The sequence below is a fragment of the Hypanus sabinus genome, chromosome 7 (assembly GCF_030144855.1).
Source record: "Hypanus sabinus isolate sHypSab1 chromosome 7, sHypSab1.hap1, whole genome shotgun sequence".
Lineage (NCBI taxonomy): Eukaryota > Metazoa > Chordata > Chondrichthyes > Myliobatiformes > Dasyatidae > Hypanus > Hypanus sabinus.
In genome coordinates this window covers 93,273,329-93,337,337 of record NC_082712.1, presented here as the reverse complement: position 1 = coordinate 93,337,337, position 64,009 = coordinate 93,273,329, and the positions used below count along the sequence as shown (strand labels likewise).

The 64,009-nt window shown below is 45.0% G+C and overlaps 1 protein-coding gene across 1 annotated transcript; it reads left to right on the top strand.

Moving 5' to 3' along the window:
• The first annotated feature begins 11,601 nt into the window (after window positions 1–11,601).
• On the top strand, window positions 11,602–26,928 carry LOC132397007 (transmembrane protein 217-like). The gene is made up of 2 exons (XM_059975218.1): window positions 11,602–11,970; window positions 26,022–26,928. Exon 2 carries the CDS (start codon window positions 26,109–26,111, stop codon window positions 26,700–26,702), a length of 594 nt encoding a protein of 197 aa, XP_059831201.1. The 5' UTR covers window positions 11,602–11,970; window positions 26,022–26,108; the 3' UTR covers window positions 26,703–26,928.
• The last annotated feature ends 37,081 nt before the right edge of the window (window positions 26,929–64,009 follow it).

The window sequence follows — 64,009 nt, the reverse complement described above, 5'->3', positions numbered from 1 at the left end:
CATTCAATAGGTTTCAATGGGGTAACCCCTCATTCTTCTAATTCTAGTGAATACAGGCCCAGAACCATCAAACGTTCTTCGTATGACAAGCCGTTCAATCCTGGAATCATTTTCGTGAACTCCTTTGAACCCTCTCCAGTTTCAGCACATCCTTCCTAAGATAAGGAGCCCAAAACTCCACACAATACTCCAAGTGAGGACTCGCCAGTGCTTTGTAAAGTCTCAACATCACATCCTTGTTTTTATATTCTACTCCTCTTGAAATAAGTGCTAACATTGCATTTGCCTTCCTCATCACAGACTCAACCTGCAAATTAACCTTTAGGGAATCCTGCACAAGGACTCCCAAGTCCCTTTGTACTATAGTTTTTTTGTATTTTCTCTCCATTTAGAGAAGGGGGAGTTGCTACTGGGTGATGAGGAAATGACCAAGGCTTAGAATGACTATTTTGTGTCAGTTTTCACGGTGGAGGACACGTCTAATATGCCACAGAGAGAAGTTATGGAAGTGAGGACCTTGATACAATAGCTATCACTAAATAGGTAGTGCTGAGCAAACTTAGGATGGAGAAGAGGAGGAACTGCTTTTCCCAGAGAGTGGTGAATCTGTGGAATTCTCTGCCCAATGAAGCAGTGGAGGCTAGCTCAGTAAATATATTTAAGACAAGGTTGGATAAATTTTCGCTTAATAGGGGTATTAAAGGTTTTGGGGAGAAGGCAGGTAGGTGGAGATGAGTGTTGGCCAGATCAGCCATGAATGGCGGAGCAGGTTTGACTGCTCCTGCTCCTATTTCTTATGTTCTTTAGAAAACAGTCAACCATTTCAAAGTGCATGACCATACACTTTCTGACACTGTATTCCATCTGCCATTTCTTTGCCGATTCTCCTAATCTGTCTAAGTCCTTCTGAGGCCTCTTTCTCAGAACTAACTGCCCTTCCACCTACCTTCGAAGTCTGCAGACTTTGCAACAATGCCATCAATTGCATCATCCAAATCATTGACATATAACGTAAAAATAATCGGTCCCAACACAGACCCCTGTGGAACACGTCCAGTCACCAGCACCCAACCAGAAAAGGTTCTCTCTATTACCACTCTTTCCCTCCTGCCAATCAGCCACTGCTTTATCCATGCTCAAATCTTTCCTGTTCCACCATGGGCTTGTAGCTTATTAAGCAGCTTCATGTGTGGCACCTTGTAAAAGGCCTTCTGAAAATCCAAGTACACAACATCCTCCGATTCTCCTTTGTCTATCCTGCTTGTTATTTCTTCAAAGAATTCCAGCAGATTAGTCAGGCAAGATTTTCCCTTGAGGAAGCTACACTGACTATAGCCTGTTTTATCATGTTCCTCCAACTATCCTGAGACATCATCCTTCATAATCGACTCCAACATCTTCCCAACCACTGAGGTCAGACTAACTGACCTATAGTTTCCTTTCTTCAGCCTCTCTCAGTCACATTTGCAATTTTCCAGTCTTCTGGAACAATTTCAGAATCTAGTGATTCTTGGAAGATCATTACTAATGCCTCCACGATCTCTTCAACCACCTCTTTCAGAACCGTAAGGAGTACACCACCTGGCTTAGGTGACTCACCTACTTTCAGACCACTCAGTTTCCCAAGAATCTACTCGGCAACAGAGCAGAATTGGTTTAATCTATCTGGTAATGGAGAGGGATGGGTGTGATCTACACAGTGACAGAGAGGGATGGGTGTGATCTACACAGTGACAGAGAGGGATGGGTGTGATCTACCCAACGACGGAGAGGGATGGGTGTGATCTACCCAGCGACAGAGAGGGATGGGTGTGATCTACCCAGCGATGGAGAGGGATGGGTGTGATCTACACAGCGACGGAGAGGGATGGGTGTGATCTACCCAGTGACAGAGAGGGATGGGTGTGATCTAACCAGCTACGGAGAGGGATGGGTGTGATCTACACAGTGACGGAGAGGGATGGGTGTGATCTACCCAGTGACGGAGAGGGATGGGTGTGATCTACCCAGTGACGGAGAGGGATGGGTGTGATCTACCCAGTGATGGAGAGGGATGGGTGTGATCTACCCAGCGACAGAGAGGGATGGGTGTGATCTACCCAGCGACAGAGAGGGATGGGTGTGACCTACCCAGCGATGAGAGGGATGGGTGTGATCTACACAGCAATGGAGAGGGATGGGTGTGATCTACCCAGCGACGGAGAGGGATGGGTGTGATCTACACAGTGATGGAGGGGGATGGGTGTGATCTAACCAGCTACGGAGAGGGATGGGTGTGATCTACACAGTGACGGAGAGGGATGGGTGTGATCTACCCAGTGACGGAGAGGGATGGGTGTGATCTACCCAGTGATGGAGAGGGATGGGTGTGATCTACACAGTGACGGAGAGGGATGGGTGTGATCTACCCAGTGACGGAGAGGGATGGGTGTGATCTACACAGTGACGGAGAGGGATGGGTGTGATCTACCCAGTGACGGAGAGGGATGGGTGTGATCTACCCAGTGATGGAGAGGGATGGGTGTGATCTACCCAGTGACAGAGAGGGATGGGTGTGATCTACCCAGCGACAGAGAGGGATGGGTGTGACCTACCCAGTGATGAGAGGGATGGGTGTGATCTACACAGCAATGGAGAGGGATGGGTGTGATCTACCCAGCGACGGAGAGGGATGGGTGTGATCTACACAGTGATGGAGGGGGATGGGTGTGATCTACCCAGCGATGAGAGGGATGGGTGTGATCTACACAGTGATGGAGAGGGATGGGTGTGATCTACCCAGTGATGGAGAGGGATGGGTGTGATCTACACAGCGATGGAGAGGGATGGGTGTGATCTACCCAGCGACGGAGAGGGATGGGTGTGATCTACCCAGTGATGGAGAGGGATGGGTGTGATCTACACAGCGATGGAGAGGGATGGGTGTGATCTACCCAGCGACGGAGAGGGATGGGTGTGATCTACACAGTGATGGAGAGGGATGGGTGTGATCTACCCAGCGACGGAGAGGGATGGGTGTGATCTACCCAGCGACAGAGAGGGATGGGTGTGATCTACCCAGCGACGGAGAGGGATGGGTGTGATCTACACAGTGATGGAGAGGGATGGGTGTGATCTACACAGTGATGGAGAGGGGTGGGTGTGATCTACCCAGTGATGGAGAGGGAGGGGTGTGATCTACACAGCGACGGAGAGGGATGGGTGTGATCTACCCAGCGACGGAGAGGGATGGGTGTGATCTACACAGTGATTGAGAGGGATGGGTGTGATCTACACAGGGAGAGGGATGGGTGTGATCTACCTGGCCATGGAGCAGGGAAGATGTATTCCAGCTGGCAATGAAGCGCTGCAGGTGAAATCTTGTATAATGTACATAAAATGTTAGAGGGGGGAAAGATCAACAAGGCATGCTTATAAGAGGTGTACGACAGGAAAGCAGGGCATTCAGCCTATTGTGTTCCTGCTAGCGATCTATATTAATCCCATTAGACATTCTTAGTTTGTCAGTTCTGATGTCTTAGTGTTCTAAGGCCTCCTCCAAATATTCCTTAAATGTTGGCAATTCCACCTGCACCATCCATTCACATAGTGAATTCCACAGTCCAACCACACTCTAGATGGAGAAAGCTCTTCCTCGAGTCCCCTCTAAAGCTTCTGTCCCTGATCTTGAGTTATGAGCACTTCTGCTGAGCGGAAACAATTCTACCTCTCCTATCTGTGTCCCTTGTGATTTTTAAAAGTCCGTCAAGCACCCACCACCCCACATACAAAACAAACTCAGCATATCCAAGTCCTCTATCACAGGCAATGCCCTGGTAAGTCAACATTTCGGGCCTAGACACTTCGTCAGGACTGAGGAAGGAGGGGCAGGGGCCATATACAGAAGGTGGGGGGAGGGTGGAAGGTGCAGGTGAAAAACCAATCGGAGGAAAGATCAAGGGGTGGGGGAGGGGAAGCAGGGAGAGGATAGTCTGGAGAGGTGAAGAAGGGGGAAGCACTATGTGTAGTAGAAGAAGGCATGACAGAGGTGATAGGCAGCTGGGGGAGGAGGCAGAGTGAAGGTGGGATGGGAGATGGGAGTGGGAGGGAATTACCAGAAGTTGGAGAATTCGATGTTAATACCAAGAGGCTGGAGACGACCCAGACAGTATATGAGGTTTTGCTCCTCCAATCTGAGCTTGGCCTCATCATGGCAGTACAGGAGGCCATTTCATAAACACAAAGTACACTGCAGATGCTGTGGTCAAATCAACATGTACAAACAAGCTGGAGGAACCCTCCATCTCCCTTCCCCCATCCCATTTTCACTCTCCCTCCTCTTCTAGCTGCCTATCACCTCTCTTATGTTTCTGGCTTCTTCTACTACCCATAGTGCTTTCCCCTTACATTCCTTCTTCACCTCTCCTGTCTATCCCCTCCCAGCTTCCCCTCCCCCACCCCTTGATCTTTCATCCGATTGGTTTTTCACCTGCACCTTCCACCCTCCCCCCACCTTCTGTATAGGGCTCCTGCCCCCTCCTTCTTCAGTCCTGACGAAGGGTCTCGACCCGAAACATTGACTGCTCATTTCAATGGATGCTGCTCGACCTGCTGAGCTCATCCAGCTTTTGTATGTGTTGATTTTACCACAGCATCTGTAATGTACTTTGTGTTTAATGTCCTAGTAATTCTCCTCTGCATTCTCTTTCCTTATTTTAGTGTGGTCTCCATTGCTGGGTAGGTTTCACCTGCCTGTGGCTGTGCTGCATTAGGAATTTGAGGAAAATTGCTATATCGCCAATGGGTGTTGCAAATTTCTACGGACTTGTATATTGGGGAGCCTACTGACTGGGTGCATCACAGCCTGATTTGGAGCCTCCTGTACACAAGGTCACAAGAAGCTGCAGAGGGTTGTAAACTCAGCCAGCCCCATCATGAGCAAAACTCACTGAGGACACCTTAAAAAGGAGCTGCCTTAAGAAAGCTGAAAACAGCGCCCATCTGGGACGTGCCCCCTTCTCATTCCTCTAATCAGCCAGGGAGTACAGGAGCCCGAAGGCACACACGCAGTGATTCAGGAACAGCTTCTTCTCCTCCACTGCCGGATTGCTGAACGATCCATGAAAACCACCTCGTTCATTCTCTTTTGCACTACTTACTTATGATTGTAAATGATAGTAGTTTTTGTGACAGGTTTCATGATGCGTAAGTTAGCAATAAGGGATCTGATTGTAACTCTGTTTCAGGTAATCACACGGTTATTATTGCAAAACCAAGGATGCTCCCATCGTTGTCACGGCAACCGATGTAACTGTGATGCTTTGCTCTCACCGTCCATGGAATATAGAACAACAGAGCATGGGAACAAGCCCTTCGGCCCCCAATGTCTGTGCTGGCCATGTTGCCAACTGAAATTAATCCCATGTGCCTGCACATGGTCTGTATCACTTCATTTCCTGTCTGTTCATGTTGTATCTAAATATTGCCATCTAATCTATTTCCACCTTCCCTGCCACCCATTACACACAAAAAAACCTTTGTTCATAACTCTCTTTGAAGTTTTCCCTCCCTCCTTAAAGTTAATCTCACTACTATTGACATTTCCACCACGGCGGAAATGACGCAAAGAATCTATCTACAGTGGCATGCAAAAGTTTGGGCACCCCGGTCAAAATTTCTATTACTGTGAATAGCTAAGTGAGTAAAAGATGACCTGATTTCCAAAAGGCATACGGTTAAAGATGACACATTTCTTTAATATTTTAAGCAAGAAAACGTTTTTTATTTCCATCTTTTACGATTTCAAAATAACAAAAAAGGAAAAGGGCCCGAAGCAAAAGTTTGGGCACCCTGCATGGTCAGTACTTAGTAACACCCCCTTTGGCAAGTATCACAGCTTGTAAATGCTTTTTGTAGACAGCTAAGAATCTTTCAATTCTTGTTTGGGGGATTTTCGCCCATTCTTCCTTGCAAAAGGCTTCTAGTTCTGTGAGATTCTTGGGCCGTCTTGCATGCACTGCTCTTTTGAGGTGTTTCCACAGATTTACGATGATGTTTAGGTCAGGGGACTATGAAGCCATCCTCTTTTCATCTTCAGCTTTTTTACAGACGGTGTGATGTTTGCTTCCAGAATTTGCTGGTATTTAATTGAATTCATTCTTCCCTCTACCAGTGAAATGTTCCCCATGCCACTGGCTGCAACACAAGCCCAAAGCATGATTGATCCACCCCCGTGCTTAACAGTTGGTGAGGTGTTCTTTTCATGAAATTCTGCACCCTTTTTTCTCCAAACATACCTTTGCTCATTGTGGCCAAAAAGTTCTATTTTAATTTAATCAGTTAAAATCTTAACAAGGCTGATGCATTTTGGAAACAGGTCCTATAGGCTGATGAAGTTAAAATAGAACTTTTTGGTGACCTGCAACCACGGCTGATAAGCCCCATCTGCCTGAAGTGACTGGCTTTAAGATGCCAGTTAGCCGTCTTTGTTCCTTTTCCTGACCGTTTCACTGAACACCTATGCTCTGTCCGCCAGAGAAAGCAGGATCTCCCAGCGGCCACACATTTTAATTCCACATCCCATTCCCATTCTGATATGTCTATCCATAGTCTCCTCTAGAACCAAAGAACATTACAGCACAGAAAAAGGCCTTTTGGCCCTTCTTGGCTGTGCCGAATCATTTTTCTGCCTAGTCCCACTGACCTGCACCTGGGCCATATCCCTCCAAACCCCTCTCATCCACATACCTGTCCAAGATTTTCTTAAATGTCAAAAGTGAGCCCGCATGCACCACTTCATCTGGCAGCTCATTCCACAATCCTACCACTCTCTGTGTGAAGAAGCCCCCGCTAATGTTCCCTTTAAACTTTTCCCCTTCACCCTTAATCCATGACCTCTGTTTTTTTTCTCCCCTAGCCTCAGTGGAAAAAGCCTGCTTGCATTCACTCTCTCTATGCCCATCAGAACTTTATATACCTCTATCAAGTCTCCCCTCATTCTTCTACGCTCCAGGGAATAAAGTCCTAACCTATTCAACCTTTCTCTGTAACTCAGTTTCTCAAGTCCCAACAACATTCTTGTAAACCTTCTCTGCACTCTTTCAACCTTATTAATATCCTTCCTGTAATTAGGTGACCAAAATTGCACACAATACACCAAATTCAGCCTCACCAATGTCTTATACACCTCACCATAACATTCCAACTCTTATACTCGATACTTTGATTTATAAAGGCCAATGTACCAAAAGCTCCCTTTATGACCTTGTCTACTTGTGACACCACTTTTAGGGAATTATGTATCTGTATTCCCAGATCCCTCTGTTCTACTGCACTCCTCTGTGTCCTACCATTTACCTTGTATGTTCCACCTTGGTTTGACCTTCCACAGTGCAATACCTCACACTTGTCCGCATTAAACTCCATCTGCCATTTTTCAGCCCAGTCCTCCAACTGGTCCAAATCCCTTTGCAAGCTTTGAAAACCTTCCTCACTGTCCACTACACTTCCAATCTTTGTATCATCAGCAAATTTGCTGATCCAATTGACCACATTATCATCTAGATCATTGATATAGATGACAAATTACAATGGACCCAGCACTGATCCCTGTGGCACACCACTAGTCATAGGCCTCCACTCAGAGTAGCAATCCTCCACTACCACTCTCTGGCTTCTTCCATTGAGCCAATGTCTAATCCAATTTACTACCTCTCCATGTATACCTAGTGACTGAATCTTCCTAACTAACCTCCCATATGGGACCTTGTCAAAGGCCTTACTGAAGTCCATGTATACAACATCCACTGTCTTTCCTTCATCCACTTTCCTGGTAACTTCCTTGAAAAACTCTAATAGATTAGTTAAATATGACCTACCATGCACAAAGCCATGCTGACTTTTTCTAATAAGTCCCTGTCTATCCAAATACTTGTAGATTCTATCTCTTAGTATTCCTTCCAATAATTTACCTACTACCGATGTCAAACTTACCGGCCTATAATTTCCCGGCTTACTTTTTGAGCCTTTTTTAAACAACAAAACTACATGAGCTATCCTCCAATCCTCCGGCACCTGACCGGTGGATATTGACATTTTAAATATTTCTGCCAAGGCTCCTGCAATTTCAACACTAGTCTCCCTCAAGGTCCGAGGGAATACCCTGTCAGGTCCTGAGGATTTATCTACTCTGATTTGCCTCAAGACAGCAAGCACCTCCTCCACTTTAATCTGTATAAGTTCCATGACCTCCCTACTTGCTTGCCCTGTTTCCATCGCCTCCATTCCAGTTTCCTTAGTAAATACAGATGCAAAAAACCCATTTAATATTTCTCCCATTTCCTTTGGTTCCATACATAGTTGACCTCTCTGATCTTCAAGAGGTCCAATTTTAACCCTTACTATGCTCTTAACATACCTGTAGAAGCTCTTAGGATTATCTTTTACCCTGACTGCCAAAGCAACCTCATGTCTTCTTTTAGCCCTCCTGATTTCTTTCTTAAGTATTTTCTTACTCTTTTTATACTCCTCAAGCATCTTATTTCCTCCCTGTTGCCTATACATCTCTCTCTTCTTCTTTATCAGAGTTCCAATATCCCTCGAGAACCAAGGTTCCTTATTCTTTTTCATTTTGCCTTTAACCCTGACAGGAACATACAAACTCTGCACTCTTAAAATTTCTTCTTTGAAGGCCTCCCATTTACCAATCACATCCTTGCCAGAGAACAACCTGTCCCAATCTAAGCTTTTTAGATCCTTTCTCATTTCTTCAAATTTGGCTTTTTTCCAGTTTAGAACTTCAACCCAAGGACCAGATCTATCTTTATCCATGATCAAGTTGAAACTAATGGTGTTATGATCACTGGAACCAAAGTGTTCCCCTACACACACTTCTGTCACCTGCCCTAACTCATTTCCTAATAGGAGATCTAATATTACATCCTCCTTAGTTGGTACATCTATATATTGATTTAGAAAACTTTCCTGAACACATTTTACAAACTCTAACCCATCTAGACCTTTAACAGTATGGGAGTCCCAATCAATATGTGGAAAATGAAAATCCCCTACAATCACAACTTTATGTTTCCTGCCGTTGTCTGTTATCTCTCTGCAGATTTGCTCCTCCAATTCTCGCTGACTATTGGGTGGTCTATAGTACAACCCCATTAATGTGGTCTTACCTTTCCTGTGTCTCAGCTCCACCCATATGGCCTCAGTAGACAAGCCCTCTAATCTGCCCTGCCGGAGCACTGCTGTAATATTTTCCCTGACTAACAAAGCCAACCCCCCACCCTTCATCCCTCTGCCTCTATCATGTCTGAAACATCGGAACCCTGGAACATTGAGCTGCCAGTCCTGCCCCTCCTGTAGCCAAGTTTCAGTAATGGTTATGATGTCATAATTCCACGTGTCAATCCAGGCCCTCAGCTCTTCTGCCTTTCCCACAATACTCTTCGCATTGAAATATACACACCTCAGAAGATTATTACCACGACACAGAACCTTACTATTTGTGACTTTGCATGAACTACTAACATCATTTATTTTTACCCCTGTTCCACTATCTACTCTAGTTCCCATCCCCCTGCAAACCTAGTTTAAACCCTCCCCAATAACACTAGCAAACCTCCCTACAAGTATATTGGTCCCCTTGTAGTTCAGGTGTAACCCGTCTATCTTGTACAGGTCCCACCTGCCTCAGAAGAGGTCCCAATGATCTAGAGGTCCCAATGCCCCCTAACACCAGTTTCTCAGCCACGTGTTCATCTGCCAGAGCATCCTACTTTTACCCACACTGGCACATGGCACAGGCAGCAATCCAGAGATTATTATCCTCGAGGTCCTGTTTTTCAACTTCCTACCAAGCTCTCTGTACTCACTCTTCAGGACCTCCTGACTCTTTCTACCGATGTCATTGGTACTGATGTGTACCACAACGTCTGGCTGATCACCCTCCCACCTCAGAATGCCATGCACGCAATCAGAAACATCCCTGTCCCTGGCACCGGGAAGGCAACAAAACATCTGGGAGTCTCTATCACGACCACAGAATCTCCTGACTATGGAGTCCCCTATCATTACCGTTCTCCTCTTCTTCCTTCCTCCCTTCTGCACTGCAGAACCAGACTCAGAGCCAGAGATCCGGCTGCCGCAGCTTGTCCCAGGTAAGCCATCCCCCGCAACAGTATCCAAATCGGTATACCTGTTTTGGTGGGGAATGGCCACAGAGGAACCCTGCACTACCTGCCCTTTCCCCTTCCCTTGCCTGACGGTAACCCAGTTACCTGTGCCCTGTTTTTTAGGTGTAACTATCTCCTGGGAGCTACTATCTATAAACTGCTCAGTCTCCCAAATGATCCGGAGGTCATCCAGTTCCTGCTCCAGTTCCCTAACGTGGTCTGCACTTCTTGCAGGTATCATTATCAGGGACACCAGAGGTCTCCATGACTTCCCACATCCTGCAAGAGGAGCATTCCAACATCCTGCCTGGCATATTCTCTAGTCTGAATGAAAAAAAAGAAGAAAAACAGAAACTTACAGGAACCTATCCTCGCCTCTGCCTGTTTCTCGCTGAAGCCTGATTGAGCCAAAGCCGTCTCACTCCTCAACTCAGTGCACTCCAACGATGGCCGCTGTATATGGCGGTCTTTCTTTTAAACCTTGGCACGCTACGTCGCGCGCCTGCGCAGTCTAGCCTCTTTTCCCTGAGGTGTTAAAGAAAAACTACCTTCTTTCCGCAATGCCTTCAGTCTGCCACTCTCAGCCTCTTGCTTCGATTTATTACTGTCAAGATGAAGCCACACTCAGGTTGGAAGAACAACACCTTATATTCCACCTAGGTAGCCTCCAACCTGATGGCATGAACATTGATTTCTCTAAATTCCATTAATGCCCCTTTTCACCACATCCCTTATTTATCTAATTATTTATTCCTTTTTTCTCTCTCTGCCCCTCTCACAATCACTCCTTGCCTATTCTGCATCTCCCTTTGGTGCTCCCCTCCCCCTTTCTTTTGGGCCTCCTATCCCATGATCCTTTCCCTTCTCCAGCTCTGTATCCCTTTTGCCAAACAACTTCCCAGCTCTTAGCTTCATCCCTCCCCCTCCGGTCTTCTCCTATCATTTTGGATCTCCCCCTCCCCCTTCAACTTTCAAATCTACTATTCTTTCATTTAGTCCTGACAAAGGGTCTCAGCCCAAAAGGTTGACAGTGCTTCTTCCCATAGATGCTGCCTGGCCTGCTGTGTTCCACCAGCATTTTGTGTGTTTTGGTAGGAACAGTTCCACTGGGCTTACTACCTAGGCCACACGTGAAGGCCAGGAACTGGACCTGGTTGTCAGCGGCCCTTTGAGATGAACGTCATTGGGAGTATTTGATAAGTAGTGGGAGCTTATGCTCACTACCAACCCTGGCTAAGACAGCCTTAAGGAATCTCCGTCCTATCTATGCCTCTCATTACTTTAAACATTTTTCGTATTTGAAGTGTATAAAACTACTCTAGAAAGCAAGAGAAAGACGATAAAAAAGAAAGACTAAATTTTTTTTGTCCTTCAAACATTTTGTAAACACTTTTGAAGCACAGATGGTCCAGGAATTAAATTACCCAAAAATCTGCAGGCAGAGAAATCCCAGCAGCTTTATGAAAAAAAAAGTGTCGAACAGACTCTCGGCCAGTTCTAAATGCAAACTTTGCGTATTCGGGAAAAAAAATTGAAACGCAAAGGAGGTGTTTGGAATAATACGTTCAATGTTGTGTGTCCGAGAACAGGGGGAAGTTCACAACGTTTCCCCGCGAACGGTGAATGACAGTTGGAATCCGCAAAGCTCCCGCGCCCAGCGGCAGATTGAAACGGAACAGGCCCGGGTCTCCATAGCGACCCGGCCGGCAGATTGAAACGGAACGGGCCCGGGTCTCCATAGCGACCCGGCCGGCAGACACGCGTGAAATCACAGAGCTGGGGGTCGGCGAGACGGGCGGCGCCTTGTCCGGTAAGATGGACGGCGGGAATGCCGGGACGGAAGAGGAAAAGGCAGTTTTGAGGAAAATGGAGAGAGTAGTGTTCGAGGCAAAAGGGTAGGGGACAGAGTGAGGATGACATTGAGGGATAGAAAACACGGAGGGGAGCGGAGGGAATATCAGAGGCGAGAAGGAGGAGGAGGAACCTAGCGTGGGAGGAGATACAGAGGGGAGAACATTGAGAACCCAGGGGTGAGGAGATCATTAGGATGGTAGGGGAATTATTGGGAGTGGAGAAAGAGGGGATTGTTGAGAGACTGATTTGGGATGACTGAGAGTGGAGGGATTGGGGCTTATTGGGAGGGTTTGGGGATCATTAGGAGTGGACAGAATGCGGATCCTTTGGCGTGGAGTGATTGGGGGTCATTGGAAGGGGAGCAATTGGGAGAGAATAGGGAGCATTGATGGTGGATGGATTGGGGATCATTGGGAGACAAGGGTTAGAGGTTCATTGGGAGGGATTGTGGATTATTGGGAGTGGAAGGAATGGGGATCTTCGGGGTGGATTGGTGATCATTGGGAGTTGAGGGACTGGAGATCATAGGGAGTGGAGTGGAACAAGATCATTGGTAGTGGAGGGATTAGGGACCATTGGGAGGGGAGGGATTGGGGTCAGTGGGAGGGATTGGGGATAATGGGGAGTGGAGTGATTGGGGATGATTGGGAGTGTTTGAGGTTCATTGTGAGAGTGTTGGGATTGGGAGAGGAGGAATTGGGACCATTGGGAACAGGGTGATTGAGGATTATTCGGAGTGAAAGGATTGAGAATCATTTCCAGGGTTGGGTATCATTGGGAGTGGAATGATTGGGGATGATTTGGAGTGGAGTGTTTGGGACCATTGGGAGTGCAGATATTGGGGTTCATTGGGAATAGAAGGATTGATAATTGGGAGTGAAAGGATTGAGGATCTTTGGGATTGGAGGGGTCGATCTTTGGGAGTGGAGGGTTGACATTATTTGTGTGGGAAAGCAGATGATCAGATGACAGGATGTTTCATGAAGAGAGACTGAGGTGTGTGGTGGACATGGCTTGGAGTCAGATGAAAGTGGACAATATACAAGTGGAGTTGAGGAAATGGCAATGGACATTGTGAAGGAAGCTGCTACAAGATGTTGAAGGCAAGGAAGCAGATCACATGTTGTGTCTGGAAACTGCGTGTTGTGGGGGTACTCTGGGGTTGAGATACATTTGCTGGAAAAAGGGGATGGAGATGTGGGAAATGCATGTGGTTACATTGGATGTGGAGTAGGTGTTTTGGTGTAGTGTGGGACAGGGAACATACAAACATTGGGGCAAAAAAGGGGTGAACATATAGTGGGACGAGGAGACTGAAGATTGGGTGAGGTAGGGATGGGGTGGGTTGTCAGGAGAGTGTGCGGGATTAAGTATTGAGAATCACTCAGATCGGGATCTGTTGAAGAAGAAAGGGCAATTATTGGAAGGTAATGGGGGATCGATAAATATTAGGGTCATGGAGGCACCATGAGGAGTGCGATTATTAGGGAGGAGAATGGGAGGGTTGTGGAATAATGCAGCCCAATGTGGAAATGAGGTGAGAAATTTGGGGATAGGAGAGGTGATACCGGGAAGCTGTTTAATAATGAAAGGGAATATTGGATCAGAGGAGGGAGAGGTAGAGGAATATTTGGGTATGAATGAACAGGAGTTGTATTGGCGCAGGGTCAAAGGGAGGGAAAGAAGGGGTGCAGAGAGGGTCTATTGTAGCAGGGAGAGGGAAGTGAAAATGAGGAGGTAGCGGGTAGAGGGAAGAATATTAAAGGGATGATGGGAAAGCAGGAATGGCGGGTTAATAATAAACAGTGTACTAGAATAGAAAGAGACATTGTGGGATGTTGTGAAGGAGACAGGAACATAGGGGTAGAGAGGAAGTTAGCTGTGAAGGAGTCTCGGGAAGGTGTCCAATAATGGATGGGGATGTAGAGACAATATTGGAAGTGGGGATGGAAGGGCGCAACATTTGGACATGAGAAGGTGAAAACACTAAATAGAAAGAGTTGGGAATATTGGCAATGGCGAATGGAAACTTTGGTGCAAGGTGAGAGGCAGAAATGGATGATGTGACGTGGGGGAATAGTGGGGAACAGAGTGTGAGGGAGGAATATTGGGGTGAGGCATTAGCATTGAAAGGCAGGGTGAGAGGGTGAATATAGGGCACAGGAATGGAGCAGTGAAGTTGGGTGGATTATTGGATGACAGGAAGGGTGGGTTTGGGGAATATTGGGTGCAGGGAAGGATTACCTTTGCAGGAAATGAGGACAATATGAATATTGAAGGGACAGGGAGGGATGGAATATTGGAGGAAGAGGATGAAAACTGCAGAAAAGAGTATCAGGCAGGGGTGGGAATATGGGATGTTGTGTGCTAGGAAGGGGAATATTGAAGGCACAGGATTTGAGGGAAATTGGAATATTGACAAGGAGATATGGATTATTGGAGGCAGTCATGGATGGAGAGAGGAGTCTTGAGGAAAGAAGGGAAAAATACTAGGTGGAGAGAGGGATACAGTATATTGGGGAGGGAGGACGGTATTGGGTGTCTGCAAGGGATGAAGAATAGAGGAGGGAAAGGAAGAGGAAATATTGAGGATTAAAGGAATATTTTGAGAGATAAAGTAGGAGCAACATTTTGGACTTTGATGAGAGGAGCAACGATTGGGAATATTAATTTGGAGGGAGCAGAAAAAGGAGGAGGATGTTGAGGGCAGGAAGGGTATAAAAGGAGTTAATTGGAGGCAAGGTAGGGAGTGTTGGCTGGAAACTCTGTGGTGTGGATTGAGGACATCAGTTTATGAGGTGGGAATATTGGGTAACAGAGGACGGCAAATATTGGAGGAGCCACGGAATGATAGGACTAGCGGGATATTGGGAGCAGAGGGAGGATGGAATATTGTAGACAGTACAGTATGGAAGGGGATATGAGTACAGAGAGTAATGGAGTTTAGTAGGAAAGTAAGAGCCTAAAACAGAACAGGGAGGGGAATATCAGGAGACTAAATTAGCTCATCACCTCCAGGCCAATCTACACGATTCTCATTTGCTCTATCAGGGTCATTTCCTTCTTGGTCTTGCCTAACCAAATATCCATCTGATTGTCTCTTAAACATAGCCGGTGAGCTTAGATCGTGGATCAGTACTTTGAGCTGTGATGTTGTGGCCATTACAGAGACTTGGATGGCTCAGGGGCAGGAATAGTTACTCAGAGAGCTAGGCTTTAGATGTTTCAGAAGGACAGGGAGGGAGGCAAAAGAGGTGGGGGCGTGGCACTGTTGATCAGGGATAGTGTCATGGCTGCAGAAAAGGAAGAAGTCATGGAGGGGTTGTCTACAGAGTCCCTGTGGGTGGAAGTTAGGAACAGGAAGGAGTCAATAACTCTACTGGGTGTTTTTTATAGACCACCCAATAGTAACGGGGCATCGAGGAACAGATAGGAAGACAGATTCTGCAAAGGTGTAATAATAACAGGGTTGTGGTGGTGGGAGATTTTAATTTCCCAAATATCGATTGGCATCTCCCTAGTGCAAAGGGTTTAGATGGGGTGGAGTTTTACGAGTGTTCAGGAAGGTTTCTTGACACAATATGTAGATAAGCCTACAAGAGGAAAGGCTGTACTTCAGTTGGAATTGGGAAATGAACCTGGTCAGGTGTCAGATCTCTCAGTGGGAGAGCATTTTGGAGATAGTGATCACAATTCAACCTCCTTTACCATAGCATTGGAGAGGGATAGGAACAGACAAGTAAGGAAAGTGTTTAATTTGAGTAAAGTGAAATATGAGGCTATCAGGCAGGAACTTGGAGGCATTAATTGGGAACAGATGTTCTCAGGGAAATGTACAGCAGAAATGTGGCAAATGTTCAAGGGATATTTGTGTGGCATTCTGCATAGGTACATTCCAATGAGACGGAAAGGATAGTAGGGTACAGAAACCGTGGTGTTCAAAGGCTGTTGAAAACCTAGTCAAAAAGTAAAAAGCTTACGAAAGGTTCAAAAAACTAGATAATGATAGAGATTTAAAAGATTATAAGGCTATCAGGAAGGAGCTTGAGAATGACATTAGGAGGGCCAGAAGGGGCCATGAGAAGGCTTTGGAAAGTGGGATTAAGGAAAACCCCAAGGCATTCTACAAATATGTGAAGAGCAAGAGCGGATAAGACATGAGAGACTAGGACCAATCAAGTGTGACAGTGGAAAAATGTGTATGGATCTGGATGAAATAGCAGAGATACTTAATGAATATTTTGCTTCAGTTTTCACTATGGAATAAGGATCTTGGTGATTGTAGGGATGACTTACAGCAGACTGAAAAGCTTGAGCATGTAGATATTAAGACATGCTGAAGCTTTTGGAAAGCATCAAGTTGGATAAGTCTGCGGGACCAGATGAGGTGTACCCCAGGCTACTGTGGAAGGTGAGGGAGGAGATTGCTGACCTCTGGCAAAGATCTTTGCATCATCAATGGGGATGTGAGAGGTTCCAGAGGATTGGAGGGTTGCAGATGTTGTTCCCTTATTCAAGAAAGGGAGTAGAGATAGCTCAGGAAATTATAGACCAGTGAGTCTTACTTCAGTGGTTGGTCTGTTGCTGGAAAAGATCCTGAGAGGCAGGATTTATGAACATTTGGAGAGGCATAATATGATTAGGAATAGTCAGCATGATTTTGTCAAAAGCAGGTCGTGCCTTATGAGCCTGATTTAAATTTTTGAGGATGTGACTAAACACATTGATGAAGGAAGAGCAGTAGATGTAGTGTATATGGATTTCAGCAAGGCATTTGATAAGGTACCCCATGTAAGGCTTATTGAGAAAGTAAGGAGGCATGGGATCGAAGGGGAAATTGCTTTGTGGATCCAGAACTGGCTTGCTCACAGAAGTCGAAGAGTAGTTGTAGACGGGTCATATTCTGCATGGAGGTTGGTGACTAGTGGTGTGCCTCAGGGATCTGTTCTGGGACCTGTTCTCATCATGATTTTTTTAAATGACCTGGATGAGGAAGTGGAGGAATGGGTTAGTAAATTTTCTGATGACACAAAAGTTGGGGATGTTGTAGATAGTGTGGAAGGCTGTCAGAGATTACAGTGGGACATTGATAGGATGTAAAACTGGGCTGAGAAGTGGCAGATGGAGTTCAAACCAGATAAGTGTGAAGTGGTTCATTTTGGTAGGTCAAATTTGATGGCAGAATATAGTATTAATGGTAAGACTCTTGGCGGTGTGGAGGATCAGAGGGATCTTGGGGTCCGAGTCCATACGACATTCAAAGCTACTGCAAAGGTTGACTCTGTGGTTAAAAAGACATACAGTGTACTGGCCTTCATCAACCCTGGGATTGAGTTTAAGAGCTCAGAGGTAATGTTACAACTATATAGAACCCTGGTCAGACCCCACTTGGAGTACTGTGCTCAGTTCTGGTCACCTCACTACAGGAAATGATAGAAAGGGTGCAGAGGAGATTTACAAGGATGTTGCCTGGATTGGGGAGCATGCCTTATGAGAATGGGTTGAGAGAACTTGGCCTTTTTTCCTTGGAACGACAGAGGATGAGCGGTGACCTGATAGAGGTGTATAAGATGATGAGAGGCATTGATCGTGTGGATAGTCAGTGGCTTTGTCCCAGGGCTGGAATGGCTAGCATGAGAGGGCCCAGTTTTAAGCTGCTTGGAGAGGAGATGTACAGGGAAGATGTCAGAGGTAAGTTTTTTTACGCAGAGAGTCATGACTGCATGGAATTGGCTACCAGCAACAGTGGTGGAGGCGGACATGATAGGGTCTTTTAAGAGACTCCTGGATAGGTACATGGAGCTCAGAAAAATAGAGGGCTATGGGTAACCCTAGGTAATTTCTAAAGTAAGTACATGTTTGGCGCAGCATTGTGAACCAAAAGGCCTGTACTGTGCTGTAGGTTTTCTATGTTTTTCTAGTGATTGTGTCTGAACCCACCACCACCTCTGGTAGCACTTTCCAGATATCAACCGCTCTGTAGATGGAAAAGAAACACTTGTATTTTGTTTTAAACTCTTATCTCTTTCCTTAATACTATATCCTCTTGTTTTGATGGCTGTAGGTTGAGGGATGTCAGGGCAAATCCCAGGAATGAATTTAAGGAGAATCTGGATGTACACTTGAGCATTAGCCTACAGGGCTTCAGATTCAGATTCAATTTGTGTATCAGAAACACAAGGGAATGCAATTGTTTGTGCTAACAACCAACTCTCCCAAGGATGTGCTGGGGCAGTTCACAAGTGTCGTCACACATTCTGGCACCAACATAGCATGCCCACCACGTTCAGCAGAACAACAAAACAGAACGTACCAAACAAGTGACAAAGCAACAACAGAAAGCATCCCATTTCTCCCTCCCAGACATCTACCTGCACACATGCACAGTCTTCTAACCCGAGGACAAGCCGTCTTTGGCCCACAGCCTCCTGCGGACTTGCAGATTCACAGATATTGGCCTTCCAACATGCAGAGATTCACAGACTTGGGGTTCCGGACATTAGGCCCCGAAACTTTTACTGCCGACTCATCATTTTGAACTCTTAAATTGTGAATGTTTTTTTAAAAAAAAGAAATAGCACTCACGATATTGAGCATATCATTGTTGAGATTCGTTTAAATGGAGTCGAGTGAAAGGAGGTTTTCACATTACCAGAGCCGGAAAATACATTTAGAACTTTGAGTAATTGAATATTGGAGTTGAAATGCTATGTGACAGTTATTTAAGACATTGGCTCACTTGGAGTATTGTGTACAGTTTTGGCCATCCTCTTACAAGACAAATGTTATTAAACTTGAAAGCTTACAGAAAAGATTTACTAAGATGTTGCCTGGACTTGGAGGCCAGAATTACAAAGAGGCTAGGACTTTATTCCCTGGAACATAGGAGATTGAAGGGTGACCAGTCAGAGGTATACAAGATCATGAGGGCCATGATCTTGACTGAAAACATGTCTTATTCCCAGGGAGGGAGTGTTAAAAACAAGAGCGTATATGTTTAAGATCAAAAGTGAGAGAGCCAAAAGGGACATCAGGGGAGCTCCTTTATACAAATGATATTTGAATTTTTGGAATGAGCTTCCAGAAATAGTGATTGAAATGGACTCAATACCAACAATTAAAAAGCAACAAGATAAGTATGTGGATAGTAGAGGCTTAGAGGGCTATGGGCTAGCCTGACTGGGCAACACAATCAGCAGGTACGAGTTGGGCCGAAGGGCCTAATCACAGGCTGCATAACTCTATAACTCCAATGGAGGGAGGGCATTGATGTTGAATTTGCTGTCTACAGTGATAGTTTAAAACTAATTAGTGCCTTCAAAAGAAAATCGGACAGACACTTAGAGTATTGGGGCCAGTGGGTTTGATGTACCAGGGACCAGCATAAGACTGGTGGGTTGAATCACCTTGTTTCATTCAGAACCTACATTCAGTGGCCATTTTATTAGGTACAGCTGCTCATCAATGAAAATATTTAACCAGCCAATCATATGGCAGCAGCTGTGTGGACAAAACATGGTAAAGCGGCTCAGTTGTTGTCCAGACCAATCGTCAGAATGGGAAGAAATGTGACCTAAGTGACTTTGACTGTGGAATGATGTTAGTGCCAGATGGGGTGGATTGAGTATCTTGGAAATTGCTGATCTCCTGGGATTTTCATTATAGTAGTCTCTAGAGTTTACAGAGAACGGTGTGAAAAAAAAACATTCAATGAGGTGCAGTTCTATAGGCGAAAGTCCCCTGTTAATGAGAAAGATCAGAGGAGAATGGCCAGATTGGTTCAAGCTGACAAGAAGGCAACAGTATCTCAAATAACCACACATTACAACAGTGGTGTGCAGAAGAGCATCTCTGAACACGCATCATGTTGAACCTAAAAGTGGATGGGCTTCAGCAGCAAAGGCATATGAACATACATTCAGTGGCCACTTTATTAGTTGCAGTTGATAGAGTGGCCTCTGAGTTACATATTTGACCATTTTAAAGACTTTTATTTATTCAGAGGAGTCTCTTTTGTCTTATATGCTCCCACAGACACCACAACCCTTTTGATATGTATTGGATTGAAGTATTTTTGCGATCCAAAGGTTCAGACGTCAAGAAAGAGGCATAAAACTTGCCGTTTACTGTTTATTAAATGTTACAAGGATGAGAGAACAAAGAATAAAGCAGCAATGGTCGTCTCATTCTTGGACTAGGGATAACTAAAAACTCCAGTGATACAATTAACCTACCAAATAGCCAGATTCAAACTGAAAACTAAGTTTCTAGAAAAATACAGAAGCAACTGTACTTGCTGAACAAGTTCACTGAACAATTATAGGTGATTGTATAAAAATCCAAGTAAGCATAGAAAAGAAAACTAAAAAAAAACAATTCTTCATCCCAATCCAACATTTCCATATAATAAACCAAATTACCTGATTGTTTTTTTTTTACAAATTCCAGTTAGGCAGTTTTGCTGCCTTTCATGAAGGGTTACAAAAAAGGGTCTCTGCTCAAAACGTCAACTGTTTATTCCCCTCCGTAGAGGCTGTTTGACTTCCTGAGTTCCTCCAGCATTTTGAATCCACAGAGTTTCTTGTGTTTAGAGGAATCGACATACATGTCCTCAGGTTGGAGACTACCAAGGTGGAATAGACAGTAAATTCACTTTGAACTTGGAATGTTGAATGTATGGTCAATAGGTGAATTGGTCACATTAATGTAATGGGGGGTGGCATGGGCTCGTTAGCCTGGAAGGGTCTATTACTGTGTTGTATCTCCAGAGTCATGGTCATGGAACAACATAGCACAGTCCATGCCGAACTATTAATCTGCCTAGTTCCATCGATCTGCACCCAGATCATAGCCTCCATATCCCTCCCATCCCTGTATCTATTCCAATTTCTCTTAAATGTTGAAATTGACCTTGCATTGACCTCAAAATTGACCTAATGTGCTCCTGCTGGCAGCTCATTCCACACTTCCACCACCCTCTGAATGAAGAAGTTTCCCCTCATGTTGCCCATAAACATATCAGCTTTCACCCTTAACCTATGACCTCTAGTTCTAGTCTCACACTACCTCAGTGGAACAAGCCAGCTTGCATTTATTCTGTCTATACCTCTCATAATTTTGTATACCTCTATCAAGTCTCCCCTCAATCTCCTAAACTTTAGGGAATAAAGTCCTAATGTATTCAACCTTTCCCTAGAACTCAGATCCTTAAGTCCTGGGAACATTATACAGTAGTAGATTTTCTCTGCACTCTTTCAATCTTATTGATGTTTCTTATAGGTAGGTGACCAGAACTCACACAATACTCCAAATTGGGATTCACCAACATTTATTAAACTTCAACATTACACCCCATCTCCTGTACTCAATACATTATTTATGATGGCCAATGTGCCAAAAGCTCTCTTTACGGTCCTATCTACTCGTGACACTACTTTCAAAGAATTATGGATCTGTATTCCCAGATCCCTCTTTTTCTGTACTCCTTAGTGACCTACCACTCACCATGGAAGACACCCTGGTCGGTCCTCCCGAAGTGTAACACCACACATTTGTCTGCATTAAATTCTTCCTGTCATTTTTTCAGCTGGTCCCTATCCTGCTGCAAGCTTTGATAGCCTTCCTCACAGTCCACTACACCCACATCCTTGTCATTCACAGATTTGCTGATCCAGTTTACTGCATTAACATTTTGATTGAGGTACAGATGACAAACAACAATGGATCTGGCAGCAATCCATGCGGCACTCTACTTGTCACAGGCCTCCAGTCAGAGAAGCATCCCTCTACTCCTCTCTTTCACAATCCAATTTACTACCTTATCCTGAATGCCAAGCAACTGAACCTTCTTGCCCAACCTCCCATGCAGGACCTTGTCAGATTCCATGTATACAACATTAACTGACGTGTCTTCATCAATTTTCCTGTTAACTTCCTCCAAAACTCTTAGATTGACTAGATATGACCTATTATGCACAAAATCATGTTAACAATCCCTGATCAGTTCCTTTCTATCCAACTACTTTTATATCCATTGCTCAGAATACCTTCCAATAACTTACTTACTACCAATGTCAGGCTCACCAGCCTAGAATTTCCTGGCTTGTATTTGGAGCCTTTTCTAAACAATGGGAAAACATGGGTGATCCTCCAATGCTATGCCACCTCACACATTGTTAAGGAGTTTTTAAATATCTCTGCTAGAGAACCTGCAATTTCTACATTAACCTCTCACAAAGTCTAGGAACAGCTGTCAGGCCCACACTAATTTATTTATCTACCTTAATTTGCCTTGAAGTAGCAAACACCTCCTTTAAACTGTATCCGGACCACGACCTCACTTCTATAGACATTGTGTCTGTCTCCCGTCTCTTTTAGCTCCATGCAAAGATGACCACTATTTTTTTGTTATCCTTTTGCTCTTAATATATCTGTAGAAGCCTTTGGGATTCTCCCTCACTTCCTCATGCCTTTTAGGCCTTCTGATTTCCTTCTTGAGTGTTCTCCTGCCTTTCTTACATTCCTCAAGTACCTCTTTTGTCCCTTTCTACCTATACCTGCTAAGTACCCCCTTCTTCTTAACCAGGGCCTCAAAATCTCTCAAAAACCAAGGTTCTCTTAACCTGTTACCCTTGTCTTTTATTCTGACAGGAACAAACAAACTCAACACTCAAAATTTCACTTTTGAAGGCTTTCACTTACCAAGCACACCTTTGCCTGAAAACAGCTTGTCCCAATCCATAGGCAACACGAGTGAATCTGCAGATGCTGGAAATAAATAAAAACACAAAATGCTGGCAGAACTCAGCAGGCCAGACAGCATCACTCCTGATGAAGGGTTTCGGCCCAAAACATTGTCACTACCTCCTCCCATAGATGCTTCCTGGCCTGCTGATTTCTGCCAGCATTTTGTGTTTTCATTTTTGTCCCAATCCATATTTGCCAGATTCTGTCTGATAGCATCAAAATTGGTCTTTCTGCAAATTAGAATCTCATCCTGAGAACCCGACCTGCCCTTGTCCATATATTGAATCTAATGGCATTATGATCACTAGATGCAAAGTATTCCCCTACATAATCTTCTGTCACCTGTCCTGTCTCATTCTCTAACAGATCTAGTATTGCACCCCTCTAGATGGGCCCTGTGTATTAATTAAAGAAACTTCCCTGAACACATTTGACAAACTCGATCCCATCCAGCCCTTTTACAGTATGGGAGTCCTGGTCAATATGTGGAAAGTTAAGATCACCTACTATAAAAACTTTATGTTTCTTGCAACAGTTTGTAATCTTAAAAATGTGCTCCTTGATATCCTTGGACTATTGGGTGGTTGTTTCTTTCTTACTCCTCTGTTCCACTCATATAGGTGCAGTAGATGAGCTCTCTAGCCTGTCTAAGCACTGCTGTGACATTTTCCCTGACTAGTATAATGCCATCCCCCTGCTCTGTGTCATCCAACACAACGGAACCCTGGAGCATTGAGCTGCCAGTCCTGCCCCTCATGGAACCAAATCGCACTAATGGTTACAGTGCCATAATTCAATATGCAAATCCATGCCCAAAGCTTTCCTACAATACTCCTTGCACTGAAATATACACAATTCAGAACATTAGTCCCACCATGCTAGCAACCTTCCCACAAGGATATTAGTCCCCTTCCAGTTCAGTTGCACACTGTCCCAGCTTTATGGGTCCCACCTTCCTTCGAAGAGAATCCAATGATCGAAACATCTGAAGCCACATCCTCCTGAACCATCTCCTTAATCACATGTTAAACTGTAATATCTTCCTATTTCCAGTCTCACTAGCTTCCTGTGGCACAGAAAGCAATCCTGAGATCACAGCCCTGGGGGTTCTGACCTTTATTGTAGCTCATAACTCCCTGAACTCACTTTGCAGCCCCTTGTCACCCTACCTACCCATATCATTGGTACTGACATGGATGACGGTCTCTGGCTGCTCACTTAAGGATGCTGTGGACTTGATCTGAGATGTTCCTGAACCTGGCACTTGGGAGGTAACATACCATCCGTGAATCTTGTTCTCATCCACAGAACCTCCTGTCTGTTCCTCTAACTCAGGCATGGGCAAACTACGGCCCGGGGGCCATATGCGGCCCGTTAAGCTTTTTAATCTGGCCCGCAGAACTTGATGAAATTATATTAATAAATCTTGTTAAAATTTTTTCCCCGCAATTCTGTCGTTTTCCCAATAGATGACGCACTCTATATACATTGACCTTTGTTGAGGTGCAGCGTATTACTCCACATTTGCGCTTTACTCTTTGTTCGGCTCGACCTATTTGTGTGAACAGGCGTTCAGCGTCATGAACATCAACAAAGCCAGCCACAGATCCAAGTTAACTGACCAACACCTCAGATCTATCCTGAGAATTGCCACAACAAAACTAAATCCAGACTTTGATGCGCTGGCTAAAAAGGGAGACCAACAACACTGTTCCCACTGAAATTGAAAATAAGTTTCTTCGTTGTGTTATGTAAAAAATGCATTTGAAAATATTTTTTTCAATAAGCCTTACATGTTACATGTCATTTCTGTTAAGTGATGGACATGAGTAGTGCGCAGGTACACGTACATTCTCAAAATAAAAAATGCGCTCCAGATCAAATAACGCGCTCCGCATACTGGCGCGCTGTCACTGTTCTCTCCTTGTGCTGGTCGTTGTTGAGTTTTGGCACAGGGGACAATTGAATAAGAAGGAGCAGGAAAGTAGACCTGCATCTCCTACCGTTTTTGAAATAAAGACAGTCAGGAGGAGAGTGATGATAATAATATCTTGAAGGATAACAGAATTTTCAGTGCTTTAAAATAATAACTGTTACTATTAAAAAAAGCTGTATTTTATTCATTTAATTTTCAGTGTTTTAAAAGTCATTTCAATAAATAGCTAAATACCATGGGACTTCAAAGACAGATATTTTGTTGTAATGCATTTGTTCATTTTCAATTGAAATTAAAGCACATGTTTTCTACATATCCCATGATATTTTATTTTCCCTTATGAGGTATATTACCAAAACACTGTCCATCTGCTCCTGGTCTGGCCCCCCTGTCAAATTTTAGAACCCTTTGTGGCTCACAAGTCAAAAAGTTTGCCCACCCCTGCTCTAACTTCTATATAAAAATAAATAAATAATACTGTGAGGGTCACCAGTGAACTCAAGTGTAAGAATCTCAGAGAATTTGGCAATTAAAGCTAAAGATTTATTACGGAAACTAACTAGAAAAACTAACGAGCTCAGGCAAACTATATGGAATATTGACAAATGGATATCACATAGAAAAACTCAGTCTGAATTTCACTTGACAAGGATCCATAATGATACAACAAAGAGGGGTTGGCTCCCCTGAAATACACCTGGACATTGGCGAAAGCTAATTCAATTGTGTAGACCTCCATTAGTCTTGATAGACATGGATTTGCGCCTTGGAAAGTTTTTTTTGTGGAAGACCAGCAGCTGTAAGTCTCCCCTCTGCACGCCACCAATGTTGTCCAAGGGAAGGGCATTAGGACCCATACAGCTTGGCACCGGTGTTGTCGCAGAACAATGTGTGGTTAAGTGCCTTGCTCAAGGACACACATGTAGCCTCAGCCAAGGGTCGAACTAGCAACCTTCAGATCACTGGACGAATGCCTTAACCACTTGGCCATGCGCCAACACTGCTAATTCAATTACCACAAATTGAATACAAGTGATAAATACAAAGAGAGTTTAATAATTCCCATGATCCCAAATGAGACACCTGTAACACATGGTGAAGTCCCAGAGCTCGTGCAAAGACAAACAATTAGACATAATGTGTAAACAATCCAAGGACAACAAAGGCCCACAAGATGATATTGAGAAAAATACAGTCCACATACTATCTGGCAAAGCACACCTTTCTTAAAAACGATCGCCTGTTGTGACGTAGACTTGCTCCAAATCAGAATTAGCCTGTGGTGGAATTAACGATACTGACATTTGTTGTATAATTTGTTTCAGTTCTCTCTTTGCCATGCTCCCTGTTGCACCTGGACGCAGGAGAAGCCTCTCTATCGTCAGAAGGTTGTAGAGTTCCCCAAGAGCAAAATGATAAACATTCGTACCTTCTGGAATGGAATCAAGAGACTTTTGGGCGGTAATGTTTGTGGACTGAGTGCTAAAGAGGGGACAATTGTTGCTGGAATGTTTACACTGATTATATCAACTATACATCTTATCTTCGAGTCTGGCAACTTGCGCTATTATACAGTGTTGTCAAACTTCACAAGTTCAGAGGCAGACCTAAAAGCATTTTTAATTACTTTTGAGTTATACTGCTACGTAACAATGGGCCTTATTGGTGCGAGCATCTTTGCAGTTTTTGTCCTGTTCTTGTGTATCTGGAAGAAGATTTTCTGGGGAGTAGCAGGCTACATCATATGGATCTTCTTGTATGAGATTGGACATATATGCCTCCTCGTTTCATTTCCTAACAACGAAAATCTAATCAAAAACATGTATGCCCTGGAGTGTTTTGGGCTGGTTTTCCGCTTATTGCTTCAGATCTACTGGCTGTTTTTCTTGACCAGGCATGTGATGGAGCTGTACAGAATCCGCAGAATGGCAGATGACCCATCAAAAATCAAGAAGAAAGTCCCACCAAAACTCAAGTTTGGAAATGTTGTGGAGATGAGAGTATGAGGTGGGGGCATTAACTGGTAGATGACAAGATACTCTGCATTTCTGCCAACAAGCACAATGTTCCTTTTTTTGTAGACATTTCACATGGGGACTGCCTCATTCAGTTGACATGCTGTGGGTGGGTACAGGGATTTAGTCATTGATGGCAAATGGAGATGCCTGTTACCTATGTTAAATGCTGGTGTTTCAATTCTGGCAACTATGGAAAAAAATGTTTTTCTCTGCAGGGTCTCAGTTTTTCTGTGTGTATTAATTCCCAGAGTTAGCAATTCTCAAACTTAACTCTGCGGGGGAATTCCGCAATGGTGTGGAGGCCAAATCATTGGGTATATTTAAAGTGGAGGGTGATAAGTTCTTGATTAGACAGGTCGTCAAAGGCTATAGGGAAAAGACCGGAGAATGGGGATAATAAATCTGCCATGGTAGAATGGCAGACCAAACTCAATGGGCCAAATGGTCCAATTCTATTCCTTTGTCGTATGGTAATTAGAAGAATGAAAATAACACACACAAAGTGTTGGAGGAACTCAGCAGATCAGGCAACATCAATGGAGAGAAATAAACAGTCGATAAATCAGGCTGACCCTCAGGACAAAAAGACTGTCAGTCTGAAAGGGCAGCTATTTATTCCTGACCTGTTAAGTTCCTCCAGCATTTTGTGTGTGTTGCTCTGGATTTCCAGCATTTGTAGAATCTCTTATGTTTATGAGAAGTTTGAGATTGCTGGAAATATTCTGCAGCTCAGGTAGCATGTGTGGAAAGGTGAACAGAGGTATCTATTCCCGTGCAAGGCCAACGATCTGAAATATTTCTCCACAGATGCTGCCTGACCTACTGAAGTTTGAAGCAGCACTCACAAAATGATGGAGGAACTCAGCAGGTCAGGTAGCATCTATGACAGGGAATAAGCAGTGGACTTCCAGGTCGAGATCCTTCATCAGGATCAGAAAGGAAGGGAGGAAGAGGCCAGAATAAAAATGTAGTGGAGGGGAAGAGTACATGTTGGCAGGGTGATAGGTGAGGGCAGCATTTTGGAGACTGGGGGGCTCTCGAACATGTAAATGGATGGAGAAGGGGAAAATTCCAGGCAGAGAGAGAGAAACATTGGGCACAGGTAGGGAGTGTGCAGTTTTGGGTGGAGAACAAGAGGGAATATGCAATGGGAAAGGTGTAAATATGGATGATGGATAGAGAGGAATGGGAACACCTGAAATGAACTTGGCGTGAGCAGCACATATTAAGTTCTAGGGAGAGTGGGAGGGAAAAACTGGGAGTAAAGTTAGGAATTTTGGAAGCTAGAGAAGGGTATCAATAAATGGGTATGGAGTTACGAACAAAATGGAGGTAAAGTTTAAAGAGTAGCTTTATTTGTCGAAAGTACATTGAAACATACAACAAAGTGCAGTTTGCTTCAGTGACTAACAACAGTCTGAGGATGTGCTGGGGGCAGCCCACAAGTATCATCACACTTCTGGCACCAATATAGCATGTAGACAACTTACTAATGCTAACCTGTATGTCTATGGAAGGTAGGAGGAAACTGGTTCATCTGAACGAAACCGGTATGCTAACCAGGATAGCATACAAACTCCTACAGAGACCATAAGGGGAATTGGACCTGGTGCTGTAAACTGTTATGCTAACTTGCTACACTACCATGCCACCCCATAGGCATTTAGAGCTACATAAAGGGGGCAAATGGTGGGAAATTTTAATCTGTTTGATGGGACTGGGAGATGATAGGGTGGAGGGGGAATAGGAGGGAGTGAATGATATTAACATGGGGAAACAGAGGATAGGGTGGAAAAGGGAGGTACTTAGGACAAGAAAAGAATGCATGCAGTGGTAGGGAGAGGAACTACAGTGCGCAGGGAGGTAGAATGAGGCTGGAAAAGGAATATTGGACCGTGATTGGGAATAAGGAATAATGGGCAAAGGAGGTGGGAGTACTGGGGCAAGGTATTTCAGAGCAAGGGGAATATTGGAGCAGGAGATATGATTATGGGGGGGGGATAGAGGGATGGAGGTGGAAATATTGGAGGGAGAGGAATATTGGGTAAAGAATGGCAGTGAGGAAGGGTATAAAAAAAGACCACTATCTGCGGATTGGAAATAACACCTCCACCTCACTGACACTCAACACTGGCGCTCCTCAGGGATATGTGCTTAGCCCACTGCTCTACTCTTTCTTCACCCATGACTTTGTGGCTAGTCACAGCTCAAATGCTATCTATAAATTTGCTGATGATGCAACCATTGATGGCAGAATCTCAGATGGTAACGAGATGGTGTACAGGAGTGACATAGATCAGCTGGTTGACTGGTGTCAGAGCACAACCTTGCACTCAACATCAGTAAGACAAAAGAACGGCTTGTGGACTTCAGAAAGGGTGAGACGAGGGTGACACACCAGTCCTCATGGAGGGATTAGAAGTGGAAAGGGTGAGCAACTTCAAGTTCTTGGGTATTATATCTCTTGAGGATCTAACCTGGACCCAGCATATTGAGGTAGCTACAAAGAGGACAAGACAGTGGCTGTGTGTCAGTAGGAGTTGGAGGAGAATTCACTAAAAGCACTCAAATTTCTACAGATGTACTGTGGAGAGCATTCTAACTGGCTGCATCGATGTCTGGTTGTGGGTAGAGGATGCTACTGCACAGGATCGTAATAATCTGCTGAAAGTTGTAAACTCAGTCAGCTCCATCATGGGTACCAGCCTCTGTAGCATCCAGAAATATCTTCAAAGAGCGATGCCTCATATAGTTGGCATTCATCATCAAGGACCCCCATCAGCAAGGTCATGCCTGTTCTCACTGCTACCTTCAGGAAGGAGGTACAGATGCCTGAAGGCACACACTCAATGATTCAGGAACAGCTTCTTCCCCTCTGTCGTCTGATTTCTGAACGGACAATGCGCCCATGAATGCTACCTCAATACTTCTTCATTTCCAGTTTTGCATTACCTATTTAATATAACATATATACTGACTGTAAGTTACAGTGTGTCATATGCTGATGATATTAAACCTGATTCTAATTATAAAAATTGGGCATCTTGCAGTTGGAGAGAAGGATTTATTGGGGCAGGAGGAACAGTGAAGGATGAAAGTTGAACATGAGTAGGCAACAAGCTCTGAAGCAGCAGGGAATATTAAGAGCTAGTGACTGGCAGATGGAGGGAACTAGGGATGAAGGAAGGACTATGGACAGAGGCTTGTAAGGGGGTGAAATATTGACTGTGGAGACTGTGTAGTCAGGGATGGACTAAAGGAGGGAGCAGCTGGAAGGACACAGTCAGCTATACAGCTTCTGAGGGGAGAGGAATCAGTCACTTCTATAATTACGCAATGCAGAGTACCCTGACTGTATAGAAACACCTGGGATAGAAACACCAATGCCCATGGATGAAAAAGCCTACCAAAAGAGATGTACATTTTTTTGAAACTTTTTATGAAACACTAATTTCATTGATTCCAAAAAAAGGAAAAGACCCACTAGAATGTGTATCCTATAGACCTATTTCTTTACTGAATGTAGATTTTTAAATTCTCTCTAAGATTCTAGCAAATAGGTTTGAGACTATCTTGCCTAATGTTATCTCAAATGATTAACCAGGATTTATTAAAAATAGGTATTCACATTTTAATATTCAAAGAATATTAAATATCATTTATTCCCCCTCAGCCAAAGAATCGGAATGTATTGTATCTTTGGATGCAGAGAAGGCCTTTGATAGGGTGGAGTGGCCTTATCTATTCCAGGTTTTGAAGAGGTTCAATTTTGGTCCAGGATTTATTTCCTGGATTAAATTGATTTATCATGCCCTGGTAGCTGCGGTTTCAACTAATAATCAAAAGTCTCCTTACTTTAGATTATATAGAGGTACCCGTCAGGGTTGCCCCCTTAGTCCTTTATTATTTAATTTGGCTTTAGAACCACTTGCTATTGCTCTTAGGGATTCTAATTCTGTGCAGGGTATTAGGAGAGGGGATAAATTACATAAGGTTTCGTTATACACGGATGATTTATTAGTTTACATTTCAAATCCTAAGAAATCTATTCCTTCTATGTTTTCTATATTTATGGAATTTGGTACTTTTTCTGGATATAAACTTAATTTACATAAAAGTGAATTTTTCCTATTAATAATTATTCTGATTATTATGATCAAATACCTTTTAATATTGCCAAAAACCATTTTACTTACCTTGGTATCAAAATTACAAAAATTTTTAAAGTCCTATATAATTTCTTCCCTTTAGTTGAATATACTCAACAGTTGCTTTCTAAATGGTCACCTATGTCGATGTCATTGATAGGTCAAATAAATGCTATAAAAATCGTTATTCTACTGAAATTTTTATATATATTTCAAGCAGTTCCCTCTTTTGTTCCAAAAACATTTTTTGATAAAATTTTATGTTTGGAATAATAAAAGCTCTAGAGTGAATAAACTTTTATTGCAAAAATAAAAAAAAAGATGGAGGACTGGCTTTATTATTGGGCAATTAATATTCGTTATATTACTTTTTGGATTTATGATATAGATGACCAAGATCGCCCTTCATGGTTACAGTTGGAGGAAAATTCAGTAATGGGGTTTTCGTTAGCTTCTTTATTAGGAACTCCTCTTCTGTTTTCGCTCTCCAGAATAGGTAGACAAGCTCTTAACCCTATTGTTAAACATACTTTCAAAATTTGGTTTCAATTTTGTAGATTTTTTGAATTAAATGATTTTTTACTTTCTGGTAATATTTATTCTAATTTCTTTTTTAAACCATCAACTTTGGATAAGGCTTTCTTAACATGGAAAATCAAGGGAATAAAAACTTTTTTAGATTTGTTTTTACAAGACTGCTTGATGTCTTTTTCACAGTTAATGGATAAATATGATATCTCTAATACACATTTTTTCAGGTATTTACAGGTTAAGAATTTTTTACGTGATTTTTTACCGAATTACCCCTTGGCCTGCTCTTCAAATTTGGCTTATGTTATTTTTCAGTTTAAACCTTTTCAAAAACGATTAATAGCTATCATTTATAAACAGTTAATGAATGCTCGCATGTCGCTTAATGACAGGGTTCAACATACCTGGGAAGTAGAACTTCAACATTCACTCTCAGATAATCAATGGAGTAGAATTTACTATTTAGTCAATAATTCATCTATCTGCGCACACCATATTTTAATTCAGTTTAAGTTAGTACATAGGGCCCATACATCCAAAGATAAATTGGCGCATATTTTTCCTAGTATAAGCCCTATTTGTGACAGATGTAACGAAGAAGTGACTACTCTAACTCATAAGTTTTGGTCATGTGTAAGTTTAAATAATTTTTGGAGGATGTGTTTGGAATATTATCTAAAGTTATAGATATGGATGTTCAACCTAATCCACTTACAGTAATTTTTGGGATTATTCCAGAGGAAGCAAGCATAGTGTCTGCTTCCGCCCAACATGTGACAGCTTTTTTGCTATTTTGCTGGGAGAGCTATTTTGCTACATTGGAAAGAATCTAACCTACCCACTGTTTTCTATTGGCTCTCCTCCATTATGTCATGTCTAAGCTTGGAGAAAATTAGGAGCCGGACATTTGATACATCCTTTTATTTTGAACAAGTCTGGCGACCTTTTATTCAATATTTTCACATGATTTAATTTACTTTTATTTATTTATTTTTCTTTATTCACTTTGGGGAAAATCCTTATCCATGAAGGTTCGGAGATGACTGGAAGGATGTGTTTTTTTCTCTCTCTCTGTTTTTTCTAATTTTATCCTCAATTGGACTGCCCAATCTTTCTTTTTCTTTCCTTTTTTTCTTTCTTTTTTTGCTGTTTTTTGTTTCAGTTTAGTTAGTGTTTTTTTATCCTTATCGATAAAATTTCCAATCTTTTTTTATGATTGTTATGAGGAGTTGTAGTTTTTTTTACCTTTGTATATATAGACAATAGACAATAGGTGCAGAAGTAGACCATTCGGCCCCTCGAGTCTGAACTGCCATTCTGAGATCATGGCTGATCATTCACTATCAATACCCAGTCCCTGCCTTGTCCCCATATCCCTTGATTCCCCTATCCATCAGATATCTATCCAGCTCCTTCTTGAAAGCATCCAGAGAATTGGCCTCCACCGTCTTCTGAGGCAGTGCATTCCACACCTCCACAACTCTCTGGGAGAAGAAGTTCTTCCTCAACTCTGTTTTAAATAACTGACCTCTTATTCTCAATCCATGCCCTCTGGTACTGGACTCTCCCAACATCTGGAACATATTTCCTGCCTCAATCCTATCAAATCCTTTAATTATCTTAAACGTTTCAATCAGATCCCCTCTCAATCTCCTCAATTCCAGCGTGTACAAGCCCAATCTCTCCAATCTCTCTGTGTAAGACAGCCCTGCCATCCCAGGAATCAACCTAGTGAATCTACGCTGCACTTCCTCAATTGCCAGAATGTCCTTCCTCAAAACTGTACATAATATTCCAGGTGTGGTCTCACCAGGGCCCTGTACAAATGCAAAAGGACATATAACAGCATAATATTTTACTTATTTGATTTTGATATTATATACTTCTTGTTTTTACTGTTGCTGTTTATGTCTTTTATATTATCTACTTGTTAAACTTCTCTTCTGATTTATATATTCTTTATTTGGAAATCAATAAAAAAGATTGGGAAGTGAAAAAGCCTACCAAAAGAGATGTACAAGGTCCATCATAGGAGAAGCCCTCCCCTCCACCACAAGGAAGCAGCATCCTATCAAGGGACCCTACCATTCAGGCCATGCTCTCTTCTTGGGCAGAAGGTACCACCACACCATGCCCTTAACTCCTGGTGCCGGGGTGCCGTCATGCACTGATCTAACTGGTGATTGCTCAGCATGTGGTGTTTCTCCAGTTTTTTTTTGCTAGCTGGATACTCAACCCAGCTGGATTGGAACTCAGGACCATTTGCTCCGGAGTCCAGCGCTGATGCCACTACACCACTGGCTGGCCTCACCACACCATGTTAAGGAACAGTTATTACCCTAAACCAACAGGCTCTGAACCGGAGTGGATAACTTAACTCACATCAACTCTGAACTAAGTCCATAACCAAAAGACTCACTTTCAAGGATTCTACAACTCATGTTCTTAGTATTATTTATTAATTTATTCATCTGAGTGTATGTCTATCTATTTATGCACACTTTGTCTTCTTCTGCACACTAGTTGTTTGTCTGTCTTCCTTTGTATGTAGTTTTTCATTGATTCTATTGCACTTCTTTGTTCTACTGTGAAAGCCTGCAAAAAATTATTATCAAGATAGTACATGGTGATATGCATAAATGTACTTCGATAATAAATTTACTTTGAACTTTATAAGAAGGATGCAGAAGAAGTTTACCAAGATGCCACCTGGATTAGAGAGTATGTCTTATGAGGATAGAGTTGAGAGAGGTAGGGTTTTTCTCTTTGGAGAGAAGGAGGATGGGAGATACCTTGGCAGCATGGTAGAGTAGTGGTTAGCACAATCCTTTACAGTGTAGATGACCTGAATTCAATTCCTACCGCTGACTGTAAGGCATTTGTACGTTGTCCCCATGATCATGTGGGCAATTGGCGTACTGGTTAGTAGGTTAATTGGTGATTGTAAAGTGACCCATGATTAAGCGAGGATTAAATCAGATTGCTGGTCAGCGCAGCTCGAAGGATTGGAAGGGCCTACTCTGTGCTGTATCTCAATAAATAAATAGAGGTGCACATGAGAAGAGGCATAGATAGAGTGGACAGCCAGAAACTTTTTCCCAGGGCAGAAATAGCTAATACGAGGGGGGGGGGGCATAACTTTAAGGTGATTGGAAGAAAGTATGGGGGAGAGGGAATGTCAGAGGTAAGTTCTTAACATAAAGGAGGTGGGCTGGTGGTAGAGACAGATACATAGGCACATGGATGATGTAAAATGGAGGGCTATGTGGGAGGGAAGGGTTAGATTGATGTTAGAGTAGGTAAAGATGTTAGCACAACATTCTGGGCCTATTCTATGCCAGTTCCCCAGTGCCCTGAATTCCTCGACCTTTTAGAAATCTATCCATGTCCTTTTTAAATCCCTACAGTGATCTGGCCTCCACAATCCTCTGGGGTAGAGGATTCCAGAGATTCTGAGAAGAAATTGCTATGCACCTCAGCTTTATATGACTGCCCCCTTATCTTGTAACTATATCTCCTTTCTCTCAGACCCTCCCTCTAGTGGAATCATCTGTCAAGCCCCCTTAGGACTTAACTGTTTAAATAGATCACCCCTCCCTTCCTCTAAAGAATACAAATCCAACTACTTCAGCTGCTCATGACAGGGCAAACGTTTTGCTCCACAAATTAGTGAATCTCTTTTGGAAAGCCTCCAACACCAGTATATCCCTTAATAAATGACTCGTATATCCCAAATAAGTCACTTCTAATCCCTTCAGGGGATCAATTACATAGTACCCCGGCTGTAGCCTCACCAGTACGCTGTACGCTTATAACAGTGCTTTTCTATTTTGAAGCTTGAATTAAAGGCCACTATATGATCTGCCTTCTTAGCTACCTGTTACAATTGCCTGCTGAATTTCTGTGATTTGTGGTCGAGACTACCCAGATCTTTCTATGCTGTTTGGTAATAGACTGCCTCTTGATTCCCCACCAACACCCACACAAGCTCGCACTTTTTCCCTGCATTGAATTTCACTTGCCAAGTTTTCGTCCACCCACTCAGTCTATCTGTATCCTGTTTCAGAGAACAAATATCCTCACTGCCGCATGCACTCCCACCTATTTTAGTGTCATTGGCAAACTCCAGATCACAAATATAAATAGATACGTAACTGAGGGGCAAGAAATCCTCCTGGGACACTCCGCTGGTGACATCGTCCCAGCCCGACGAAGACTCATTCATTCCAGCTCTCTGTCATCCATGTGATAGATGGAAGATGCTAACACACATCCCCTAGTGCTACGAGCTCAGAACTGTTTGTGGCGTCTTGTCAAATGCCTTCTGGAAATCCAAAACCACGAAACCCTCAGGATCTCCTCCATCGACTCTGCCTGTCACATCCTTCGAGAACTCTAGTAAACGTACCTTCCACAAGGCAGCTTGACTTAGTTTCTTTGCACTTAGTGGCCACTTTATTAGGTACAGGAGTGGAACCTGGTGAGGGGCTTCTGGTTCTGTAGCCCACCTGCTTCAAGGTTTGATGTGTTGTGCGTACCAAGATGCTCTTCTGCACGCCACTGTTGTTTGCTCGTTATGTGCCATGTCATATGACGTGGGCGATCATGGTCTTCCCATGACCGTGATTGTTCTCGGCAAATTTTTCTCCAGAGGTTTTCTTCTGGCCGGTGTCTTTACAAGACAGGTGACCCCAACCATTATCAATACTCTTCAGAGATTGTCTGCCTGGGGTCAGTGGTTGCATAACCAGGACTTGTGATCCGCACCGGCTGCTCATAAGACCATCCACCACCTGCTCCCATGGTTTCACATGGCCCTGATCGGGTGGTTAAGCAGGTGCTACACCTCACCCAAGGGTGAACTGCAGGCTAGCGGAGGTAAGGAGTACCTTACACCTCCTTTGGTAGAGACGTATCTCCACCCCACCACCCAGTCTGTTGCAATGTGAGGTTATTTGGGTTACTGTTGCGTTCCTGTCAGCTTGAACCAGTCTGGCCATTCTCCTCCGACCTCTTTAACAAGGCACTTACGTCCACAGAACTGCCGCTCACTGGATTTTTCTGTTTGTTTTTCTCGTTATCCTCTGTAAACTCTAATGATTGTTGTGCATGAAAATCACAGGAGGTCAGCAGTTTTTGATATACTGAAACCACTCCACCTGGCACCAACGATTATTCACCTCAATCACATTTTGTCCCCATTCTGATGTTTTTGAACAACAACTGAACCTCTTGACCATGCCCGCGTGCTTTTATGCATTGAGTTGCTGCCATGTGATTGGCTGATTAGATGTTTGTATTAACAAGCAGGTGTACCTAATAAAGTGGCCACTGTGTGTATTTCTTCCTTTAAGTAAGCTGCATCTTGCCAGCAACAGTCTTTAGGATAATAGGTATGGTTTTCTAAAGTTAGAAGTCTGAGTTGATATTTTTTTCCGCCTTCCCTCCCTTCTTTAATAAGGGTTGGTGTTCATGGGTTTCACATCTGTTGGTAGCTTCCAGGAATTTAGAGAGTTCTGACAGAAATTTCAACTGCTGTCCCCTCTCTCTCTGCAGCTGCTTCTTATGAATGCTTTAAAAGCAGGCTGCTCGGTACTTGTGACCTCTGGAGTCATCTATCATAACTGGTGCTTTCAGTGTGGCTTCCTGTGTGTCAGTGAGACCCGATGTAGATTGGGACACTGCTTCGCCGAGCACCCACGCTCCATTTACCACAAAAAGCAGGATCCTTCGGTGGGCATCCATTTCAATTCTACTTCCCATTCCCATTCTGACATGTCAGTCCGTGGCCAGATGAGGCCACACTCAGGCCGCAGGAACAGCACCTTATATTCCATCAGCCTGATGGCACGGACATCCATTTCTCAAACTTCCTGTAATTGCACCCCCTCCTCTCCTTCACTATTCCCCACTTTTGTTTCCATCTCACACCTTCTCTACTTACCTGTCCATCACTTCCCTCTGATGCCCCTTCTATGTCTTCTGTCCTCTCCTATCAGATTCCCCCTCCTCCGGCCCGTTATCTCTTTTACCAATCAACTTCCCAGCTCTTCACTTCAGCTCATTCTCCTCTCTCGGTTTCACCTCTCACCTACCACCTTGTACTTCTTCCTCCACTCCTCCCACCTTCCTATTCTGGCTTTTCCCCTTCCTTTCCAGTCCTGGAGAAGGGTCTCGGCCTGAAACGTGGACTGTTTATTCATTTCCATAGATGTGGCCTGACCTGCTGAGCTCCCCCAGCACTTTGTGTGTGTGTGTGGCTTTGGATCTCCAGCAGCTGCAGATTTTCTTGTGTTTGCACAAGCAGACCCTTTGGCTCTTGTAGTTGTGCTGAACTATTATTCTGCGCAGTCCAATCAACCCGCATTGGACCATACCCCCCTCAGCAAAACTTCTCTTAAATGTTGCAATCACACCTGCATCCATCACTTCCGCTGGCAGCTCAGCCTGTCCCTGTGCTGTACTCTTCTATGTTCTGTGTACAAACTCCTTACAGACAGCAACGGGAAATGAACCCACATCTCTTCCACATCCATAGAATGATCTTACTTTTTGTTTTGATAGTACCTGTACCTGCAAGCTTTCTCTGATGACCAACACTTCTCATCTGATTCCCAAAAAATACCCAGTTCTCTGCTCTATAGCTACTGCAGGCTTTTTCTTGATTAGTAAGGGCATCAAAGGTTTTGGGGAGAAGGCAGGAGAATGAGTTTGAGAAGGAAAATTAAATCAGCCTTGATCGAATAGGGCAATCTTGATGGGCCGGCAAACTCGATTGGCCGAATTGCCTAAATTCTGCTCCTATGTCTAAGGGCTTTGATTTGATATTTCCTTTGAACTCCATTATAAATAATCTTTCTCATTGAACTCCTCTTTGTAATTGAGATAATTTCACTGAACATTATAAATCAGCTTCTTAAATATCTGTTCCTGTTAATCCACTCACCCTAACCTGTTTACAGTCTAGACAACTCAAACCTTTGTAATGGTTCTTATTTAAGTCAGGAACACTGGTTTTAGACTCTTGATCTTGGCTCAAAATATCAAGAGTTTACTCGCTGACCATAGATGCTGCCTAACTTGCTGAGTCCTCCAGCATTTTGTGTGTGTTACTTTATGAGCCAACACTGGAGTATTGGGGTGTCCATTACCTGGATTAAATGCCCTCAACCTTGTCAACAATTTGAAAATAGAAGTTTTAACCCCTGGGGAATCACTTTCTCGTTGTTCTTAGGATTATCTCCAAAATGACCCTGCCAAGAACTCCTTAACACCTCATACATGTATAGAAGGGGATGACAAGTTTCTGAGCGAAATATCAAGTATGAGACACCAGTCAAACCGAGACTGTTCTGATTGTACAGGCATGAGAGAAGGAAGAACATTTTAATTCATTCAGGAAATGCCAATGCCAGCATTTATTGCCCATCCATAATTGCCCTTCAGTTGAGGATGTGGTTAAGATTCAACTTCATTGGTGGATCTGGAGTCACATTCAGATTTTTTTGTCATATGTACATCGAAACATAGACTGAAGTGTGTTGTTTGCTTTAATAACCAACACAGCAGGGTAGATCTTGCAGTGAACGACAGGACACTTAGGAGTGTGGTAGGTCAAAGGGATCTGAGAATACAGGTCCACCATTTGTTAAAAGTGGCATCGTAGGTAGATAGAGTTGTAAGGAAAGCTTGTGGCACATTGGCCTTCATAAATGAAAGTACTGAGTACACGAGATGGGATGTTATGCTGAAGTTGTATAAGACCTGTAGGTTGTATAAGAAGTTGGCGAGGCCTAATTTGGACGACTGTGTGCAGTTTTGGTCACCTACCTACAGGAAAGATGTAAATAAGGTTGAAAGATTGTAGAGAAAATTTACAATGATGTTGCCTGGACTGGAGGACCTGAATTATATGGACGGATTGTATAGGTTAGGACCTTATTGAGAGATTGAGAGGAGATTTGATAGAGATATGCAAAATTATGAGGGTATAGACAGGGTAAACACAGGCAGACTTTTTCCACTGAGGTTGTGTGGAACAACAACAAAGGTCATCGGTTAAGGGTGAAAGGTGAAAAGTTTAAAGGGGACATGAGGAGAGTCGTCTTCACTCAGAGGGTGGTGAGAATGTGGAATGAGCTACCAGTGCAAGTGGTGCATGCAAGCTTGATTTCAAGGTTTAAGAGGAGTTTGGATGGGGTACATGGATGGCAGGGGTATGGAGAGCTATGGCCCCAGTCCCGGTCGATAGGAGTAAGCAGTTTAAATAGTTCGACGTGGATTAGATGGGCTGAAGTTTCTGTGCTGTACTTCTCTATGACTCTATGACCAAGGATGTTTTGGAGGCAGCCACAAGTATTGCCACACACACATTGTGGTGCAAAAATAGCATGGTCTCACAGTCAAATGAATCCTCCTCTAGTCAGCTGAATATAGAATTGGTTTATTGTCGTCATATGAACCAAAGTTCAGTGAAAAACTTGTCTTGTATGCTGCTCATTCAGATCAGTTCATTACACAGAGTATTGAGATAGAACACAGTAAATCAATAACAGAATGCAGAATAAAGTGTAACAGCTCCAGAGAAAGTGAAGTGTGGGTAAACAGTAAGGTACAAGGTCAGAATGAAGTATTTTGTGAGGTCGAGAGTCCGTGGGTCTGCAGGCAGAGTTAACTCAATAACTAGGGGATTGTGGAGTTACCCAAAGTGAGGGTTGTTGGATTAACTGGAGTGTTTCTCTGTGGGTTAACTAGAGGATGGTGGATAAACATGACGCTAACTACAGGGGTCAATGAATGATGGGTTACAAGAGCCATTCCTACTGACAGGAGAAGGAGGGTTACTGGTGCCTTAAAACCAGTCACTTCAGGCAGGTGGAGCTTGTTGACTATGGTTGGCAGCTCATTCGGAAGAAGGAAAACTCTGATCTCAGACTTCCACTCAGTGGCGGCTATAACCACTCATGGAGAAGGCTTCGGAAGTAAACCCCAAGGAAAAATCCGCAGCTGGAGTTCAACGCTGAGTGGTCCAACACTGGCCTGGCAACTTCTACGATGCTGCTGGTACCAAACTATCGGTCTCTGCCATTCTTTTGGGTCCATCAGATGCGTGGAGAGGAGGAGCTTGTTACGTGGGCAACATCTTGTTCTCCATATCCTACTGCCCTGGCTGGCATGTCACGTATTCTGCTAGCACGCAATATCCATGGTCGACTGTGACCAACGGAGGGCCTCAGAAAATAAAATTAATGCCCTAGATTGCAGTTGTACCAGGCATTGGTTCAACAATATTTGAAATACTTCATTCAGTTTTGGTCACCTTGCTATAAGCAGGAATGAGTATGGAGGGCAGGATGTCGACAGGGTTCAAGTGACTGAGTTATAGAAAGAAGCTGAACAGGGTGAGAGTTTATTCACTACAGTATATGAAATCAAGGCATGATCTTCTAGACGTTTATAAAATCATGAGGGGCATAGACAGGGTGAATGCTCGTAGTGTTCCCCAGCGCTGAGGAACCAAAATACCAGATGGAAAGGGTTTGTCAGCTGGTGGTGTAGTGGCCTTGGGGGGGGGGGGGAGTGGTCCCAGGTTCGAATCCGGCCAGCTCCATGCTTGCCTTCCATCCATGGTGGGTTGAGCATTGAGCTAGCAACTCAGCCTCACAAAACCAGACAAACACTAAGGAAATGGTAAAGTTAATGGGCACTGGGAGGAACTTCATAGGTTTAAGGTGAGGGTGGCTGGGAGAAATAAATTTGATAGGAATCTGAGGGGCAACTCTTTCATACTGACAGTGGTCCATATATGGAACAAACTGCCAGAGGAAGTGGTTGAGGCAAGTATATTAATAATATTTAAAAGACACTTGGGGAGGTCACGTATAGGAAAGGTTTAAAGGGCTATTGTCAAACGCAAGCAAATGGGAATAGTTTAGAAGGTTTATTGGTTAGCATGGATGAACCAGGCTGAAGGGATTAATCCTGTGATGTATAACTCTACAACTATGTGACCAAGTTTAAGCTTACCCTTCTGCCTTGGTACAGTTTGAACCTGTACCTTTGGACCATTGAACTTAGCCTGAGATACCAGGCCTGTTCCTGTCCGCCATCCAATTTGATAACGGAGATTGGTCGTTTTCCCAATTGGCAATGACCACTCAGAAAGAGCCATGCGGATAAACATGAGTCCTGAAGAAGGGTCTGGTCAAAAGGTCGACTGTTTATTCCTCTCTATAGACGCTGCCTGACCTGTTGAGTTCCTCCAGCATTTTGTGTGTGTGGATTTCCTGTATCTGAAGAATCTGTTGTGTTAATGAGGACAAACAGCCAGGTGCCCAATGGTGAGGAGGGGAGATGGATCAGGAGGGCATGTGATCCCAATCTAATGTACCATCCAACCAGAGCTGATGGTTCTGAAGTAGAAAGAGTAGGAAATGATAGGAATTACTCACTCTCATTCACCACTGCCCCAAGGGTCTTAATCACCATCCAGTCACTAATTCCAATGATCCAATATGAATGGTGTCCATTACACTGATGCCTGCCAATTTAATTGTGAGCAGAGGTGAGACTGGGGCCAAATCTATGATTTAAGGGCTGGTCTAAAGGTGGCCTTTGGTACTGTAGGTGTGGTGAAGAAACGCGAGAGTGCAAGTATGAATAAAGCATGGCAGTGCCTCTACTTCCTTATGAGCTTGTGAAGATTCAGCATGACATCTAAAACTTTGACAAACTTCTATACGTGTAGTGGAGAGTATATTGATGGGCTGCATCACAGTCTGGTATGGAAACACCAATGCCCTTGAATAGAAAATCTTACAAAAAGTAGTGGATACAGCCCTCCCCATCATTGTGCACATCCGCATGAAATGCTATCGCAGGAAAGCAGCACCCTTCATTAGGGATCCCCATCACCCAGGCCATGCTCCTTTCTCAATGCTGCCATCAGGAAGAAGGTGCAGGATTCTCAGGACTTGCACCACCAGGTTCAGGAACAGTTAATACCTCTCAACCATCAGGCTCTTGAACCAAAGTGGATAACTTCACCCAGCTTTGCTTGCCCCATCATTGAAATTTTCCCACAATCTATGGACTCACTTTCAAGGACTCTTCACCTCACGTTCTCGATATTTATTGCATATTTATTATTACTATGATTTCTTTCTTTTTGTATTTGCACAGTTTGTTGTCTTTAGCACAATGATTGAATGCCCAGGTTGGTGCGGTCTTTCATTGATTCAGTGATGGTTAATAGATTTATTGAGTATGGCAGCAGGAAAATGAATATCAGACTTGTATATACTGCATGTACTTTGATAATAAATCTACTTTGCACTTTGAACTTTGAGGAGAGGGGACTTAGGAACAGACTTCTTCAGATTTCCATGAAACAAGTGAGAGCAGCGTCCCAGAACGAGAGCAAAAGACTTGTCGCTGGACAATTTTTCATCAGCTTTTGCTCAAAATCAGGCCATGGGACCCTTTTCCCTGGGGTGGAGGAGGCTGATGAGTGACTTAGAGATGTGTATAAAATTAGAAGGCGTGAAAGTTGATCATTAACAACTCTCCAGTTAGCACCATTCCAACATTCAAATTCCTGGACATCGTTATTTTGCAGGACCTCATGAGGGAGACCATATCTCCTTCATTCACAAAAATGCTTGGCAGAGAATCTACTTCCTGCTTCAGTTGGTAAAATTCCCTCTTCCCCAGGCCATCCTGGTGCAATACTACACCGCCATCCTCACATCGGTCATTACCAGACAGTTTGGTGCAACATCCACTCACAATGTACGACTACAGCAAATTACTAAGACATCAGGAAAGGTCACTAGCTGCTGTCTACCATCACTGCAGGACTCTTATGTGTCCAGGACAAAGAAGCAGGCAGGAAAAATCATTGCGGACGTTACCCACTCAGCAAACTGCCTTTTCCAAAAGCTCCCTTCTGGAGAGTGTTATAGAGCTAATAAAATGAAAACTTCATGCCATCCCAGGCAGTTAACCTGATCAACCACTGTAGTTAACCCCCCCACCCCCTCTATCTGAACTGAACTGAAAACACTCTGAACCACGTTAAAATACTGTTTACAATTTAAATACATGCTGGTATTGTTCATATGTATTTATGTACACTTTATTTCATAACTGTACTTTAACTATTTTTATATCATTCTTCATTGTTTGTTAATTGTTGAATGTCGTGCCAACACACTCTAACAATTTCCTAATACGTGTAAATGCATATGGTGAATACTTGTTCTTTGGTCCTTTATCCGGGGAGTCTAAAAAGAGAGAGCATAGGATTAAGGAGAGTGGTGAAAGACTTAAAGGGAATGTGAGGGGCAAGTCTTTCACGTAGACGGTATGTGGATCGAGCTGCGAGAGGAAGTGAGAGAGACAGATTTAATTACAAGCAGCACAGAGTGCCAGAGAAACTCAGCAAGTCAGGCAGCATCTATGGAGGGAAGTAAACATCTAAGAGACATTTAGAATAAGCACTTAAAAAGTACATGGATAGGAAAGGTTGAGGAGAATCTCCTTGAAACCTATTGAATAATGAAAAGGCCTGGATAGAATGGATGTAGAGAGGATATTCCCTACAGTGTAGGAGTCCAGAACCAGAAGACATAATCTCAGAATCCAAGGGAAACCCTTTAGAACAGAGATGAGGAGGAATTTATTTAGCCAGAGGGTGGTGAATGTGGAATTCATTGTCACATGGCTGTGGAGGCCAAGTCACTGGGTATATTTAAAGTGGAGGTTGATAGGTTCTTAATTAATAAGGGTGTCAAAGATTACGGGGAGAAGGCAGGAGTATAGGATAATAGATCAGCCATGATGGAATGGCAGAGCAGACTCGATGGGCCAAATGGCCTAATTTGTTCATATGTCTTACGGTCTTATGTAGATGAGCCAAATTGCTGGAGGCAGGTAGCTGTATGACTGTCAAAAGAGTGAAGGGAAGTGGCAGCTAGTGCAGAGTTCCTCAGTGACCATTCACCTCAATAATAAGTATACCACTTTGGATACTGTCGGTGGGGGGGGGGGGGTTTGCAGGTGACTGGGTCTCTGGCGCTGTGACTCAGAAGGGAATGGGGGGGAGGAGAGGACTACAGTAGTGATAGGGGAGTTGACAGGAGATTATGTGGACATGATAGAGACAACCAGATGGTGTGTTGCCTCCCAGGTGCCAGGGTCAGGGACATCTTGGATCGGGTCCACAGCATTCTGAAGGAGAGGGTGAGCAGCCAGAAGTCTTGTTACACATGGCCACCAATAACATCGGTAGGTAAAGGGAGGAGGTCCTGAAGAGAGAATTTAAGTTAATTAGAAAGTTGAAAAGCAAGACTCTGGTAGTAATCTCTGGATTGCTGCTGTAGCATGCACCAGTGAGGGTAAGAATAGGATGCTTTGGCAGATGAATATGTGGCTGAGGAACTGATGCAGGGGGCAGGGTTTCAGATTTCTGGATCATTGGGATCTCCTCTGGGGAAGGAAAGACCTGTACAAAAGGGATGCGTTACACCTGAACCCGAGGGGGACCAATATCCTTACAGGCAGGTTTGTAGGTTATTTGGGAGTCTTTAAACTAATTTGGCAGGGAATGGGAACTGGAGTGATGGGGCAGTTGGTATGCAACAGAAGCAGTATGTAGTGAAACTATCAGGATGGTTAGGCAGGTGATAGAGCAAAATTACATTCCATGGGATGAGTTGCAGTGTAATGTGGGGACAAAACTGAAAAGGGTGATGAATACAGGACTGAAGGCTTTATATTTAAATGCAAACAGTATGCATAACTGGGTCATGGCTGAAAGAAGATTATGGTTGGAAGATTAACATCCAAGGATACACATTGTATTGAAAGGACAGGCAGGTAGGCAAAGGGGATACGGTGGCTCTGTTGGTCAAAATTAAGTCAAATCCTTATAAAGAGGTGACACAGGATCGGAAGATGTAGAATCATTGTGGGTAGAGTTAAAGAACTACAAGGGTAAAGAAACCCTGATACAAGCTTCTGAACAGTAGCCTGGATGTGGGCGACAAATTACAAAGGTAGATAGAAAATGCATGTCAAGAGGTCAATGTTACAATAGGCAAGGAAAATTTCAATATGCAGGTAAATTGGGAAAAATAGGTTGGTGCTGATTTTAGATCCAAAGGAAGAGAACTTGTGGAATGCCTGAGATGGGTTTTTAGAGCAGCTTGTAGTTGAGCCCATTAGGGGATTCAACTATTCTGGACTGGATTTTGTGTTATAAACCAGATTCAATTTTGGTGCTTAAGGTAAAGGAACCCTTAGGAGAGTAATCACAATATGATAGAATTCACTCTGCAATTTGAGAGGGAGGAGCTAAAGTCAAATGTATCGGTATTACAGTGGAGTAAAGGGAATTACAGAGGCATGAGAGAGGAGCTGGCCAAAGATGATTGGAAGGGGATACTAGCAGGGATGATGGCAGAGCAGCAGTGGCTGGAGATTCTGGGAGCAATTTGGAAGATGCAGGATAGATAAATCCAAAAGAAGACATATTCTAAAGGCTGGATGACACAAACATGGCTGACGAGGGAGGCCAAAGCCGACATAAAAACAACAGAGAGGGCATAAAATAGAGCAAAAATGAGGGGGAAGTTAGAGGATAGGGAAGCTTTTAAAAACCAACAAAGGCAACTAAAAAAGCCGTTAGGAGGGAAAAGATAAAACATGAATGTAAGTTAGCCAATAATATCAAAGAGGACACCAATAGTTTTATCAGAAATATAAAGAATAAAAGAGAGGCAAGAGTAAATATCAGACCACTGGAAAACGATTCTGGAGAGAGAATAATGGGGGACAAGGAAATGGCAGATGAACTGAATAAGTATTTTACATCAGTCTTCACTCTGGAAGACACTAGCAGTATGCAGGAACTTCAGGAGTGTCGGGAGGCAGATATGAGTGCTGTTGCTATTACCCGGGAGAAGTTGCTAGGGAAGCTGAAAGGTCTGAAGGTAGATAAATCACCCGGACTGGATGGTGTATATCCCAGGATTCTGAAAGAGGTGGCTGAAAAGGTTGTGGAGGCATTAGTAATGATCTTTCAAGAATCACTAGATTCTGGAGGAACAGAAGACAGGAGTACAGGAGCAGGGAGGTTCTACTGCAGTTGTACAAGGCCTTGGTGAGACTGCACCTAGAATATTGTGTGCAGTTTTGGTCCCCGAATCTGAGGAAAGACATTCTTGCCATAGAGGGAGTACAGAGAAGGTTCACCAGATTGATTCCTGGGATGGCAGGACTTTCATATGAAGAAAGACTGGATTGACTAGGCTTATACTCACTGGAATTTAGAAGATTGAGGGGGGATCTTATTGAAACATATAAAATTCTAAAGGGATTGGACAGGCTAGATGCAGGAAGATTGTTCCTGATGTTGGGGAAGTCCAGAACAAGGGGTCACAGTTTAAGGATAAAGGGGAAGCCTTTTAGGACCGAGATGAGGAGAAACTTCTTCACACAGAGTGGTGAATCTGTGGAATTCTCTGCCACAGGAAACAGTTGAGGCCGGTTCATTGGCTATATTTAAGAGGGAGTTAGATATGGCCCTTGTGGTTAAGGGGATCAGGGGGTATGGAGAGAAAGTAGGTACAGGGTTCTGAGTTGGATGATCAGCCACGATCATACTGAATGGTGGTGCAGGCTCGAAGGGCCAAATGGCCTACTCCTGCACCTATTTTTTTATGTTTCTATGAAATTATAGGCCAGTTAGCTGGACCTCAGTGGTTGGGAAGATGTTGGAGTCAATTGTTAAGGATGAGGTTTTGCAGTACTTGGAGGTACGTGATAAAACAGGCTGTAGTCAGCATGGAAAAGCAGGGTAGACAATGAATACTCGGAGGATGTGGTGTTCTTGGATTTGCAGAGGCCTTTGACAAGGGCCTGCATTTGAGACAGCTGAGCAAGGTAAAAGCCCACGGTATACAGGAAAGATCCTAGCATAGATACAGCATCGGCTGATTGGCAGGAGGCTAAGAGTGGGAATAAAGGGAGTCTTTTCTGATTGGCTGCCGGTAACTAGTGGTGTTCCACAGGGATCTGTGTTGGGATCGATTCTTTTTACGTTATATGTCAATGATTTGGATGTTGGAGTTGATGGCTTTGTGGACAAATTTGCGGATGATATGAAAATAGGTGGAGGGGCTGATAGTGTTGAGGAAGCAGGAAGACTGAAGAAGAACTTGGAATATGCATTGGGAAGCATATGGTCATGGGAAGAAAATTCAAAGGTCTGAAGTGCAAAGGGACTTTGGGAGTCCTTGTGTGGAATTCCTTAAAGGTTAATTTGCAGGTTACATCGGTGGTGATGAAGGCAAGTGCAATGTTGGCATTCATTTCAAGAGGACTAGAATATAAAAGCAAGGATGTGATGCTGAGGCTTTATAAGGCACTGGTGAGGCCTCACTTGGAGTAATGTGAGCAGTTTTGGGACCCTTATTGAAGAAAGAGTACGGAGGTTCACAAAAATGATTCTGGGATTGAAAGGCTTGTCATATGAGGAGTACTTGATGGCTCTCGGCCTGTACTCACTGGGATACAGAAGAATGGGGGAGGGGGATCTCATTGAAACTTATCAACTATTGAAAGGCCTAAATAGAATGGATGTGGAGAGGGTGTTTCCTAGAACCGAAGGGCACAACCTCAGAACAGAGGGATGTCTATTTAGAACAGAAATTAGGAGGAATTTATTTAGCCAGAGGGTGGTGAATCTGTGGAATTTGTTGCCGCAAGTGGCTGTGGAGGCCAGATATTTGGGTATATTTAAGGAGGAGATTGTTAGATTCATGATGTCAGGGAGTGAAAGGTTATGCGTAGAAGGAAGGAGTTTGGGGCTGAGAGGGAAATGGATCAGCCATGATGGAATGGCTGAGCAGACTCGATGGGCTGAATGGCCTACTTCTGGTTCCATGTCCTATTGTCTTACGGCCTCAAATACAGGCAATTTACTCAGGTAGGCATTTTGTTCAGGGTAGACAAGTCAGGTTGAAGGGCCTTATGTATTTAATATTTCAATATATTTGAGTAATATTGTAAATATATTGTTTAATTAAGCATTCTTTCATTATGGGTTATATGTAAAAGTACAGAAATGGCATACGTCATCATGCCACTACATTATAAGTGTGAGCTTCACTGAAAGTAAAAACAGGCTCCATGTTCTATGTTTTGGAGTTACAAAACATAACAGGCCTGATTCTGTGCTGAACATCTCTATAATTCCAAGGACTGGCCATTTCAGAGAGAATTTAGGAGCTCAAGGGGCCTGAAGTCCCATAAGGTAAAGAATGGTGGGTTCCCTTACCTAAGGCCATTAGTGGAGCAAATGGTTTTTACACTGGACTTCAAACCCAGTGACAGAGACACACACCTTTGCTATCTGTGGGATAACTGATAAGGCAGGGCACCTTATCTTGTTTCCACATTCCTTCCTAACTTGGCTACAGCGTGTTGGGAAAACAAGGTGCATTTGGGAACATTGCAGGAGCCAGCGGAATGTTGATTGGAACAAGTTGCGGGGACAGGTGCTGCTTATGGAGAACTCCGTTAGGTAGGTCCCAGCTTCAACAGTCCCATGAAGGTAGAGTCCTTCTCCTTAGAAATGCTTGCAGAGTTACGAGGGATGACCAGTTCTATGGTGTCACCTTTCTGCAGTTGATAGATACCTTCAACAACAGAGAACAGAAGAAATGTATAGGTTAGGTCCAATCCAATTCACTCTAGTTCCCTCCTGTGGGTGCGCCAAACTTACCCAGCCCGAGGCCTAGTTTTCAAGCCATTTTGACAATGCACAAAATGCTACATGCTGAACCTTCCCGTGGGTGGGAAACTAGCCCAGTGTTGCAGCTAGTAGACCCTCTGTCTCACAACTCCAGTGATCCAGATTCATCCTTGACCTCTAGTGCTGTATTTGTGGAGTCTGTGGATTCTCACTGTGTTTTCTTCTGCATCCCGGAGGTGTATGGGTAGGTAAGTTAATTGTGAATTGCCTCAAGTGTTTACTTAAAGACTTCCAAGAGGGCCTCAACCTTGTCGTAGGGTTTGGAGATTAGTGTGCTTCAATGACCCAGAGAGCCATGTTGGCTGGAGCCAGGATCTTGGTAGGGTCATGAGTGCCAAACTGTCAAAGGGTAGAGGCCAGACTAAGAGTGGTCCGGGTTCAGGGGTTCAGCTCAGGGCTAACAATCCTAACTGATGAAACGAAACTGTTATAGAGACAGCAATGAAGAGACCTTCTATCCAGATAGAGATGGAGGACCTTCATTGCTGCCCTGGATGTTAGTGGTAACAATAGAGTGGGATTAGTGTAGGATACCACAATTGATTACCACAAATTGAGAGGGATGAATGGCCTGTTTTCATTCTGTGTGATATACACTATTGATTCCAGTTCGGATTTATTTATCGCATGTACAGTGAAGTGGCATTGTGAGGTGAACAATCAACACATCGTCAGTGTGTGCTGGGGGCAGCCCACAATTGTCAACGTACATTCTGGTGCCAACATACCGTGTCCACCATGCTCAGCAGAACAGCACAGGTAACAACAATAAGACAACAAGAAAAAGACAGCATAATAAATCCCCCTTCCTGACCACCCACTGACTCACTCACACAGAGGGGCCTACAATGCCAGGAGGCCACCTCACCGTCAGTCCTTAGTCCCCGGTGGCCCGGGCCGTCACAATTCCTGTGCGCTTTCATTGCACTTTGTAGCCAAGTTCATAAGGAATGTGGATGACTAGGTGTCTAAGAGTGTGTCTCCTAGACCTAAAACTTCAGTCGATTTAGGAAGCATATGGTTTTATACCCCTCTAATAACCACAAATAAAATGTAACATTAACGTCAGGTAGACCAAGGAATTGACTGAGGACTTTTAATGTTTTATTTATTGGGATACAGTGTGGAAAAGGCCCTTCCAACACTGAGCCACGCTGCCCATCAATCCCCAGACTTTAATTCTAGTCTAATCACGGGACAATTTACAATGACCAATTAACCTACCAACCAGGACATCTTTGGACTGTGAGAGGAAACCAGAGCACCCGGAGGGAACCCACATGATCACGGGGGGAACGTACAAACTCCTCACAGGCAGCGGGAATTGAACGCGGGTCACCTGGACTGCAAAATGCTGTGCTAACCAGTATGCTACCTTGCCACCCTGACTTCAGGAAGAGGGAGTTGAGGGAACACACACCAGTTCTCATCGAGGGGCCAGCAGTGGGAAGGGTGAGCAGTTTCAAGTTCCTGGGTATCAGCTTCTCAGAGGATCTCTCTGGAGCCCAGCATATTGTTGCAATTACAAAGGTTCGGAGTTTGAGCCGACTTGGTATGTCACCAAAGACTCTTGCAAATGTCTACAGATGTATGGTGTAGAAGATTCTGACTGGTTGCATCACCATCTGGTGCAGAGGCTCCGAAGGACGGGATCACAGGAGACTGCAGGGAGTCAGCTATAACCCTCCCTAATGCCAAACACATTTTCAAAAGGCGGCACACTTCACTAGGAACCCTCACCATCCAGGAAGTACCTACCCTCTTCTCGTTATTACCATCAGGGAGAAGGTACAGGAGCCTGAAGACACACAATCAATGTTTTAGGAACAGCTTCTACCCCTCCGATTGCAACCCCCTGTCCCATTCTCCTTCCCTCTGTCCTATTGTCCACTCTCCTCTCCTATCAGATTCCTTCTTCTCCAGCCCTTTACCATTCCCACTGACCTGGCTTCACGCCCACCCCCACCTTCCAGCTAGCCCCCTTCCGCCTCCCTACCCCCCACCTTTTTATTCTGGCATCTTCCTTCTCAGTCCTGATGAGGAGTTTCGGCCCGAAATGTTAGCAGCTTATTACTTTCCACAGATGCAGCCTGACCTGCTGAGCTTCTCCAGCAATTTTGTGTTGCTCCGGATTTCCAGCATTCGATGATTTTCTCGTGTTTCTTATTGTAACTTATAGTTATTTTGGTGTATTGCTTAGTATTACTGCAGTAAAACAGCAAATTTCATGGTGCACAGGAAACTCATCTATGGAGAGGAATAGAAACCTCTTTATTCTGGCTTCTTTGCCTTCCTCTTCAATCCTGAGGAAGGGTCTCATCCCGAAATGTCAGCTCTTTATTCCTCTGCATAGACGCTGCCCGACCTGCCGAGTTCCACCAGCACTTTGTGGCGCTGAACCGGACTCTGATTTGATAATAGGTCAAGCAGGAACTGTATGTATCACGAGGAAATCTGGCCACAAAGAGAGCAGAGAGTGGGCAGAGTGTGTTTACAAGGATGTTGCCAGGGCTGCTGAGTTATTGTTTCAAGTAGAAACTGGTCCAGGCTGGCGCTGTTTGATTTGGAACACTCAGGAGATTGAATCAAGATGTGTAAAGTTATGGGAAGCTCAGTTTACGTGAACAGGATGGATCTATTTCCTTTGGCTGAGTGGACAATAACCAGAGAGGCCTGGAAGCCATTGGTAGCCATCCAGAAGGTGGGTGGGAGTTTGGAATTCGATGCCTGAGAGGAAGGAGGAGGCGCAAGCCCTTGGTACATTTAAAAATACCTGGATGATAGATCTGTGACCAAAGGTGGGGGAGCAGAGTTTAGTACAGACCTCAAAGTGCAAAGTTCAAAGTAAGTTTATCATCAAAGTTTTGTTTTCTGTTTTCTGCCAGGCAGAATTAAGTTTATCGTTACTGATGGATGTCATGAAATTTGCAGTTATGCAGCAACTGTATATTGCAATACATCAGAAAACTATTCATTACAATAAAAATATATATTAAAATTTTAATTACATAAGTAGTGCAAAAAGAGATCAAAAACAGTGAGGAGGTATTCACGGGTTCATTGTCCATTGAGGAATCAGATGGCAGAGGGGAAAAAGCTGTTCCTGAAACATTGAGAGATTCCTGTACCTTCTCCCCAATGGCTGTAACAAGAAGAGGGTGTATCCTGGGCAATGGGGGACCTTAGTGACAGATGCCAGCTTTTTGAGGCGTTGCCTTTTGAAGATGTTCTCGGTGCTGGTGAAGCTAGAGCCAGCGATGGAGCTGGCTGAGTTTGCAACCCTCTGCAGCTTTTTCCGATCCTGTGTAGTGCCCCAGACGGTGACGCAGCCTGTAGAATGCTCTCCAAGGTACATCTGTAGAAATTTGCTGGAGCCTTTGGTCATACCAAATCTCCTCAAACTCTGAAATATAGCCACTGATTTGTCTTCTCCATAGTGGCATCGATATGTCGGGCCCAGGATAGAGTTTCAGAGATACGGGCACCCAGCATTCACAGCGGAACAAAGAAATACAATAGAATCCAAGAAAAACTATACACAAACAACCAACGTGCAAAAGAAGGCAAACTTCAAATAACAAAATATATAGATTAAACAATCAAATAAATAAAGAAATCATACTGAGAGGATGAGTTGTAGAGACCTTGAAAATAAGCCCATAGCTTGTGGAATCAGTTCGGTGCTGAGATGAGTGAAGTTATCCACGTTGGGTCAGGAGTCTGGCGGTCCCTGAGCTTGGTGGTGTGGGATTGAAAGTCCTTAAGGATGAGGATGCATGAGCCATAGGTTAGGGGTGAAAGGTGGAACCTGAGAGGGAACTCCTTCACTCAGAAGATGTGTGGATGCAGGTTCGATTGCAACATTTAAGAGAAGTACGTTGATGGGAGGGGTCTGATTCAAATGGGACTAGCCAGAGTTACAGATCAGCAGGGACCTGTTTCTGTGCTGTAGTGCTCTGTAGCTCGATAGCCTTAATAACATCTTCAGTGCAGATAATTCCTCCTGAGTCTACGTGACCTTAGTTTGAACACAACGTCGGAAGCTTCTGAATCATCGGAAGTTTTATCAGAACAATAGCACCAGACAAAATCTTTGCTGGATGTAGCTGCATTGTGATTAACCCTTTGTTAACTAGGGAGCAAATCTGCTCTACCACTCAGTGATGAAGTGATCTGTATGGCCGGTGTGCAAAACAATTGTTTCCACTGTACCTAAGTCATCATCGTCATCATTGTGTGCCATGTCATATGATGTGGGTGATCACGGTTTTAATCTGCCTGTGGTCAAGACCCCTTCACACTGTTTTTCTTACTTTTTCTCTATCCATGACTATGGTTGTTCCTGGCAAATATTTCCACAGAAAAATGGTTTGCCATTGCTTTCTTCTGGGCAGTGTCTTTACAAGATGGGTGACCCCAACTGTTATCAATACTCTACAGAGATTGTCTGCCTGGTGTCAGTGGTCACATAACCAGGACTTGTGATCTGCACCGGCTGCTCATACGACCATCCACCACCTTCTCTCTTCACGTGACCCTGATCGGCGGGGGCAGGGTTCTAAGCAGGTGCCCAAGGGTGACCTGCAGGCAAGTGGAGGGAAGGAGTGCCTTGCACCTCCTTTGGTAGAGACGCATCTCCAGCCCAATTCCCAAATCGACTGTTATACCAGAGCAGACCTCAAATGTACCTAATCCACTTTTTTACTAATGATACAAAGTGGGTTGGGACAGTGAGCGGGAAGGGGTACAGAAGCTCAGGATTCAAGATTCAAGATTGTTTAATGTCATTTCCAGTGTAACGGAGAACAAAATAACTGTTACTCTGGATATGATGCAGTACAAAGAAAACACAGTAAGATAGAGAGCACAGTAAATATGTTTTATGGTGTATATGGGGTATGAGGTGTCTAGGGAGGGGTAGGGGCTCGTTGTGGGACAGCTCACTCACCTGTAGCTGTTTGCATTGGCAACAGCCACACCCTGGTACACTTCTCTGACAGCTGAGCTAAACCAAGTGAGGGTAGCCGGCTGGCCTCAGACCCCGGTGAGACAGGGGCATGTTTGTCCTGGCATGCCAAGTCAGCGCTGGTGGACTGGGCGGATGAGATCTGAAGCCAGGAAGGTGGTTTCTGCAACGCTCTGTGGACAGGGGAAGGGCAAGACAAGGCACAGAAGCCTTGCATCCAGGGAAGACATCAGTTAGTGACTGCTTGTACCACTGGACCCGGACTTCCGAGGTCGAGAGAGTGGAGTTGCCCCAGAGCAGTGGCTTTTCCACTTTACAAACTCCCCCGCACAGGTTCCTGTCATCATCGGATGCTAAAGACAACCGCCACACGTAGATTGATTCAATGTACATGAAGTGACTCTAGGCACTGGAGTGTCTGTACACAAGGTAACCGACAGGAAATGATAAAGTAGTGGAGATGGTGACTGGCAAAGGAACAGTTTCTGAGTTTGGCGGTCTTGGTGTGGATGCTGCGTGGCCTCCCCGCTGGGTGGGAGGGACAAACAGTCCATGAGTAGGATGGGCAGGATCCTTTAAGATATTGCTGGACTTTTCCTGAGGCTAGGGAAGGACATATGCAGGGTAATCACATGGAAACCAAGCTGTGAGAAAGCTTAAGGTCGCCCGCCTAGGGAGGAGGACCAGAGAAATGGAAACCTTTTAAAATGATATCAAATATTGTGTGTTTATGTACAAGGGGAGCCATGCTCACTGGTTCAGAAAAGGCTGAAGCTATTGCTGTAGGGGTGTCAGCCAGTTAAAGTGGTGTGCTGGCCTCCAGGAGAGCCAAGACTTGCTGAGATTGTAGTCCTGACGAAGGGTCTCGGCCCAAAATGTCGACAGTGCTTCTCCTTAGAGATGCTGCCTGGCCTGCTGTGTTCCACCAGCATTTTATGTGTGTTGTTTGAGATTGTAGTCATACTTTGGTCCCTGAGTTTGAAGGGCAGAGTAAACAGGAACAAGCCGAGAGAGCTGATCAACCAGGAAGTGTCCCATACTGGCAGCGCTAGCAATCTAGCACCTGGATTGGGAGAGTTAAGTCACTATCACCATTGAGTATTGAATCCAGGGGTCGGAGGTCTGTTCGAGTCTGGAGACGGAGACGGAGACTGGAGGTCAAAGTCCCGTGATCAGTGAGTCCTGGGGACGATAGCTGGAGGGCGAAGTCCAGAGGTCGAAACCGAAAGGTCAAAGCCCCTGGGTCAGTGTGTCCAGAGGTCGGAGGTCGGAGTCCTGATGCCTGCGAGTCCAGTCGGGGACTGGTGGTTGGAGGCCTGTCTGTGTGTGGGTGTTGTTGCTTACATTGTTCTGCTGAATATTGTGGGCATGTCGTGTTGCCTGTGGAATGTGTGGCAATGCTTGTGGGCTGCCCCCCAGCTCATCCATTGGTCGTCAACACAAATGACACATTTCACCGTATATGTCAGCATAAATAAACAGATAAATAAATATTGGTTTGGAGTCAAGGTGAGGTAGATTCACCTCAGTGACTATGTGTAATGTGAGCTTGCATGTAGGAAATGGGAGGAGATTGTGTCGAAACATGCCGAATTCTGAGGGCTCGAGAGGGGAAGGTGCCTGGGTCTGGTGACCCTGTGTGGAGAGTCTACAACAGAGACACTGGACGAGGAGGAAATCTTTTCAGTGGGGATGTGTGAATCTCTGCCCTTCTGTAGCCCAGCTCACTGTACTCTAGATGGAGTCCTTTCCAGGAAACAGGAAGAAGACAGACTGAATCATAGAGTAAGAAGAGCCCGACAGTATAGAGAAAAGCCCTTCAGCCCATCTAGTCCATGCCATTCTGCCTAGTTCCACTTACCTGCACCTCCATAGCCCTTCGATCCATGTACCTATCCAAACTTCTCTTCAATGTCATCATTGAACCTGCGCCCACCACTTCCAGTGGCAGCTCGTTCCACGCTCTGAGTGAAGAGGATCCGCCTCATGTTCCCTTAAGATATTTCACCTTTCACCTTAAACCTGTGATCTCTAGTTTGACTCTTACCCAACCTTAGTGAAAAAAGCTTGCTCTTACCCTGTCCATACCCTTTATAATCTTGTATACCTTCATCAAATCCCCCTTCCATCTCCTCCCCTCCAGGGAATAAAGTCCTAACCTGTTCAACATTTCCCTGAAATCCTTGTAAATTTCTTGTAACTTTTCTCTTTCCTGTGGGTAGGTGACCAGGATTGCACACAATATTCCAAGTTTGGTCTCACCAATGTCTTATACACTCGAAAGAACACCCCCTCTCCTGTACGCAAGTGATGAAGACCAATGGTCTTTGTGACCATAACTATCTGAGATGCCACTTTCAAGGAATAATGGATCCTCCGATCCACTGCATTCCTCACGATGGTCTCAGTGAACGGTGGGGGGAAAAGATGGTGGCACAACGCAGTCCATAGCGGCCACTCTGGAGTTGATATCTGTTATTTGTCAAGAGGGTGCCGTGCAGAATCCTAATCTGATGGAAAACATATGTGGGAGCACGGAGGAACATCTGGAAATCTCCAGGAAGGTCTTCTTCGTTGCTGCTGCTGTTGTGAGCTCCAGGTCTCTGCTGAGAAGAACAGGCCCCCAGTCCTCAGGGTCGCGTTGCGGGTGGCAGTCGGTGGGGGCGCCGTAGTGCGCTCGGCAGAGGATGGTGCTCAGAGAGGCTGGGCCGGAGTGGATGGTCGGAGGCTCGGAGGTTCGACGGACTCGGAGTCCACTGCGGTTGGGGCGCTTTCACTGTGTGCTGCGTCTGCGAGGCTGAGCCATGGAAGTCCATAGCAGGGGTATTCCCTTCTGCCTCTGGTGTGGGATGATGAGTCTATCGGGACCCTGAGGACTTGTGGAAACTGTGTGGTGGCTTCTTTCAAACTTATAGTCTTTTAACATCTTTGGGCTATCTTTACTATGCCCATAGTTTGTTTTTTATTAGTTATGGTATTGTCTGCACTGTTGTAAATATATGTTAACTATAACTATATGTAACTATAGGGTTTTGTGTAAGTCTTGTAGCTTTACTTTTTGGTTTGTTGGGTGGTAGAGTAGGTCTCCTGACTTGGTGTGTCTGGGTAATCTTGTTTTGTCTGGTGGATTTGGAGCTCCTTTCCAGGGAAGTCACGAAGATGGTAGCGCAATATTAATACGCAGCAGCTTCTCCGGTCTCTGGATTGGGTATTGCCAAACGTTATGTGAATTTTCTGGTGTAATTTGTTTTGTCATGTGCTTTTGTGATATCATTCTGGAGGAACGTTATCTCAGTTTTTAACTGCATTGTACTTGTGCTTTCTAAATGACAATAAACTGAAACTGAACTGAACAGAATTTTGAGAGATAGACCAGCTGACTCGGGCTCCAGACCATAGCTGGTCTGGTCAGACATTCAGTAGATGTGAAGCGAGAATGACTTACCCGCACTGTAGCAGGTAGCAAAGGGGTGTTCATCTGGCATGTTACAGGTACACCTCAGAAGGTTTTCCTCCACTGTGTGGCTCCCCGGCACTCTCCTCTTGACAATATGTCCCATGACAAATGTCTGATCCTCATACAGAACCTGGTCAGAGAGGTCAAGTGTTTAAAACAGCATTCATCACAGAGCTCTCAATTCCCTTGTCGCCGCAAACGAGGGCTAGGCAGAGAAAAGAGCCCACAGCCCCTCACGATCTGCACCACCCAGATTCCCAGCAGTTCCCACCAACATGGCCTGCAGAATATATCCCCAAAACTGAGCCGGGTCAGGCAGGCTGAGGACAATGGCACACTAAAGGTGGCCAAACATCACATTATGGTTGAGGGAGTTCTTTGGACAGAATCCAATGTGTAATAAACAGCCTCTGGAAATTACCATTTCCTGTTCACGACGACATGTGGCAAGCCTGGCATCTTGGATCTGAGATCTGCAAGTTACAAGAGGTGCCCCTCCCTGAGTGTGGCACACATTCAGTACTGTACCTCTGAAAGTGTGACACTCCCTCAGTAGTACCTCTGACTGTCAGACACTCCCTCAGTACAGTCCCTCTGACAGTGCGACACTCCCACAGTACTGTCCCACTGACAGTGAGACACTCCCCCTGAACTGTCCCTCTGACAGTGAGACACTCCCTCGGTAAAGTTCCTCTGATAGTGAGACACTCCCTCAGTACAGTCCCTCTGACAGTGAGACACTCCCTCTGTACTGTCCCACTGACAGTGTGACACTCCCCCTGTACTGTCCCTCTGACAGTGAGACACTCCCTCGGTAAAGTTCCTCTGATAGTGAAACACTCCCTCAGTACTGTCCCTCTGACAGTGTGACACTCCCCTCAGAACTGTCCCTCTGACAGTGTGACACTCCCGCAGTACTGACCCTCTGACAGTGAGACACTCCCCTCAGTACAGTCCCTCTGACAGTGTGACACTCCCCTCAATACTGTCCCTCTAAGCAGTGAGACACACCCTCAATACTGTCCCTATGACAGTGTGACACTCCCTCAGTACTATCCCTCTGACAGTGTGACTCTCCCTCAGTACTGTCCCTCTGACAGTGTGACAGTCCCTCAGTACTGTCCCTCTGACAGTGAGACAATCCCTCAGTACTGTCCCACTAAACAGTGAGACACTCCCTCATTACAGTCCCACGGACGGTGTGACACTCCCTCTGTACGGTCCCGCTGACAGTGACACACTCCCTCAGTACTGTCCCTCTGACAGTGTGACACTCCCTCTGTACTGTCCCTCAAAACAGTGAGGCACTCCCGCATAACAGGCCCTCTGACAGTGTGACACTCCCGCAGTACTGACCCTCAGACAGTGAGACACTCCCTCAATATTGTCCATCTAAACAGTGAGGCACTCCCTCAGTACTGTCCCTCTGACAGTGAGACACTCCCTCAGTGCTGTCCATCTAAACAGTGAGACACTCCGTCTGTACTGTCCCTCTAAACATTGAGACACTCACTCAGTACAGTCCCTCTAAACAGTGAGATACTCCCTCTCTACTGTCCCTCTGACAGTGTGACACTCCCTCAGTACTCTCCCTCTGACAGTGAGACACTCCCTCTGTACTGTCCCTCTTACAGTCAGACTCTCCCTTAGTACTGTCCCTCTGACAGTGTGACACTCCCTCTGTACAGTCACTCTGACAGTGTGACACTCCCTCAGTACTGTCCATCTGACAGTGAGACACTCCCACAGTACTGTCCCTCTGACAGTGAGACACTCCATCAGTACTGTCCCTCTGACAGTGAGACACTCCCTCAGTGCTGTCCATCTAAACAGTGAGACACTCCCTCAGTACTGACCCTCTAAACAGTGAGACACTCCCTCAGTCCTGTCCGTTTGACAGTGTGACACTCCCTCAGTACTGTCCCTCTGACAGTGAGACACTCCCTCAGTACTGTCCCTCTGACAGAGAGACAATCCCTCAGTACTGTCCCTCTGACAGTGAGACACTCCACAAGTACTGTCCCTCTGACAGTCAGACACTCCCTCTGTACTGTCCCACTGACAGTGTGACACTCACCTCAGTACTGTCCCTCTGACAGTGCGACACTCCCTCATTACAGTCCCACTGACAGTGAGACACTCCCCGTGTACTGTCCCTCTAAACAGTGAGATACTCCCTCAGAACTGTCCCTGGAAACAGAGAGACACTCCCTCAGTAGTGCCTCTAAAGAGGGAGGCACTCACTCAGTACTGTCCATCAGACAGTCAGATACTCCCTCAGTACTGTTCCTCTGACAGTGAGATACTCCATCAGTACTGTCCCTCTTACAGTGTGACACTCCCTCAGTACTGTCCCTCTGACAGTGTGACACTCCCTCAGTACTGTCCCTCTGACAGTGAGACACCCCTCAGTACTGTCCCTCTGACAGTGTGACTCTCGTACAGTTCTGTCCCTGTGACAGTGAGACACGAGCTCAGTACTGTCCCTCTGACAGTCAGACAATCCCTCTGTACTGTCCCTCTAAACAGTGAGACACTCCCTCAGTACTGTCCCTCTGACAGTGTGACACTCTCTCTGTACAGTACCTCTGATAGTGTGACCCTCCTTCAGTACTGTCCCTCTGACAGTGTGACACTTCCTCAGTACTGTCCCTGGAAACAGAGAGACACACCCTCAGTACTGTCTCTCTGACAGTGAGACACTCACTCAGTACATTCCCACTGATGGAGTGACACTCACTCAGTACAGTACCTCAGATAGTGCGACACTCCCTCAGTACTGTCCCTCTGACAGTCCGACACTCCCTCTATACTGTCCCTCTGACAGTGAGACACTCCCTCAGTACTGTCCCTCTGACAGTGTGACACTCCCCTCAGAACTGTCCCTCTGACAGTGTGACACTCCCTCAGTACTGTCCCTCTGACAGTGTGACACTCCCCTCAGTACTGTCCCTCTGACAGTGTGACACTCCCCTCAGAACTGTCCCTCTGACAGTGTGACACTCCCGCAGTACTGACCCTCTGACAGTGAGACACTCCCCTCAGTACAGTCCCTCTGACAGTGTGACACTCCCCTCAATACTGTCCCTCTAAGCAGTGAGACACACCCTCAATACTGTCCCTCTGACAGTGTGACACTCCCTCAGTACTATCCCTCTGACAGTGTGACTCTCCCTCAGTACTGTCCCTCTGACAGTGTGACAGTCCCTCAGTACTGTCCCTCTGACAGTGAGACAATCCCTCAGTACTGTCCCACTAAACAGTGAGACACTCCCTCATTACAGTCCCACGGACGGTGTGACACTCACTCAGTACTTTCCCTCTGACAGTGTGACACTCCCTCTGTACGGTCCCGCTGACAGTGACACACTCCCTCAGTACTGTCCCTCTGACAGTGTGACACTCCCTCTGTACTGTCCCTCAAAACAGTGAGGCACTCCCGCATAACAGGCCCTCTGACAGTGTGACACTCCCGCAGTACTGACCCTCAGACAGTGAGACACTCCCTCAATATTGTCCATCTAAACAGTGAGGCACTCCCTCAGTACTGTCCCTCTGACAGTGAGACACTCCCTCAGTGCTGTCCATCTAAACAGTGAGACACTCCGTCTGTACTGTCCCTCTAAACATTGAGACACTCACTCAGTACAGTCCCTCTAAACAGTGAGATACTCCCTCTCTACTGTCCCTCTGACAGTGTGACACTCCCTCAGTACTCTCCCTCTGACAGTGAGACACTCCCTCTGTACTGTCCCTCTTACAGTCAGACTCTCCCTTAGTACTGTCCCTCTGACAGTGTGACACTCCCTCTGTACAGTCACTCTGACAGTGTGACACTCCCTCAGTACTGTCCATCTGACAGTGAGACACTCCCACAATACTGTCCCTCTGACAGTGAGACACTCCATCAGTACTGTCCCTCTGACAGTGAGACACTCCCTCAGTGCTGTCCATCTAAACAGTGAGACACTCCCTCTGTACTGACCCTCTAAACAGTGAGACACTCCCTCAGTCCTGTCCGTTTGACAGTGTGACACTCCCTCAGTACTGTCCCTCTGACAGTGAGACACTCCCTCAGTACTGTCCCTCTGACAGAGAGACAATCCCTCAGTACTGTCCCTCTGACAGTGAGACACTCCACAAGTACTGTCCCTCTGACAGTCAGACACTCCCTCTGTACTGTCCCACTGACAGTGTGACACTCACCTCAGTACTGTCCCTCTGACAGTGCGACACTCCCTCATTACAGTCCCACTGACAGTGAGACACTCCCCGTGTACTGTCCCTCTAAACAGTGAGATACTCCCTCAGAACTGTCCCTGGAAACAGAGAGACACTCCCTCAGTAGTGCCTCTAAAGAGGGAGGCACTCACTCAGTACTGTCCATCAGACAGTCAGATACTCCCTCAGTACTGTTCCTCTGACAGTGAGATACTCCATCAGTACTGTCCCTCTTACAGTGTGACACTCCCTCAGTACTGTCCCTCTGACAGTGTGACACTCCCTCAGTACTGTCCCTCTGACAGTGAGACACCCCTCAGTACTGTCCCTCTGACAGTGTGACTCTCGTACAGTTCTGTCCCTGTGACAGTGAGACACGAGCTCAGTACTGTCCCTCTGACAGTCAGACAATCCCTCTGTACTGTCCCTCTAAACAGTGAGACACTCCCTCAGTACTGTCCCTCTGACAGTGTGACACTCTCTCTGTACAGTACCTCTGATAGTGTGACCCTCCTTCAGTACTGTCCCTCTGACAGTGTGACACTTCCTCAGTACTGTCCCTGGAAACAGAGAGACACACCCTCAGTACTGTCTCTCTGACAGTGAGACACTCACTCAGTACATTCCCACTGATGGAGTGACACTCACTCAGTACAGTACCTCAGATAGTGCGACACTCCCTCAGTACTGTCCCTCTGACAGTCCGACACTCCCTCTATACTGTCCCTCTGACAGTGAGACACTCCCTCAGTACTGTCCCTCTGACAGTGTGACACTCCCCTCAGAACTGTCCCTCTGACAGTGTGACACTCCCGCAGTACTGACCCTCTGACAGTGAGACACTCCCCTCAGTACAGTCCCTCTGACAGTGTGACACTCCCCTCAATACTGTCCCTCTAAGCAGTGAGACACACCCTCAATACTGTCCCTCTGACAGTGTGACACACCCTCAGTACTATCCCTCTGACAGTGTGACTCTCCCTCAGTACTGTCCCTCTGACAGTGTGACAGTCCCTCAGTACTGTCCCTCTGACAGTGAGACAATCCCTCAGTACTGTCCCTCTGACAGTGAGACAATCCCTCAGTACTGTCCCACTAAACAGTGAGACACTGCCTCATTACAGTCCCACGGACGGTGTGACACTCACTCAGTACTTTCCCTCTGACAGAGTGACACTCCCTCAGTACTGTCCCTCTGACAGTGTGACACTCCCTCTGTACTGTCCCTCAAAACAGTGAGGCACTCCCGCATAACAGGCCCTCTGACAGTGTGACACTCCCGCAGTACTGACCCTCAGACAGTGAGACACTCCCTCAATATTGTCCATCTAAACAGTGAGGCACTCCCTCAGTACTGTCCCTCTGACAGTGAGACACTCCCTCAGTGCTGTCCATCTAAACAGTGAGACACTCCGTCTGTACTGTCCCTCTAAACATTGAGACACTCACTCAGTACAGTCCCTCTAAACAGTGAGATACTCCCTCTCTACTGTCCCTCTGACAGTGTGACACTCCCTCAGTACTCTCCCTCTGACAGTGAGACACTCCCTCTGTACTGTCCCTCTTACAGTCAGACTCTCCCTTAGTACTGTCCCTCTGACAGTGTGACACTCCCTCTGTACAGTCACTCTGACAGTGTGACACTCCCTCAGTACTGTCCATCTGACAGTGAGACACTCCCACAGTACTGTCCCTCTGACAGTGAGACACTCCATCAGTACTGTCCCTCTGACAGTGAGACACTCCCTCAGTGCTGTCCATCTAAACAGTGAGACACTCCCTCTGTACTGACCCTCTAAACAGTGAGACACTCCCTCAGTCCTGTCCGTTTGACAGTGTGACACTCCCTCAGTACTGTCCCTCTGACAGTGAGACACTCCACAAGTACTGTCCCTCTGACAGAGAGACAATCCCTCAGTACTGTCCCTCTGACAGTGAGACACTCCACAAGTACTGTCCCTCTGACAGTCAGACACTCCCTCATTACAGTCCCACTGACAGTGAGACACTCCCCGTGTACTGTCCCTCTAAACAGTGAGATACTCCCTCAGAACTGTCCCTGGAAACAGAGAGACACTCCCTCAGTACTGTCTCTCTGACAGTGAGTCAATCCCTCTGTACATTCCCTCTATACAGTGAGATACTCGCTCTGTC

Bases quoted from the DNA above. Each gene is read 5' to 3' on its own strand.
- LOC132397007 (XM_059975218.1), top strand. From the start codon at position 26,109: ATGATAAACATTCGTACCTTCTGGAATGGAATCAAGAGACTTTTGGGC.